Below are 68,679 nucleotides of genomic sequence, written 5' to 3' on the forward strand. Positions count from 1 at the left end.
CGGGGGCCACTGTTCGCCGCCCGAGCACTCTCCCGGATATGCCCTTTCTTGGTCCTCGAGGAACAGAGTGCTCGGGGGCCACTGTTCACGGCCCCGAGCACTCTCTCCCGGAATTGGCTGTTCGGGTTCTCGGGGAACAGAGTGCTTGGGGGCCACTGTTCATAGCCCCGAGCACTTTCTCCCAGAACTGACTTCCCTTAGGTCCTCAGGGGACTCGGGTGCTCTGGGGCCACTGTTCGCAGCCCCGAGCACCCTCTTCCCGGTACTCGGCTTGTCTCATCGTCGGGGGACTAGAGTGCTCGGGGGGCCACTGTTTGCAGCCCCAAGCACCCTCTACCCGGCACTTGGTCTTCTCGGGTCATCGGGGAACTCGGGTACTCGGGGACCACTGTTCATGGCCCCGAGCACCCTCTCCCGGGACTTAGTCCTCTCGCAGCTCGGGGAGATAATCCCCACGGGAGGGCGCCACGTGGCAACCTACTGATCTGGCCTTGGGAGTCGGGGACCCCTGGTTCCTGTGTCACCGACAGCAGCCCCCGGGCCCATTGGCAGGTGATGGCTCAGAGACTGCGGATGGGGCCCTCGTCTTCATCGAGGCCGATCCCAGCACCGACGCTACGTGGCCTGTTTTTAGGCGCTGGTCTCTCTGGCCCAGGCTTCTGGCACGACCCAGCGGGGAGCCGAACGGACGCGTGTCCAACCGACTCCGGAGGCGCGTGATAACGAGGCGGGCGGCGCGCGTGGCACCCGCGCAGATCGAGGATAGTGCGCCTGGCAACTGCACAGATCGAGGGAGATTTGCCTGGCGCCCGCGTCGAACGAGGAAATTCATCTCGCCGAATGCGCCGCGGCAGGTGTCGTTTGAAATCCCCATGATATAAAAAGGAGAGGGGAGCAAACTGTTGCCCATTTACGCCATCCTTGCGAGCAAGACTCTTGCCTTCTTCTTCTTCCTTGCGTTCAAGAGCTCTCGCTCTTTCTCTGGTCCTCAGCCTCTCCTTCCCCACCCGTTCCAGCACACTCCACACCACCGACAAAATGCCGAAGGCAGGAAGCAGCCGCCATGACAAGGGGCCCGACAGCGTGTTGCCGGAGTCACGGATCGTCAATGAGGAGGGGGCGGAGAAGGTCCGCAAGCTTATGGTGCCCAAAGGCCAGCGGGAGGCCTCGATGGTGAGGCCGGCAAGCTTCTCGCCCATCACGGACCGGCCGGAGTGCATCGTCGTCTTCGTCTCTTTCGTCGTGGCCGGGCTGGTGCCGCCGTTCTTCCTCCAGATCCTGGACACGTTCGGCATCCAGTTGGTCCATCTGAGTCCGAACTCAGTGGTCCTTCTGGCCATATTCGCGCACTTCTGTGAAATGTTTGTGGGAGTGCCGCCGTCGGTGGCGTTGTTTTGCCACTTCTTCGTCCTGCGGCCAGCTGGGAAGAAGAGAGGCTCCTCCACCACGGACGTCGCCGATTGCTACAACTTCCGGCTGCGGGATGGGCTGGCGGAGCTATACATCCCGCAGATACTGTGGAGCAAGTGGGAAGACTGGCGGCGCGACTGGGTCTACGTCGACGTCAGTCCCCACGACCGCCTCACGCTGCCGAATATGGCAGCGGAGCCCCAGAGGTCGATCTGGGAAGCGACCCCGGCGGAAGACGCGAGGATGCGGCCTGTACTGAACTGCATCGATGACCTGCGCCGGGCGGGGTTGAAGTCGGTGATGGTGCTGGCGGACTATCTGCGCCACCTCCTAGCGCCCCTGCGGGAACGGGCCCGGTTCGCCTGGATGTACACGGGCCCCAACGACGTCACCAGGACCCAGATCGACGAGGACGGGAACCTGGACGAGGGAGCGCTAGTGGCCCTGCTGCGGGTGGTGACCGGCGTGGAAGACCTCACCTGGGCGGTCCTGCCCCGGGAGTAGTTGGCGCTTTGCGCGGACCCGGGCCGGGTGGCACTGCAAGCGATGCTGCCCGAGTTCGACGCCCAGGGTCTAGTCGACCGTCCGGGGCGCCAGAACCCCGGGACTATCCAGATTCCCGGGGTAGATGAGGAGACGGGCGGCGCGCAAAGGACCGGCGGCGGGGACGCCGCGGGCGGCAGGTCGCAGGCTGGCGGCAGGGAGGCCGCGGGCGGCAGGACACAGGTCGGCGACAGGGACGCTGCGGGCAGCAGGCCGCAGGCTGGCCGCGGGGCTGCCGCAGGCAGCAGCCATCAGGCCAGCGGGAGAGGCACCACCGGTAGCGGAGCGGCGGCCCCGGGGGACAAAGGAAAATGCCCCCGGTCGTTCGTGCCCCAGCCGACGTCCTCGTCATCGCCATCGCCTCCACGGCAGCTGCCGGCGGCGGGCGGCGCGAAAGAAGGAGGTCGGGGCGGCCAGTCGTCCGACGCGGAGTCTGCGACGGAGCCCAGGTCTAGGGCGCGAGAACCCAAAGACCAAGGCCGGGCCGACGGCGCCACTCCAGGCGAAGCATTAATACATGCATGCAATAAACGGACTGCATTCACTAATACACGTGAAGCATCTTTTCCTTGCATGTGCATTAATACATGTGAAGCATCTTTTCCTTGCATGTGCATTAATACACGTGGAGCCCTCCTGCATGACCATTTGACTTGATCATCGACAGCACCAACGCCAATTGATCTGGACTAACGCAGCAAACAAAACCGACGTCGATCCTCCAGGTTCCTTTCGGTCTCTTGTGTGTTCTCAGCCGCCGTATGCCAACTCCGCATGCATCATATTATCCAGCGCCGTCATCCTCGCATCCGACGCAGCCTCCACGCACCACGACCAGCAGACTGATTGCCTGATTCATCATGACGCTGAACTCACCACGGGCCTAGGCCGCGCCAAATTGCCTGCTGCTGCGCAACCCATCCACGCGCACCTGCATTGCTTCGCAATCCCGAATGCATTCGCAACCTCCGAAGTCCACCATAACTTTCGTTATCGCTGTCGCTGCTCCACCTTGAGCAAACAACAACCGCTCCGATCTGGATTGACCGCCCGTCAATCAGACCGTGAGTTAAAGTCGCCGCCTTGTCCGCGACGTCTTCCAGCCGCACCGTCGAACCTGGCCGTCACGTCTGACCGACCCCTATCGAACAGCAGCCACCAGCCGCCATCAACTCGATCTTCACGTCTGGACGGATTCCCGTTTATGCAGCCCATTGGACGGTTCAAGCCGCCGCGCTCGAAGTGTCCGAATCTACCGACTGAATCGTCGATCGCCGCCATTTTCCACCTTGCGTCGTCCTTCCCCGGACCCGTGCAAACCTTGCGTGGTGTGGAACATATCCTCGTGCCTTCCCTTGATTTTTCTTCATGGCTCTGGTACCACTTGTTAGGATTTTAGCGGAAGCATCACCAGGATCATCAAGCCAAGCACAAGATTAACACACAAGACACGATGTTTTTTAACGAGGTTCAACCAAGTTGCCTATATCCTCAGGGCATAACTACGGGCGCTCCTCCCCAACTGTTTCTGTCTTACCTCTGGTTACAATGGTGGTGCCTTCTATTTAAAGGCCCGAAATTAGAAGTTCGACTACAACTCTAATCCTAGTCCCACCCAATTACAACTCAAATCTATCTCTAACCTACCATATATATATTCCAACAGTAAGCATTCTTCTTGCTATTTCTTTCATGTTCATTCGTTCGCTTGGTATTGGGTTCGTACAGGAATGTGCTACTTGCAGCACAGATACCAAGCATTGATGAACTGCATTTTCTGACGCCTTCTTTTCTTGAGCAAAGTCCTTCCATTCTTCTGCTAGATGAGCGTCGATGACGTGAACTATTTCATGCGGAAAGTTGCTATCGACAAAGTTGACAATGCTGACTCCATCCTTGAACATAGGATCTGTTGGTCTCTTTCCAATAATCATTTCCAGCAATATTATCCCAAAACCATAAACATCGTCAGAAGTTGAATGGCGGCCACGTCCCGCATACTCTAATTAAAAAGATACATCATACATGTAGAAGATAGTTAGTAAACATTTAATTGTCTTAGAATAACTCAACATATAGAATGCAGCAACCATCGGATCAGGTGAGCAAGAGGAATTGGGTGAAACAATGGGGTCGAACACCCAATTTCTCTTGTTCATACGATCCCGAACATATATACCTGGAGAAATATATCCTATAGTCCCATTCACACCGACTGATGAACTGATTGAACCAGTTGATGTTGACCAAGAATCATGGTAGAAAATTGCTATGCCGAAGTCTGCCAGAAGAGCATTCATATCATCATCCAGAAGAACATTGCTAGGTTTCAGATCACAGTGGATAGTGGGCCTTCCACAGTCGTGGTGTAAATAGTCCAATGCATCAGCTATGTTAACCACTATGGTTAATCTTTGAGTTAAGCTTAGTGGTTTGTGAGATGTCTCGTCCCCTTTGTGATGTAACCATCTGTCTAGGTTACCATTGGCCATGAACTTATAAACTAAAGCTTTAAAAACACTGCCTATATAGTCTACAACCGAGCAAGCAGTTACGATGGAAAGAAGATTCCTATGCTGAATGCTTCTCAGCACTTCACATTCTTTCAAGAAACTTTTCTCTGCTCCACCCATCTCCAGGTCAAAAACCTTCACAGCCACTTCCGGATTGGCCCAGTGAAGTTGTTCGAATCGAGAAGTAGTGTTTGTAGGTTTTTTAAGTTTTCAATCCATCCTTCAATTGTACCACTAAAATAGTTGCCACCTAGTCCCAATTTAATTAAGGCACTAAGTTTCCCTATGCCCTGTGGAATTTGTCCTGACAAACTGTTCCCACCCAACAAAAGATATTGAAGGCTGGTGGATAGATTACCGATCGACGGCGGTAAAGATCCCTGAAGATTATTCCCAGCGAGTGAGAGTACTTCTAGAGATGTACAATTTTCTAATGCATTCAAGAATTCCCAGTCCTTGTCGTCCCTTGCTACAAGCTGGTTCTTCTCAAGGTTTAGAAGAGTCAACCCTGAAAGTTTTCCGAAAGAAGTAGGAATCTGCCCAGTGAAATAGTTAGTTGATAGATATATCTTTGTTAACCCTAGTGCGTTGCCTAGGGAAGGTGGGATGTGACCTTCAAAAAAGTTTTTACTCAAGCTAAGTTCTGTGAGATTACGAAGAAGGTCTCCCATGTTAGGTGGCAATGCCTTGCCTAGCATATTCATCTCTAGACTTAGATATTGTAGAGAAGAAAGATTAAAGATGGCATGTGGGATTTCACCTGAAAGCCTATTGTCACCTAGGAGCAAGCTTCCTAAATTCACCAATTGGCCAAGCTCACCGGGAATGCTTCCCTCGAGTTGATTTGAACCCAAACTGAGATATTGTAGATTTGAGAGTAGGCCTAATTTCGGAGGAATTGAATTCACTAGCAAGTTTGAAGATAAGTCTAAGGTGATCAAGTTGGAGCAGTTCGCAAGTGTATCAGGGATGATCCCAGACAAATTATTGTGGTTCAGATCGAGGTACTGTAGTTGTTGGAGACGGTTAAGAAGAGGCAAGGGACCAACAAATTTGTTATTGGAGAGGTCAAGATATTTAAGGAAGGTTAGGTTGCCAACAGAGGAGCTGATTTGCCCTGTTAAACTTTGGCTTGTGAGGTTGAGCAACTGGACGCGCCATGGTCGCGTCGAGGTGCACGTGACACCATTCCACCGACAGAAGTGGGCACTGGCAGTCCAATTGCTCAAGGCTCCATATGGATCGCCGGTGATCCCCTGCTTGAACTCGAGCAGTGCGTTCAGATCTTCTCTGTTCTCATGAATTGTCGAGCAATGGACATTGCCAGCTCCATAAAACAGAAGCAGCAAAGGCAATACTATTAGCATGGCGAGTGTCGCCGGCGGTGTGGGATGACACATGATGCACTTCATTGTCACCTGCAAAATACAAAACATAAACCTGGTGGCATACTATGTGCTACAGGCTCATACTAGAGGAACTACGTTGCGTCCATGTTAATCGCTATAAGCAAGCTTACAATCCTATCGAATTCTCCTACACCGCGCAAATATGTGTGGGAACATTTAAGAGTATTAGTCATTTTTCTTTTAACAACCCTGACAGAGTTAAGAGTTATAGCAAGTAACAAGCTAAAACGAATAGTTAAGTAGGAGCACTAATCAGGAGAGAGAGAGAGAGAGAGAGAGAGAGAGAGAGAGAGAGAGAGAGAGAGAGAGAGAGTACCTCTACTCGGCTGGAGCGCAGAATGCAAGCAGCCTTTTCGTTCTCGGTTTTGCTGGGTGGTGTACTGGTGTGTGAACTGTGAGCTTCGAGTTGGATACTCAGCTGGTTCAGGCCCCAGGGGTTTAAAAACAGTTTTACAACGCCATTACATCCACACACTTGCATTGTCACTCACGCATTATCTTAGCTTGACCGCCATTAGCGAAGACCCTGAGTCCGTCAAACTTTCCAGTTAGTTACTGCCACTTTTCTTTTAGCTACTGCCACTTGCGTTGTCTCTCTCTTTTCTTTTCAGCTTCCATCTCCTGAGCTGGACAAGATTGTTGCGGCATGTCCAGCCTTGAATTCCAGAGTTCTACTTCTTGTTCAGCTCCTTACTTTTCAGCAGGAACCGGACAGAGAAATTCCGAACTGAGCACCGCGGAGGCAGCTCAAGCAAATCAGTTAATAGAAAAATAGTGTGACATTTGTCTTATGCGGTTTCGATTATGACAAAATTCAGATAGAGGTTCTGTAGTTGTTGGAGGCGATTAAGAAGAGGCAAGGGACCAACAAAGTGATTATAGGAGAGGTCAAGATTATTAAGGAAGGTTAGGTTGCCAACAGAGGAGCTGATTTGCCCTGCTAAACTTTGGCTTGTGAGGTTGAGCCTCAAGACGCGCCATGGTCGCGTCGAGGTGCACGCGACACCATTCCACCGACAGAAGTGGACGCTGGTATTCCAACTAATCAAGGCTCCATGTGGATCGCTGGTGATTCCCTGCTTGAACTCGAGCAGTGCGCGCAGATCTTCTCTGTTCTCATGAATTGTCGAGCAATGGACATTGCCAGCTCCATAAAACAGAAGCAGCAAAGCCAATACTATTAGCATGGCGAGTGTCGCCGGCGGCTTGGGATGACACATGATGCACTTCATTGTTACCTGCAAAATACAAAGCATAAACCTGGTGGCATACTATGTGTTACAGGCTCATACTAGAGGAACTACGTTGGGTCCATGTTAATCACTATAAGCAAGCTTAGAATCCTATCGAATTCTCCTACACCGCGCAAATATGTGTGCTAACATTTAAGAGTATTAGTCATTTTTCTTTTAATAACCCTGACAGCGATAAGAATTATAGCAAGTAACAAGCTAAAACAGATAGTTAAGTAGGAGCACTAATCAGGGAGGGAGAGAGAGAGAGAGAGAGAGAGAGAGAGAGAGTACCTCTGGCCTGCCGGAGCACACAACACGGCAGTCTTTTCTGATCTGTTTGGTTTTGCCTGGAAGCGATGTTTGAACTGTGAACTTAAGTTGGATGCTCGGTTGGCTGAGGGCTCAGGGAACGGGATTATTTGACTTCACTCCATCGTGAAGCGTTGGATCTTAGACTGATGGATATGATTTGATACTACAGTGGTATGCAAATAGTAATATTACTACAGTGTATTTGTTATGTTATTCAATGTTAGACTAATATTTATCATCTCATGAATTATTGTTCACCTCTCACCTCGAATAGGTAAAATAAGAGGATTTGGAGACAGACCTAGGGGGTTTAAAAACAGTTTTACAGTACTGTTATGTCCACACACTTGCAATATGAGGCCTTATCTTAGCTTGACCGCCTGCAGCGAAGACGCCTAGTTCGTCAAACTCGCCGGTTACCGCCACTTTTCAGTTTTCATCTCCTCACCAAGCGCCGCCGTCGCTGTTTGAGCTGGATAAGATTGTTGCGGCATGTTCAGCCCAGGGTTCATTTTACCGATCGGAGCTCGGTTACCGAGCTCTGGCGGTAATCGAAAATTCGCGGTTATCATCAAAAATTCAAAACAAAATCGGACAAAATTCATTTGGTAAAATTTGAAATTTGGAAAAAAAATCGTGATTTTAGCCGTTCGGTAACCGAGCGGTTTTTACGATTTATCGAGCGGTTTTCTCAAATTTTCCATATTTTCGGTAATCGCTTGGTTTTCTCGGTAACCGCTCGATTTTCTCGATTTATCGAGCGATTTTCTCGATTTTCAGTAAAGTTCAACAAAAAACCCAAAAATTATCTCAATCTTGTAAAATCAATAACTAATTTATCTGAGCTTCAAATAAGGTGAAACAAATTTTGTTGGTTTCCTTATAACATGATCTACATGATAAAAGTATTTATACTCATAAAAAGGTTCAAAATTTTCTGTGAGAAATTGTATTTGTTAAACCAAGTTAAATGCATAGTTTACTCTTTGCTAATCCAAAAATCATGAAACTAATTTTGTTAGTCTTCTTATATGATCCTATGTCTTTTAAAAATACATGAACTCATGAATTAGTTATTGTGACATGTGTAATTGTATAAATGTGTTGCGACTAGATTAATTCATAACTGACTCATCACACCTTAAAAATTAGTGAAACCATTTTTATTAGCATATTTGTACTATAATTTATGTAGAAAAAATAATAGTAGATATGAAAAAGTTAATTATAGTATTGTTTCTTAACATATTCACTTTATGCTTGTGAACTTTGTAAAAATTATAGGGAAATTAATAAAATTCTAAATAAAATGAAATTAATTTTAAAGATTCTTTTAAATACGTTTTACACAAGAAACATATGTATTTGTATGTTAAACTTTTCCTTAACATGAATTAATAACTGACCCGCACGCTTCAATTTTTTTCAAACTTCCTCCCTCTAAAATATGATGCAAACGACATTATTTTTTTAAAATTTTTCACAAAAGATCTTAGAATTATGTCTAGTTTTTTATAAAAATCAATTTTTTTTAAAAAAATTAAATTTAAATTTGGTTACTATCGGTTTTTTAACCGTGTGGAAGCCCAGAGTTCTACTTCTTATCCAGCTTCTTACTTTTCGGCAGGAACCGGACAGAGAAATTCTGAGCTGATGTGACATTTGTCTTGTTTCCGACGAAATTCAGCTCATGTGGAATGATCTACCGGTACAAAAAATCTTGTATCCAAATCCGTTTTGATCCTTATGATGATAGTGCATCCAGAATGTATTGTGTGGACATGATTCGTTTATAAGATTTATTTCAGAGGGTAGCGAGTCAAATCAACTTGTACAATGCCGTGCTTCACATGGTTTTGCAAATGGTGAATATGCTTCAAAATGGAAAAATATCTGGACGAAAGGGCTACGATTTTTTTAAAGGTACGTCGAGTTGAGAACAAGAAAAATATAGGACATTCTCCAAAGCGCGATATACACTGTCTTTGGTGTAGCAGTACTCCTTCAACGCTTAAAATTTCTAGTTTCTGTGCTAAATTTATATAGCCGTTGTTACTAGACATGCTCATCTGCAACTAGGGTGTAGCTACACCCATACTAGATTAATGAACCAAATTACTGACTTACAACAAAACAATTAACGTTGGTCATTATTGAAGACCATGCTTTCAATTAAGTAATTTATAGTGCTATTCTCAGCAATGCATGCTAGGTGTAGAATACTTATTCAGTATTCTATCCTCGGAGTGTATTAGCACTACCATATTGTGATTTTCACGCAACAAGTAGGTCACCCAACGATGACTCAAGATTTTGACCATATGTGGGCAATGCCCACTTTACATTAGATTAACACCACGGGTTCAAAGTATACGGCAATTACTTTGTCTTAAATTGGGCTACATATGTACCAAACTCAGTACCTTTGCCTCTTTTCTGCAATAATCAGTTCTCTCGAAAACAAGCTGCTGAGAAAATGTTTACACCAAAAGGCTTCATCTTCTTTTCTTACTTCTCTCAATCAAGGGCCTGGATTAAGGTGATATTTAAGTTATGTTTAGTTTGGGGTAATGGGAGTTATTGTTCCAAAAAAAAAGATAGTTACTGATAGCATTTGGATCATTGGAGAACACACTGTTTGTAAGGCATCTTTCCCAAAATCTCTTATATCTCATGTATCAGTCATTGAATCAAATAGTTGATATATATAGTACAACAATTGTAGTATCGCAGTCATACATCATATATAAAAGTATTAAAGTTACAACAATACAAAACGTTATAAACCATATAGTATATTACAAGCCTGGCAAAAAAACGGACAAAAGCACAGCGGAACAACAACTTAAAGCCACATGCAGCTGGGTGCAAATGTGACAACTAATCTACTCCTTTTCCGTGTCTTCGTCTCCAGCGAAGTCGGCATACATCTCCTTATCTGAATGATAGCAAGAATGAGTATGAAAGGTACTCACCAAGTCTTATACTATTGCAAGAGTTTGATATATGCATAAAGGATAACTCAAAGACAATGATTTACGGTTTAGTTTTAAGTGTAATGCAGTTTTTATGCAGATATCCAATTATATGCTCCGTTGACAGTTTAAAGAAGGTAACAAGGTATATCTAGGGATTTTCGGTCTTAGGAGGGGCTACACCTTACTCCATAGTCCCTATCATTATGTCTGGTGTATCTCTAGTATCACACAGCTCCTGAGAGATCGAGCCAGCAACCTCATCATATGAACATCTAGTCCACACACTCACTCATCAAAGATACACACACCTCGAGTCATTGCTTTGCATGTTCCTAACCGTAGACACGACTTTTCGAATAGATTTATACTATGCATAAGTTATACATTGTACCCATATGGTATGCTCGGTCTCCAACCATTACAAACGGAGGAGCGAATCATACCAAAATACTTCAATCATCTTCTCTTACTGGACTATACTACAAGACACCTCAAATGCTTCAGATCTATGTAAGGAATAACAGACTACCACTGGGACCTTCGTAAAGAGTGATCCCATAAACATCCTGCGAAGCACCTGGCAAACAATTGGGTTCTCGTTGCTTCCCTGATCTCATAGTAAAATGTCCGGTTTGGTCGGGATATAGAAAAGTTAAATTCTGCTCATAACAGGATGCGTGGTTGCACTAGGGTGGTTTAGCATGACGGCATAATGATTTGATACTTATATGGCTGGAGCAGGTATCTTCAAGCTAGCAATGAATACCATGCAGGTAACTCAAGCTCCTAAGAGCATCTTTTCCAAGGGACTACTCTACTTGTCTCCGTCAAATCAGTTTTCACTCATTTTACATAATACTTATCATATCCCACACGATTATCAAATAATCCACACTCATAAAAGATTTATGGGATATCTCAGACATTATTATTTAGTATACCATTAGCCACCGCTATGACGAAAATGTACTGGCATGCTGCATCATCCCTCCAAATAGGAGAACGATGATGCTCAAGAGCTTTAGTTCATATCAAGGACAAAGTACAATCGAAGCGCAGGGGTTGAGTAGGGAAACGAGGGCAGTAAGCGTACCACACCTTTGACTCATGCTGTGATTGTTCACCTCCATCCTACGGCAAACTGACAATAGAATTAGAAAAAACTTTCAACGGTTCCAGAAACATGAGACTTTTTTTCCAACACAAATTATCATAGATCAAATGATGCTATATTTTCATTCATATGGTTGTTGTCTTCAAGCTACATGTTCATAGTTGGCAACAACGATATATAAATACTGTAAGTGCACAGATCATTAGTAACCTTCACCTAGAATATTACAAGGTTATCGAATCCACCTATATCAATAATTAAACATGATAAGCTTTTTAATACAACCTAACAGATTAATCCTAACAAGAATCATGATTGCACAAAGAGTGATCCAATCAAGGCATTAAAAACTAAGGTAACATATAGAAACATAAATCCTAAGCTATAAGTGTAACCAAATAGTTATTTAGTTATAGCTCAAGCTATCACATTATCATACTGATGGTCGAAGATAAGTATCTTTAAATCTACACCCTTATTTAGGTCCTATTTGGTTCAACAGAACATTTCATTTCTTGCCCAAAATGCAAGAATCGGATCCAAACAGCCTCAGCTACCCCCGGTTCATCGAAGAATCACAAAGAAACATTTCACGAGTTTGTATTGCGCTCCCGAAATAGGCAAAAACTAGTTTTGCAGACGAGACGGGTGCTGGTTCTGCGCATGTCCCTGCTACTCTTGCATTCGCTTTGACGCACCAGCTGTTGCCTGCGTCGCCGTCGCCTCAAATCCCGCTATCGCCGCTGTCAGATCCAGTGTGGTTGTGGGAGGCGGGGGTGGAGCGATGACATAGGCGGCGAAGGGGGAGCGTTCGGTGGAGATCTACTAGGAGGAGGAGGTCCGGAAGAGTGAGATACAAATAATGGTGAAGGAGAGACGGAGCATGACAATGAGGGTGAGCTTTGCATTGAAGCCTAACGGTGAGCACCAACACCAGCAATCTAGGAGAGCGAAGGAGGGACGATCAGGCGGGCTACGAGTCACCGTCACGTGGCAGCAGTGAGGGAACGGGTGGGTTGGTGGGGTGAGGCTATCGGTGGGAGTGGTTAGCATGGATACCGGAGGTGGAGGACGAGGGAAGCCAAGAGAAGCAAAGCGTGACAATTGGGATATGACTCAGGGAGAACATCATAACAAGCCGGTTGTTGTTGTACTGGCTTTGTTTCACTTTTAATTTCTTTTTGAACAATTTAAATAGAAAAAAATCATGATAAAGAGTAAATCGATCAATTACATCATCATCCTCTTAAATCGAATCCACCCAATTAAACAAATAATTTCAGAAGTTATTTTGATTCTCCAGAGGAACATTGGAGAACTTGAACTAAAATTTTTACCGGACAATTCAGAGACCTACCAAACACTCCTTTGTTCACCCCGCTACTCTATCACAAGATTATAACAGACCTAACTAATACAATTAGGCTCATAATACCGGAGCCATTGCCATTTGCTCACGAGAGGGCATAGCAGCAGCAAGCGACATAAGCTCGATTCGACGGAGTAGAATCTCAATTCGTGCAACAAAGGTTTGATTCTTTCGAGGAGAAACTCGATTCAGTGGGGAAGAGGGTCAATTCGCGACGGGGCCATCAGCTAGATCCCCGATGGCGGTGTGGAGGAGCCCATATGGCAACCAAAAAATCATCTCTCTCTCGAACTTGCCTCGCTGCGCCTGCAGTCAACCAGCAACACCCAGGAACTCAACTAGCCGCACACCAAATCCACGAGGGCTCGAGGCTTGACGAGGGTAGCAGGGCACGAACACAAGCAAAACGCCCCGCAAATGGGTGCCAGCGTGTACCTGCTCCTCCCGGTACGTGTAGTTCTCGATGACCTCGTAATCGAGGCTCTTGACGACGGCACTGGAGAAGAGGTCGTCGTCCGCAACCGCTGAGGTGGAGGCCCCCAGCCCCTCTGCGTCGGCGGTGGGGAGGCGCGTCCATGGGAGTCGCGCCATCCCGATGCCTTCGGGGACGTCCCTGTCGCCGCCGAAGAGCATCGAATCGGGACTGTGTCCATGCCAGGTGCGTGAGGGCGGGTGAGATGGCTATCGTGGCGGGGTGGGCGGGCCGCTCGCACGAGAAGAGGGACACGAGATGGGAGAAAAAGGTTGAACAGGGAGTGGGTGAGCACTCCTAAAAAGTAGAGAGCGAGAGGGGTGTTTTTAGATTCGGTAAGGATAAGTAATGAGGTAGGGAGACTCTTGAAGATCAATTTTAGATCAAAATCTTTATATTTAACTATAAAAAGTTGATATCTTTTGAAGATGTTCTAACCTTCCACTCCAATCTCTGTATCTGTAAGCCTCGATTACTCGAACATGTTCTAGCCTTCTAGGCTGCTGATTTATGTAGGAAATATTCTGTACCATCGAAAGAACGTCACTTTCAAAAAATACCATTGAAAGATCATGGCTCCGTAAGATGCCACTGAAAGAACGAACCATTTCGAAATCTAGCACTCTGTTAACTTTTGCTATTAACATTGTTAAATCGAACAATACTGCCCCTGACCTGTTCGACTCCCTGACCTGCTCTGTTCGCAGCCGGCGCCGCAGCACCACCACCACAGCCGCGCGGTCTCCTGCCTACGGTTCTCCCCCTGTGGCCGCCTCCTCGCGACGGCGTCCCTCAACGGGACGGTCGCGCTGCTCTCCCCGTCCTCGCTCGTCGTCATTGCCACCCTGCGCGGCCACGCCGCCGGTGTCTCCGACCTGTCCTGGACATCCGGCCCATCCTCGCCGGCGGCCAGCCCGCCGCCGCCGACCGCTGCGTCCACGTGCTCAAGGGGCACACCAACTCTGTCTTCAGCGCCAACTTCAACCCGCAGACCAGCTCGTAGGTCGCCTCCGGGGGTTCGACTGCACCGTGCGCATCTGGGACGTCAAGAGCGGCCGCTGCACCCGCGCAATCGACGCGCATTCCGAGCCCGTCACCTCCGTCCACTTCATCGGGGGCGGCTCCATCATTGTGTCCGGAAGCCATGACGGGAGCTGCAAGATTTGGGACACGAAGACTGGGGCTTGCCTCAAGACGGTCATCGACGACAAGAAGCACGGGAAGATGTCAGAATTTGTTCAATGTACGTATCATGTATAGAGATAGGTTTTTTTTTTGTTTAAACAAGTCGTGAGTATCACGCATGTAACAAACATTTTGTTGTAATCTTTGCCGCGATTTGTTTGGTTTCTATAAATACATGACGTGGCCTCGAGAGAGGTTCAAAGCTTTCACCAACAATTCTGTTGTCTCAACCGTGTCAGCTAGAGCTTGGTCGATCCACCTACATACGTCTTTATATAAGCCGAGCCATTCCATTTCTCTGTGTTCCCGTACATGGTTTGCTAGTTTCCACCCGAGACCCGGCAGCTGATGGGGGATGTGCTGCAAGCTGGTCAGGCCGCCGAAGGCATGGCCGTCTGGCCCAGCGAGCTTGACGAGCAGCTCATAAGCGAGCTCCTCAGCGACGACAGCTTCCTCGGCGCCCTGCAGGTCCCCGACGGCTCGGAGCACTGGTCGCGTGACACGGGGGCAGCACCTCCCGCGCCGTGCAACAGCGGCGGCGACAGCAGCAGCACCGCGCGCGCGGATGAGCAGAAGCTGCCGCAGCCGGCGGCGGTGAGCAGAGCTCTGTGCTCGGTTCTACGAAGCCTTTCTTTTCTTTTCTTTGACCACAAGGGCAAATTTGATATTTCACATATTCATCCACCGCCAAATGGAGAGGAAAACGTGGATAGCCGAACGGAAGGTGACAGAATGCTAGATTCTAGAATGGCTCATTCTTTCGGTGGTATTTTACGGAGCCACGATTTTTTAATGATATTTTTTGAAAGTGGTGTTCTTTCTGTGTTACAGAACGAAGTTTCCCATTTCTGTATGCCTCTTGAATTTCAGTACTGATGATGGCAGGTAGTTAGCTGTCAGCCTGAGTATTCATCAGCAACCGTCGTTTTCTAGGGTTTACCCGTCTCGCCGCCCGCCAACTCGTGCTCCACCGCCGCCGCCGCCTCCCCTTCCAGTTACGCTCCGAGTAGGCGCGCCGTGCCGCGCGGTATCTGATCCGTTGTCAAGGGCATTCGATTTCACCGGCGGAGATGAAGCCGACGGTGGGGATCGTGGTGTTGAACAAGATGCAGAAGTTGGTGGTGGTGACCGTGGACCGCCTCTTCCACCACAAGGTGTACAACCGCTACGTCAAGCGCACGTCCAAGTTCATAGCGCACGACGAGACCGACGACTGCAACATCGGCGACCGGGTCGGTAACCCCGCTCCAGCGGTCCCTCTCAGGCCCCCTCCCTCCGTTCTAATCTTATAGTCCTTTGATTTGTGATGCTTCTTTCGATTAGCCTAGCGCGAAGTCATTCTTTGATTTGGGTTATTGTCCGAGTGGTTGCCCATCCGCAATTTAATTTATTCTGCCCCATCGTCTAGCCCATGGCTGATACGTCAAAAGGAGATGGAAATGAAAGCAATCAATGTTAGGTTCCTGTATGCTCTACTGCCGTTAGTTTTAGACAAATTCACCAATTAATCTGGCTGATTAGCGCTAGTTCAATAACTAAGCTAATTTTAGGTCCTTCACTAAATTGGTTGGAACTCATGGTTTTTATTGAGGCCTGTTTGTCACTCTGGGCTGTAAAAACGGCTGAAAATTAGGGGCTTTGCAGTACGAGGATCAATGGTTATTGTGTATGGGTGCACAGTTATACTCCGTTTGATTTAAGTCTGACGGTAGATACCAACTACTACTAGGTAGTTTCTGGAGGTGACACTTGATTCTGTAGATTTCATACCTGTATCTGCCTGCAAGAGTGCTTATCAACAGATGCCAGGATGGTTGAATCATCTATTTCTCAGAAAATTGCTGAGTAGTAAAGTTTCTCAGATTCTGGAATTAAAAATTTTGCCACAGAGGAAAATATACAGAGACAGTGGATATTGGAGTAATGACTTCTTTTCTGCCTTTAAATTTTCTAGGATCTCACGTGTTTTGATCCTCAAAACTTATGTGGATGGGAGCGTTCTGATGTGTTACAGATAATTTGATGCAAAGGACACCGTAATTTTTCCGTGCAATTTTTTGCTTTTTATGCAAAATAATTAGGGATGCAAGTTTCATTTTTCCGGGTTGACCAAAAACCTACCCTTTTGGGGAAAAAAATGATATTCCACCTAATTGCTAGTTCTTCTTCTTATTTAGTTATGATGGATTTTTCTTTTATGAACTGGAGTGGGTAGTTGGGTACCCACTTGCAGTGGCGGATGGATCATTATGGCGAGGTGTGGCGGGCGCCATACCTCGATTTTGACTTAGCCCGTAAGCCCACCTCCTCGTATGGATATGACCTTCAGCAGTTCAGCAGTCCAGTACTGATTCGATGAGGATTGAGCTCGTTCGATGCTGGTCGCCCGCGAGTCCGCCATAGCTCAAATTTAATACTGCCTCCGCCACTGCCCACTTGCATCCCTTAAATAATTTTAACGTCACAACATGTGATTTGTTAAATTGCTTTTTTGCTTTATGCACCGTTCTTTCAAATCCGATTTTCTTTTACTTACCCCTTAAATATGATGATTGGGAATTTTTAGAAAAGAATAGTTTAGTATCTCTTCATTTGTTGTTGTTTTCCCTTTTCCTTTTCTGAATACATCTATGAGCTTTACATTATTTGTATCTGTTTACTGCTTCTGGAAAGTAGTGTCCCTTTGTACTGTGGTTCCGTCAAAATGTAACTTACAGTATAGTAGCTTTCTTCTCCAAGAACTCCTTTCTGATAAAAGCTTGATAATTTCGATTCAGGTTAGGTTGGATCCTTCTCGGCCCCTGAGCAAACATAAGCATTGGGTTGTTGCTGAAGTTCTTCGAAGAGCTAAGATGTATGTTCCATCATCTGCAACAGCTTCTAGTGAACTTGGTACTAAAACTCAACAGACTGCCACTGATAACAAATCATCCACCTGAAGGTCCTGTGAGGCATAGACACAGTTTGATTTTTTCGATCTGTTTGTTTCCTTGTGGATGGAAAGAATAAAGCAGCAGCTGTCATTTTTGTTGAATTTGGTTTGCCATTCTGCATACTCATGAGTAGTGCTCTTTTTTTATGGGAGTCCGTGAAGACGTAATTACCAGAATTAACAAGGCCAACGGATTTATCAATCATGGTATTGCCTCACTTATGATCCACTGTTTTTGCATTTGCATGTATCAAGTATCATTGTCAATTTCCGTTGGGTTTTAATATCGAAATAGGTAGTGCAAATAGGATGAAGGGCAACTGAATTATGGAATTCAAAATACTTGTGAAGGTTGGCCGGTAGGGAAGTTATTGTAAAATAATTTCATGTTGGTATGATATGGTAAAATCTCATTGAATTTACTACGAGTGCTGGTGCTGCATCTGTATAAATCGGTTGTTTTTGTCGTGCTTGTCTACTCGTTTTCAGACCTTCAACCCATCTGCGAGCTTACTGCAGGGTTAAAAAATCGACGGTACCTGAGCAAAAATCGTGATAACCGACTATCTCGGTCTGGTTCGGTTTCAGAAACCGAACGGTGACCGAATTTAAATTTAAAAAATTCGAAAAAAATCAAAAAAAAAATAAAAAAGCTAGACATAATTCTAAGACCTTCTGTGGAATTTTTTTTAAAAAATAATGTCATTTGTATAAAAAAAAGACATAGGATCATATAAGAAGACTAACAAAATTAGTTTCATGATTTTTGGATTACCAAAGAGTAAATTATGCATTTAACTTGGTTTAACAAATACATTTTCTCATAGAAAATTTTGGACTTTTTTATGAGTATAAATACTTTTATCATGTAGATCATGTTACAAGGAAACCAATAAAATTTATTTCATTTGATTTGAAGCTCAAATGAATTAGTTATTGATTTTACAAAATTGAGATAATTTTTGGGTTTTTTTTGTTGAACTTCACTGAAAATCGAGAAAACCGAGTGGTTACCGAGAAAACCGAGCGGTTACCGATAATGCAGCAAATTCGAGAAAACCGCTCGATAAATCGCAAAAACCGCTCGGTAACCGGTCCAAATCGACAGTTACCGAACGGCTAAAATCACGATTTTTTCCCTAAATTTCAAATTTTGCTAAATAAATTTTGTCCAATTTTTTTTGAATTTTCAACCGGTTACCGCGGTAACCGCGACTTTTCGGTTACCGCCGGAGCTCGATAACCGAGCTTCGATCGGTAAGCCGAACCCTGGTTTACGATCACCCATCCTGTTTACTACATGCAGTTGTGAATTCGTGGTAATTTTTGTGATCGGAAGTAGATCTAGTCATTTTGTTGGAATGAACAAGAATGTTTGTAATTCCATGATGTTTCACCTTCTACACATATGGCAAAAGCTTCCAGATAAGAGCCGAATGCGACACAATACATTGATACAATACAGACATATACTACAGCAGAACGTCTGCAATATGTTTTTGACGGTTCTAGTCCAGCCGTCTGCTTTGTCTCTTTTGACTGCAGATGTCTATTTTCCTCGACCATATGTTATATGCCACGGTCTGTTTAGTGCCACCTACTTCTCGTGTCTTGTGTTCTTAATCTATTGGGGGATTGCCATGAGATGGCATAAGAAGAGGTGTCTGTATTTCGTAAGTACCCGTGGTAATTTTTGTGATCAGAAGTAGATCCAGTCATTTTGTTGGAATGAACAAGAATGTTTGTAGTTCCATGATATTTCACCTTCTACACATATGGCAAAAGCTTCCAAATAAGAGCCGAATGCGACACAATACATTGACACAATACAGATATATACTTACAGCAGAACGTCTGTAATATGTTTTTGACGGTTCTAGTCCAGCCGCCTGCTTTGTCTCTTTTGACTGTAGATGTCTATTTTTCTCGACCATCTTGTTATATGTCACGGTCTGTTTAGTGCCACTTACTTCTCGTGTCTTGTGTTCTTGATCTATTGGGGGATTGCCATAAGATGGCATAAGAAGAGGTGTCTGTATTTCGTATGTACCCGATGCGTCAAGAGACGCCCGGCCGGTCACTGTGGCGGTTTAATCAACCGTCCAAACTGCCTTATTGCACGTGCTTCATATGGTCCATCGGGACCGTGCTATTTGGCGTACGCTTCGCAACTTCCTATTTTTAAAAAGTTTTTCTTTTCATAACTTTTCTTTTTGAAAGTTTTTTAAAAATGTAATCGAGACAAGTTACCAGATAAATTTTCTGAATAAGTTTTTTTAAAAAAGTTAACGAGAAAAAATTTGAGAAAAAGTTTACTCAAAAAGTTATTAAAAAATTCTAAAAATAGAAAGTGGGTCTATCAAGAAACGGCGTGAGCCAAGCAACACGGACGCACCCGTGAAAAAGGATTTCTGGGTCCATTGGCTCACGCACAAGCATCATTGTTGCGAGTAGCTGATCATCCACCTGGCCTAAATACATATTAATGGGCTTGTTAAGGAGGTGGCGTGAGCAGAGCAACGTGGGAGCGCCCATGAAAAAGGATTTCTGGGTCCACTGGCTCACGAACCAGCACCATTGCTACGCCCAGATGATCATCCATACATATTAAGGTCAGGGCTGGTTCTAAGATTTTAGTGATCCTAGGTAAAACTAAAAACAAGATCTTATTAAACATAAATATTTATATATTTATATATTAATTACAAAGATAATATTTTAGTAGAGTCTACGAGTATTTACGATAAGTTTGAACAACTTGGAATGCATCCGTTACGGTAAGCTGAAATAAAATTATCGTAAATACTAAATAAAATTGTGAGGAATCAGAATACATACATGTATGCTTGCGTTAATGTATACTAGCTAGATAGAGATAATCATATACCTATATACAACTTGCTACGTACAGCTCTAGTTACTCATCAGTACATGCAGCAGTTAGCTTGCAATCATAATAGCTTTGGAGCTATCTGCTCGCAGGTGCCAGCATCGTAGTACAAACGCTGGACCCATTGATTGCCGGAGCAAGCGGTGACCTTTCCGTATTTCAAACGTGCGATCTCAACAAAGGTCAGATCCATTTGAGGTGAAGTAGAAACTATAGAGCAGAAAAACCAGCGACGAAAACTCATATGGCAATGGCTAATGCATGTCCTCGACCGAAGCTGCGGGCATGCGGGACGCCTTGGAGTCGTAGTCCCACGGAACGCAAGAAACTAGACTGTCTGTACGGAAGAAAACATGAAACAAGCAAATAGCTAAATAGGTTAGGCAGACAGGTCACTTGAATTTTTATAGACCGGAGGAATCAAACTACTTACGCTGTACGGACTACTAAACCCAGCTGCTACTTTAGATCTAAAAGAGACCTCTCAGTTTTGAAGCCAGGGACGACCGCCTTGCTCGACCCCCTCAGGACCGGCCCTGATCAAGGCCAACCACATCCTCGTCTCCCTCTCAAGTCAGATTGTTAATCCATTCTCTTGCTGCAGATAGCCTTAAAACACTACTCCCTCGACGTTGCAACCCTCTAACTAAAATATATTGCTATGCTATCAAGATCATGTACAAAGACGGCCGCATAGACCTTGTTAAACATAGAAGTGTGTAATCTATATTTAGGAGGAGATCATCTATATTTGAAGCTGTGTCTCCTGTGTACCGTGCACCATTGATCACGGTTGTAAGCTTCCATGTATACAATCCTCTATATAAAGAGAGAGCCTGACCCATAGAGGGCATCCTGCGCCAATCATTCCAACATGGTAACAGAGCCGATAATTCGATCATGTCCATAAACTCTTCATCCTCCTCCACCACCTCCGCCACCATTTTCAGCCTCTCCTCTAGCACTATGTCTACGTTTGCACCTATCCCGATCCACCATGCTGTCACCATTAGGCTCACCAAGAACAACTACACGTTGTGGCGCGCCCAGCTGCTCCCGTACCTTCGGAGTGCCAAGCTCATTGGCTTTATCGATGGATCCATGACGCCGCCGCCCAAGCAGGTTCCGTCCTCCACTAATGAGGGCGCCGAGCTCGTGCCCAACCCCGCCTATGGCGCGTGGTATGATCAAGATCAGCAGCTTCTCAGTGGTCTTCTTTCCTCCATGACCGAAGACATTCTCCAAGATGTTGTGGAGGCCACCACCTCTCAAGCGGCTTGGGATATCCTCAAGCGGATGTTCTCATCTGCTATCCGCGCACGTGCTGTCCAAGTGCGCGTTGATTTGGCCACTACAAAGAAGCGCGATCTCTCTGCTGCCGATTATTTTCGCAAGATCAAAAGTCTCGCTGCCGAATTGGCTGCCGCTGATGCGCCTCTTCGTACTGACGAGATCATTGCATACCTCCTGGCTGGCTTGCCTTCGGATTATGATCCGTTTGTTACTTCGATCACCATGAAGACCGAGCCCCTCACGCTCGATGATTTCTACGCCCATCTCCTGGCGTTTGAGGCGCGTCAGCAGCAGTCTCAGGCGGAGACGCGTCTCAACATTGGCGCGCAAGCAAACTTCGCTGGTCGTGGTGGTCCACAGCGTGGTCGCAGCAGGGGGACTCCACCTACTGGTCGTGGTGCGCGTGGCCGAGGCGGGCCGCCGTTCCAGGGCCGTGGCCGCGGTGCTTCTTCCTCGACATCCAATCGCCCACCGTGTCAGATCTGCGGGCGTACGGGCCACACTGCCATCAAGTGTTGGTACCGTATGGATGAGTCATACGAGGAGGGACATCCATCTGCTGCAGTGGCTACAACTTCATACAAGGTTGATCCCAATTGGTATACTGACACGGGGGCTACCGATCACATAACAAGTGATCTGGATCGCCTAGCTCTCCGTGAACAGTATCATGGTGGAGAAACGGTGCAAGTCGGCAATGGGACATGTTTGGAAATCATGCACATTGGTTCATGTTCTTTTAATACTGCTACACGTCCTCTTGCTCTAAATAATGTTCTCCACGTTCCTCATATATCCAAACATCTCTTGTCAGTACATAAATTAGCTCGCGACAATAACGTTTACTTTGAATTTCACCCATATTATTTTCTTATAAAGGACAAGGTCACGAAACAAGTTCTTCTGGAAGGCAGGTGTGAGTCCGGCCTTTATCCCATCAAGCCCTACGATGTTGAGTTTCTCAAACAAGCTCTAATAAGTGTCAAGGCGTCCTCGAGTCAGTGGCATGCTCGGTTTGGCCACCCCTCCACCTCAGTCGTGCGGTCTATTTTGACCTTGAATAAACTCCCTTATGTCAACGAGTCGAGTCACTCAGTTTGTAATGCATGTCAATTAGGCAAAAGTCATCAACTACCTTATAGTTCTGCCATTCATCGTTCTACTGCTCCGTTGCAACTTATTTTCTCTGATGTTTGGGGCCCTGCTCCCATATCTGTTGGTGGTTATAAGTACTACATAAGTTTTATTGATGACTTTACTAAATTTACGTGGATATATTTGATGCATGATAGAACTGAGGCTCAACGCATTTTCTTACAATTTCAAGCTCATGTTGAACGTCTCCTTGACACTAAAATTAAGTGTGTCCAATCCGACTGGGGGGGAGAATACCAGAAACTTCATAACCAATTTTTTAGATCCATTGGTATAGCTCATCATGTGTCATGTCCTCATACACACCAACAAAATGGGTCAGCAGAACGCAAGCACCGCCACATCGTTGAAACGGGTCTTGCCCTCCTTGCTCATGCATCAGTTCCAATTAAATTTTGGGATGAAGCTTTTCTCACTGCCACATATCTCATTAATAGAATGCCTACTCGAGTCATTGATAATATGTGCCCACTAGAACGTCTCCTCAAAACTCCACCAAATTATTCCATGCTCCGTATATTTGGCTGCGCTTGTTGGCCCAATTTGAGACCTTATAACAACCACAAACTCTCTTTCCGATCTAAAGCTTGCGTGTTCTTGGGTTACAGTGGGCTTCATAAGGGGTACAAGTGCCTTGACACGGACTCCGGGAGCGTTTATGTCTCTCGCGACGTCATATTCGATGAAACAATTTTTCCCTTCGCTAACTGTCCTTCATCCAACGTTGCACCTAATCAGGATAGTAGCAGTTTTAATTTGAACTATAACCATATGCATATATTTCCTGTTAACCCTGTTCACGCAGCAACACAACATGTAGAAGCTGCGCCGGGTGCTGCGCATGACGCAGGGCTGCCTGCCTCGGGGCCCTCGCCTGTCTCCATGCAGCAGCGCACCCCGGGCTCCCCGCCAACTCCCACGCGACAACCTACGGCGTCGTCAACTCCCACGCGACAACCTGCGGCGTCGTCTGATCCCGTGTCCCATGCGGGTACTGGGGCTGCGGTGGAGATACCGCCTGCTAGCCCCTCATCATCACCGAGTGTACGGCCTGCTGCTGCGGACCAATCAGCGGCGCCTGAAGCAGCTCCTCCCGCCCATGCGTACAGAACACGCTTGAGTCACAATCTCAGGCAACCAAAAATTCGTACTGACGGTACAGTTACTTATACTGCTGTCAAGTCTTCCAATGCAGAGCCTACATCACATGTGACTGCTATGGAACATCCACTTTGGCGCTCTGCAATGCATGCAGAATTTCAAGCTCTTGTCAAGAACAAGACGTGGCATTTGATTCCACCACGACCTGACCTTAATATTATTGATTGCAAGTGGATTTTCAAACTCAAGCACAAAGCTGATGGGTCCATTGATCGCTATAAAGCTCGATTGGTAGCCAAGGGTTTCAAGCAACAATATGGAGTTGATTATGATGATACATTCAGCCCGGTAGTCAAACCAACAACTATTCGGGTTTTATTATCTCTTGCAGTCTCTCGTGGTTGGTCTCTTCGCCAGATTGATATCCAGAATGCCTTTTTACATGGCCACCTTCAAGAAGATGTCTATATGAAGCAGCCACCTGGTTTTGTGGACTCGACTCATCCGACATATATTTGCAAGTTAGACAAGTCATTATATGGCCTCAAGCAAGCCCCTCGTGCATGGTTTTCTCGCCTTAGCAACAAGTTATTGCAATTGGGATTTCAAGCTTCAAAGGCTGATGTCTCTCTTTTCATCTTCAACAAAGGTGGTATTCAGATGTACATTCTCATTTATGTGGATGATATTATTATTATGAGCTCCTCCTCATCAGCCACAGATCGTCTCATCAATCAACTTGAGACTGAGTTTGCGGTCAAGGATCTTGGCACTCTTGGATACTTTCTTGGCATTGAGGTCCATCACACATCCACTGGTCTGGTCTTGACACAACACAAATACATTCAAGACTTGTTGCAGCGCACCAACTTGACTTCTTGCAATGGTGTTCCGACCCCTATGCTTCCTAGTGACAGGCTGCTATTAAAAAGTGGTGATCCTCTCTCAGCCGAAGACACTACACGCTATCGTAGCGTTGTTGGGGCCCTTCAATATCTCTCCTTGACACGTCCAGATATATCATTCTCTGTCAATCGGGTTTGTCAATTTCTGTCCGCCCCTACGACTATTCATTGGGCGGCTGTGAAACGCATCTTGCGTTATCTTCACTCCACGTCGGATATGGGGCTGTGCATCACTAAATCTGGGTCCTCTCTACTCAGTGCATTCTCGGATGCCGATTGGGCCGGCAATCCCGATGACAGGCGCAGCACCGGTGGCTATGCCATCTTCTTTGGTGGCAATCTTGTTTCTTGGAGCTCTCGCAAACAACCCACTGTTTCTCGCTCAAGCACCGAAGCGGAATACAAAGCTGTCGCCAATACTACTGCCGAGGTAATATGGATACAAGTGCTACTTCGGGAACTTGGAATTTCTCAGCTTCGGCCACCCTCTCTTTGGTGTGATAACATTGGTGCCACTTACCTCTCCGCCAACCCCATCTTTCATCGTCGCACGAAGCATGTGGAGGTTGATTACCACTTTGTTCGTGAACGTGTTGCATCACGACAGCTTGACGTCCGCTTCATATCATCCAAAGACCAGGTGGCCGACATTATGACAAAGCCTTTGCCGATTACTCCATATTGCAACTTGCGGCGCAATCTGAACCTGGTGTCCCACCGTCCAGATTGAGGGGGGGTGTTAAACATAGAAGTGTGTAATCTATATTTAGGAGGAGATCATCTATATTTGAAGCTGTGTCTCCTGTGTACCGTGCACCATTGATCACGGTTGTAAGCTTCCATGTATACAATCCTCTATATAAAGAGAGAGCCTGACCCATAGAGGGCATCCTGCGCCAATCATTCCAACAGACCTAACCTAACCCTTCAATCCTGCATCGATCAGTACGGGAGCCTGACGTTGAGCCTTCTGAGCCAGATGGAGTGCAACACCATGTGGATCATGTCGAACCGCTGCGCCGGCCGGTGCATCACGAAGTGCCGCTGTACCTGCAGCACCCTGGCGCGCAGCACCCGGTACCTCCGCTCGGAGACCCCACTCAGGATGGCCTTCAGCTCCGGTATCCTCGCCACCGGCACGGTCACCGACATCTTGCTCCAGTCCAGCACGTCGCTGAATGGCGGCGGGTAACCCTCCGAGATGATCACCGGCACGCAGCCGGCGAACACGGACTCCACCACCCTCGGGCTCGCCACCTCGAAGCCGCTCGGGCAGAGGCAGAAGCGGGCCCTGGCCATGAGCGCGTGGTAGTCCTGGCCCGCGGGGAGGTACTCGTGGACGTCCATGTCCGGGTCCTTCTTGCCGATCCAGTACCCAAGCAGGGCCTTGCGTATGCTGCCGTGCACGCCGCCAGCGAAGAAGGCGAGCGTGGTCCGGTTCTCGGGCGGGAGACCGAAGGACGGGCGGCGGAGGAGCCCGTCGGCGAGGTTCACCTCCGGCAGCGTGGCGTCCTTGCGGGGGTTGAAGCCCTCCGAGGTGTTGGCGTTGCACAGCACCCGGATCGCGTTGCCGTAGAGCTCCCGGTTCGCCTTGGAGACCAGCGGCGCCTGCCCATGCAACGCGTGAGACCATCACAAATGAACAACTTAATGGCGATAGAATGCACGTGCAATCTATCATTTTGGCAAGTGGTGTCTATATGTTACCCAGTCATGGCATGACACGATGATGTGGTCGGCGCCGCGGGACCTGTTCCAGTACGGGTACTTCTCGGCGATGACGTGGACGTAGTCGGCAACTAGCCGGCGCAGCGGCCCGAGCTTGGCTGTGGTGTTGAGCCTGTAGACGTATTTGACGAGGTTGCAGACGCCGATGGGGAGCAGGAAGGCGTGGGCCTCGCCGGGGTCGCGGGCTGCGAAGCGGTTCCGGGGATCCTCTATCTCGTCAAAGAACTGTCCCTCGATGGAGTAGATGTCCGCGGTCGGGCCGAGGTGCGCCAGCGGCGGCTCGCCCTCCTTGTACGTCCATATCTTGAACTTCTTCTCCATCTCCAGGTAGCTCCTGATGATCCATTGCAAGATTGAATTGATGGATAATTGCTTGAGATATCCTTGATTTGTGAACGCATTTTCTTTGATTCGAAATCCGAGTACCCTCCATTTGTGCACTTCGAATAAGAGATCCGGGAGAATAGCGACGCCAAAGTAGCTTGTAATGAACAGAACGTATGTGATCAGTAGTACCTGTGGAAGGCCCGCGCGTTGCGGTAGATGGCGCCGCGCGGCACGAAGGCATCGCCGACGTCCTTGAAGCTCCGCCGGGCACTCTCTGCGCCCGCTGCCGGCGGGTCCGCGCGGGCCGCTCGGCGGATTGCCGCCCGAGACCGTGCCAGGCCTGCCTCGATCGCGCCCACGCTCACCTGTACACGCCAGTCAAACGCGATACAGATTTCAACAAGCGTACAAATAGATCGGAGAGTAGGGGTACATGATGCGTGCGTGCCACGTACCCTCTCGGCAGCCGGCGTGCTCGCCGGCAGCTGCGATGCTCTCTGGGGCTCATGCGGAACGTGCCGCAGGAAGTGCTCGCGGCGGCGGTCTCGGCTGCCGGTTGATCCGTCGCCGCCGGAGATGGCTGGAGGCAGCACGACGGCAGCGAGGAGCGCGAAGGCGACGAGCGGCACGGCGATCGCCGCTACGCGGCTGCCGTTCTCCATGGGCACGCACGGATGCGGGAGCTTCTCCGCGAGCGCTTCTTCTTGGTTGATGCGTGTGCAGCAGCCGTGTCAGCTAGTCCACTAACTACCCGCACCTTCTGTTGCATGTCTTGGCACTGCCAGTCCAAATCGGCCGTTTAGATCCGCCGTCTTTGGAAGATAGGTTTCGCGGGTTCGTCGCAACGGCGGCCGTTGCGGCGCGCGCCTCGATCGATCGACCAGACGAGACGAGATGTGGAGCTTCCCCGGTTGATGCGCAGCGCACAGCAAGGGCGTGCACACGCGACGCCGAATACAGCAAGCTGGTTTTAATTTGGTTGATGTTCGGTCGAGCTGAACTAAACTGTGCTTGCGTTGTGATTAAGATGACCAGGGCTAGTTAGCCTGAACAAAGTTAGGTTGGTCCAAACCTCTCTTTTGAGTTCACAAAATGCCGTTGAGCTGGATCAGGTGGGTTTGACTAGGTTAGCATTGGGAAAGCATGATTCTGGAGGACCAAATACCGTGATATGTTAGCATATTCCATCTAGTTAGCATTCGGAGCTCATCGGAGCAGAAAGCCCACATACATTCCCGATCAACACAGACTTCGACAAACATAAGCACTCCAAATGGCGAGGAAGCTCGCTATTTACATTTTTGTTTCTTCCCATCGCGCCTTGGCGTTTGCTTGGAGCAAAGCATGTACCAGTTCTTCAGTACCCACACACACGCTAATAGTACACTAACTTATTAAGTCCGCCTTCATTTCAGGCTCTTCCATGATATCTACACAACAGCCTGCTCCAGCCTGATAATTATTTACAGTGATTCTCGAGTGCCAAGCTACTCAGGGCGCAAGCTAATCAAATTTGGAAGCGCCGTCGCCTGGAGCTTCTTCATCTCGCTTGCTGTGACCCTGCTGGAATCCAGCGACAGCGAGCGCAGGCTCTGCAGATCCTTCAGGTGTTTGAGACCAGCGTTGGAAACCCGCGAGTTTGAGACGTTCAACGAGACCAAAGCAGTCAAGCCTGTAAAACGGATGGCCATGAGATTTTCTTCGGAGTGAGTATATATGCAGGCAAGCCTCCAAATAAAAAGGAAATGAGCTTATTTTGACACACAAGAATAGTACCAGAAATTAGCTCCAAGGTTTTGTCTGTCAGGTTAACATTTTGAGAAAGATTCAGGAGCGTCAGAGCTTTCAGATCCTTGATATTCTTCACTCCAGCATCGCCAATTAACCCACCACAGACTTCAAGAGATTGAAGATTCTTAAAGTCTGCAGTAGCATAAATCGTGTCAAGTGATGTGGCTTGCTTAAGTTCAGAGAAAGGTCACTAATTTCAAACAATGTTTCTCCAAAATGATCTTCAAATTGGAAACAAGGATGCCTAAATAACACCACCTAACAAGCTGGCCTACTCAACAAGGTCCAGCAAAAGCTAACTCTTGTACAGTGCAACTAGTCCTATCATTCTATATATATGACCTCAACCAAGGTACAGCACACAGACAAATGTCGAAACAAAAAAAAATCAAGTTTCTTAAAAGAGCCTATGCTGCATCATTGCATGAACCACCATAAATTATCCAATTTGTGTTGAGTTTGATGTATGACGTATTGCTTCATGTAACTGATTCCCCAAATAAGACTGGTATTACTACATACAATCACCATATTTTTTAGAAGATTTAGACTAGATGAAAATCAAACTATCAACGATAAATAGCCTCTGGATACAGCACATGCAAAATTTGTAGCTAAGCACAACCAGTTCCACAACTGAAATCGATTTTGAAGTATTGCTCTTACATCTGAAGCAGTTTGTGCCATAGTCAGTTATGCGAGCTCCGAAAAGGTCAAGATGAGTCAACCCGGTGAGACCTGCATTACCCCCATGGATCAAACTTCAGTTAATATCTAGTGGTACTGAAACCCAGGTTTGCAACACAAAACACCTATGGAGAATTTACAGATAATAACCATGCAAATTGATCAAGTCAAATATTCCTCACAAGTCACAGGCCACCTATGGCTCAATTTTGTATTCATTAGTTGTTGCAATGAGAGACCAACTAATGAATACAAAATTGAGCCCAAAAGAGACCATGAGAGCATGTCAATGCAAAATTCAGAATATGCCAGACTTTAGCCAAGATATCAGTGGCAACATGCATATAGAAGTATAGCACCTCTGTAGATAACCGGGAAATTACTAAAAATGGAATAAAACAAGGATCCTGATTCCTGCATGTACAATCTCTGTATGATACATACTTGTAAGTGCTGCCAAGCCGACATCAGTAATTTGGTGATTGTCAAGATTAACTGACTTCAGTGAATTCAACGCAGAGATCTTCTTCATACCATTGTCCGTGACCAAAGTAAATGAGAGATTGATGCTTTGCAAATTGCAAAGACCTGCAAAAATGGAATAATGGGAAGCTTCCTAATCAACATATTTCACATGCCCCTGCATTACGAGGCATATCTAGAGAATACAAAACATCTCCAGAGGGCTTCTGATGCAATTTAGTTGATTGGAATTAGCATTAGAATCTACTTAAATGAGGAAACAATACAGACTCATTTACTAAACTAGAACTGCCTTGACAAGTTGCTTAATAGAACATTCGCGAACAACACACATAATTAGTGTTAGACAGATGTCGTGTTCGCACCTCGTGTTCACACCGGCTTAGTGTTCACATTAGTCATGCATTCTCACTAGTGTTCACATTAGTAATGATTCCCATTAGCCATAGCTGGCTATATATATGTGTAATCTCTTGTGATTTATAAAATCAATCAATCACTTGCGTGAATTATCTCCGTCAACATGGTATCAGAGGGTTTAGTTCCCCAACCGAGCTACTAAATCGCTTCCGCCACGCCGCCCCCCGGGGAGATCAATCCCCAAGATCTCCACCGGGGGCTGCGCAACCCGTAGTTTAGTGTTCGTGTTGCCGATCCAAATATCGACTACCACCAATTAGAGTTTTCCACGATCATCTTCAGATTGGGTTTTTTCTATTTTTTCCGATTATAGATCGGTTTGTGTCGCCTTGCCGACCCGTTGACGTTCCTCAGCTTCGGACTTCACCACCTTGGCTTCGACCTCTCCGGCGCCTCCTCTCCTCCGATGGCTTCTCCTCTGTGGCCTTCCGAGCGCACCGTCCGTCGTTGTCATCACACCGAATCATTGTCGTTGGCTCATCGTCCGCAAGCACGAGCCCGTCACACCACCAAGAATGAGTCTGTCGCTGCATCGCCCATCATGGCTGCAGCGCCGGTGCTCGTGGTCACGCCATCATCAGGGTCCCCGCCTCTCCAAACAGTGATTCTACCCCATGCTGCTCGTTCTCGTCACCACGCCAGCTACCGCTCCGAGTTAGCGCCTTCCTCTAACGCCTCCAGGCCGCCGCCGCCAGTCGAGGTCCACGGACGGATCAACCTGACTTTGTGCACGTGTGTGCTTGTATTGGTGCTTTAGGCTTGCATCCTCCTCCACAGTTCGATCACAATCACCTCGCTTTCGGCTACTCCAGTATGAGGGGCTTACACTACGACTGTGGGAGGATGTTCGAGATTGCCTACGTCTTCACCAAAGGATTGCCTATGTCTGTCTCAGTCCAGTCTGAATGTCTGTGAGTAGACGCTCAAATTGCAAGGACGTGTTAGACAGATGTCGTGTTCACACTGGCTTAGTGTTCACATTAGTCATGCATTCCAACTAGTGTTCACATTAGTCATGATTCCCATTAGTCATAGCTGGCTATATATATGTGTAATCTCTTGTGACTTATGAAATCAATCAATCAGTTACGTGAATTATCTCTGCCAACAATTAGAACATGAAGGTAAACATAGAAATTATAAGCCTTTAACTTCAGCAAAAGATTCAACGACTGGAAAAAATCAATGTATTCAATAACCATAGTTAACTATCTGATATAATACATGCCGGAAAAAAACATGATTAATAAAACAAGTACAAGATGCACTTAGAACTCCAATATTCCCATGAACCATGTTTTTTCAAATTGTCACTGACAGTTTCCATATAGCAACTTTGCAGCACACATTAATACTTGTCTTTTTTTGCGAAAGCACACACATTAGTAAATTGTTCTCAATTATCAAAGCAGGAAATCCAGTCTTATACAATCAAATATCAAATATAACTCTTATCAAGACTTCTACCATGACTAGGATTCCATCACATCAAACTGCTAAAAAGATGAGAACAAAAAGAAAAATTATGTCAGAAGTCAAGACAAACCAGATAGATGCCGGAGCCCATTGCTTCCAACTTCAGTATCAGAAAGCACCAAGCTTTGTAATAGCACAAGGCCTGCATATAACATAGGTTCATGCTGTCACAACTCACAAGCATAGAAAACAAAGTATACCCTTGATTACAGTAAGTAAAGTTCTAAAACACTTTTAAGTGCACTCGAAGGAACAGTCATTCACAGATGCAAGCTAACATAAAAATGTGTTAAATAAATTGTGTTTTTAACAAAGATCACATCGTCAGTGCTGATTCTTGAGCATTGCAGACACAAATCCAATGGATAAACAAAACATGAAGATGATAAAAAGAATGGTACTTAAGTGTTGTAGTAGTCTGAAGACTCGTGAACAAAGTAACTCACCTTTCAGATGTGATAGACCTTCATCTCCAATCTTGCATGAATCCAAGTTCAAGGACTCCAAAATGTTTAATTCTGGAAGCAACGAAGGAGCAGAACTTAAACTTTACCACATTAAATTTGTACTCTAATGATTTTTGGTTTTTAAGTATCTCTAAAAAGCAACCAAGCAGAAGTGAGGGACCATCAGTAGAGAACGAGCATGACGTATACAAATGTACCAGTGCCACTGGAGATCTCATGCCGTATTTCTATATTTTTAGTTTTGAAACATGTTTTTATGTCTGTGATGTGTACTTACTTTCTAGAAATCACATAGAGTACAACAGTATTAAGACCCTTTTAGAAGGAAAATACCATTCAGCACTTTGATATTCAAACCACCAACAATTTGCCATTTCCATCATTTTAAGATCAACATTTTTAGTGACATCAAGGGTGTTTATGTGCTTATCAATCAAGGCATCAACAAGAGAAAATAAAAATTGGTACAACTCCATTTTATCAATGAAGACGACACTCACTATTAGATAATCTAACAAGGTGATACTAGTGCGCAAAATCAGCCATGTGCGTGCTTATACAATAAAGCAGATATGAATTCGATACATGCATTGTCTTGACTCTTATGTAAACACTCAAACTTAAAAAGTTAGATATAAGTGATGAACAACATTACAACAAAACTTACCTTTCAGATGCACCAAACAAGCATCTGTAATATCGTTAAACCCCAAGTTTAAAACCTTCAATTTTTTAAGACCTGCAAAACAGCAGCAGGTAATAAATTAAACAACAGCTAAGCATGGTATAAACATGCACAAGAACTGTTTAAAGCAGTTATCATGGAAATATATACTCAGCTGCTAACTAAGAAAGTGTTTCTCAATTCAAGAATGCAGTCAATCATGTATTGTGGATAAAAGTAAGGGAGAACTTCTAAACTATTTTCGTGTTAGAAACAAAAGCCTTTTGCAACCAATTTCATGCTATCAGTCTTTTATTTATTAAAACTTGGCAGCACACAGTGGGAGGACAAGGGCTAGTGACGAGTAGGCTCATAAACATCCTTCCAGCTTTGATGCAACTTCCTTTCATCTACTAGTCCAGAGTCCAGAAATAATAAGTAGGCGGCATTTTGTTTACCTTCAAAGTATTCACAGCCTTCATCGTTTATACCACACCGATTCAAATTCAACAATACCAATGAAGCCAAACCTGCAAAATTGAATGATCCATGATGTTATGATATCTTTCAGACCAAACCAGCTACTGCTTAGGAGATGCATTTAACATCAACATCGATAATTCAAGAATTGGAACTCAAGATAGTACCGAACACACATGGTTGAAAACATGCTAGTATCGATGACCCTTATAAATCACTGATCAGTGCAAAAGAAGCATAATCAGGCGATCAGGCCTCATCTGCAAGAGCTGAGTCCTAAACAAGGCTATCTAGCTCTGCATTATGAAGAGACTTCATTTACATAAACAGAACAAATCAAACATTACTTAAGTGCAACCTAGATCTAGTTGCTACCTCTGCGAGAAATGTCTCATCTATCTACACATTGTCCTGAGAATTCGGCATTTTTCTGAAGCAACATTTATCCAATGATTGAACACTCTCTTATACAAATTTCTTATGCCAGTCTCACATAAACCAAGAGTTCTACATGTGAAACACTTTCTGGCACATAATTTGAAGTGAGGACAAGAAACTAAAAACTAGGAAATTAGCACCTTAACATTCCATAAAGTGCAACTGAGGCGAGGCAGAACACTGAGAGCAGATGAACCAAGAAAACAATGGAAAAGACATGAACCTTTAACAAAGGGCAAACACTATCAACACTATCAGGAAAAGATGCAAGACCTGAAATAGCTTCCAAACAAGCAGCAGTCACTGGACAGCCCTCTAGGTTCAAGTGAGTAAGCTTCGACAATCCTACAGAAATGAAATGGCAAATATTGAACATGCCAAGCTTTAGATCGACTTAGAGATAAACAGTTAAACACAGGTCATCAGTAGACACCAAAACACTAAACAAAGGACGGATCACACATCTATGCACTCGGAAGGAAAAAGATCGACCTTCTAACTAGAAATGAGGAAACTTGTGATCCTGTTTACCTCTAAGATAAGATACACCCAGATCTGTGACCTTACAACATGACAATTGCAGATCTTTCAAATTTGTAAGATCTACAAAAAGAAAGGTGCTTGTCAGCCTTGCAAACATGGGAGAATTGGAAAGGATATCTTCTTTTTTTCTATTGAAAATAACAATAGATTAGTTTCTATTAAGATAAGTGCATTATGTCTGACAGACACCATAAGCTACATCAGGGGAAGACTCAGAAACAAACAAATATGTTATTACCTGATAAATACTTGATATCTGAATCCGCAATGTAATTGCAATATCTCATATTCAGTGACTCCAGCTTTGTCAGATCTGAAAAATAAATAATTGCAACTAATATAACTAACTAACGACTTGAAAAGTAGTCAAAGTTGAGATAATAATTGCAATTGATATCAAACTAACTCAAAAGGTAGTCAAAGATGAGAAAAGATCAGTAGTGGGCATCAAAGAGCATTATCACATTGCGAAAGAAAACGAAGACTCAAGAGGATTCTAATATCCTGACAAATGTTCGGGGAGGACCAGAACTCCAGAAGAGGTACCTTTTAAGTGAATAAGGCCACCATGAATCTTCAGGCATCCTTCAAGGTCAAGATTTACCAAATTAATTAAATTTGCAAATGCTCTCATTCCTTCAGCAGTAACACCATTACTTCTCTTGAAACTTAGAGAAGTCAGGTTTGAAAATCCTGCAAATTTAGATGCATGAAGATTTAGTATAACAAAATACACGTTCAAAAAAAATACAACTTAATTGACTTCGTATCGGAGAGGGTACCAATAAGCCAAGTTTATGGTAAGGTTCTCAACATTAGGGATTACAACAACAAGCCATTCCAAAACCAACTTGATCGTAATTAGGGGTGAAAATGGATCGGATACGGACGGATACTAGTCATTCCATATCCTTATCCTTATTTAAAATTGGAAACGAAAACGAATACAGAAATCCCGGATATGGAAACGAATACGGATAGTATCGGAAACAAATACGATACGAATATGAATCGAATACAAATACAAATCTGGATATTTGTCAAATTATAAAGACCTCTTAAATTGTGCGTATAAAAATAACAAAATAACAATGTAGTATAACGTCACACATAAGGGAAATAAATTATGCGTATAAAAACAACAAAAATAATAATGGAGTCTAAGTAGTTAGGGTTGTGGTGGGCTGTTGCCCTGTTGACGATGGTGATGGGCTTGTTCTTCAATGGACCAGGTGAATATGATATTATACGTATCTTTATCCGGATACAATCCGTATCCGGCTCAAAAAGCATTTACGTATCCTTATCCGGATAAGAAATATCCGTATCCGATCCGGAAATATCCGTACCCGTTTTTCCGGATCCGGAGTGGAAAATATCTGAACCGTTTTCAAGCCTAATCATAATGGATTAGTCTTGCAGCATTGGCAACAGTTTTAGTTCATTCTTAAATCCTTCCAAAAAACACTGAAATCATTTAAATAAGGGGAACTCAGTAAGAAGCGTGTGACTGACCTGACAGTATTCCTAGGCCATGTTCGGAGATTTGATCACAATAATTACATGACATACTTTGCATGTTTGAGCAATCTCTAAGAAGAACTATCCCACTATCAGTTACTTCAGAGCAAGAAATATCAACAGACAGCAATGATTGCCTTTGAGATGCCACTACTTCCATCCAAGCATCCTTCACTCCAAGATACTCCCCCAAGCAAATATCCTATCAGTGAGACATATGAAAGAACAGTTATCTGACAAATGAAATGTCCAATATACTAAAAGAATCATTGTCAATACAAAGCTAGTGTCAGATGACATTCTCAATACAAATTTGATTATCAATTATATGTATAAGTAGTAACTCAATTTCCAAATGAGGAAAGAGCAATCAAGCAACATAAGAGAACACATATCTTACTTTGATGGAAGTAGTTCCATTTGCCACTTGCTACGCAGTACTTTCCTTTATTGTTTCTTGTAAATGACACATTTAAAGTTTGGCATGCATCTTACGGGAACAAACTGTGTGCTATACTTTTTTTAAGATCGACTGTGTGCTATATTTGTTAGCAAGCTAAACAGGGGAAACAGAGGAGCAAGCTCATACTGGCAAACTAAACATATTAGAACAGAAATCGTACCTGCAGTGCGCAATCCCTAAAAGTTTCAAGTGACGCCTCCGTAAGACTGTTTGACTCTACCAGATCATTAAAAATCTGCTGGCTGAGATCCCTCGGCAGCATCATGAAACTGGAATACTTGTCGATATCCTGCAAATATTACTGGCTTAAAGAGAACATCCCATATAAAAAATCAGACACGTGTAGCCACAATACTACCTTGCAGACTCTAGCCACACAAAGCTCCATGAGGGACGGGCACCGTCCGGAGCCCTTTGCCTGCCCCTTGCGGGAGACATCAGAATTGCTGCGGGGCAGTGCAAGCAGCAGCCATTTCAAGCTGCTGGTCTTGGACAACCTTGTGGATGTCTGGAAGGCATCGCCCTCATCCACCAATTGGCTTCTCTTCCTGGAGCAGACACCACCCATGATCGAAGTGCAAGCGTTGAACAAAAACCAGTCACTTCTCTTGGTATCAACGATCTCGGTTCTCAAAAACTGGTAGCTTCACTGTGACTATCCTATCATCCATTTATGGCGTAGTTAAAGCCCAAAGTAGCCTTAGTCACCTCCCACTCCGTTCTGCAGTATGAACATCTTTTAGAGGAATCGACGGTGGCTGAAATTCCCAACTGACGCAACATGAACATATCATACAGTTTTAACTTTTTATCAGTCGACGAGTGTTCTCAGATAATAAAGTGTAGATAAAATTTGTCAATCATGCATCCCACTGCATCCTAACTGACCAAAAAACACAATCCAAAATAAAATCGAAACAGAGAGAAACTAACACCAAAAAAACATCACCGATTTCTCCGGTACGATCCTATCTGAAACCATATTCTACGGATCGAACAACAGAACCCCGGGTAAGTAGCACGACCAGAAAATTTTCTCAGAACACAAACAAAACACCCAAGCGATCGACCTGCAGCCGAAATCCAACCGAACTAAGAGCCGATGAACAAACTCCCCAAACCTCACCGATCAGCCCTTCTCGGAGAAAAAAAAACAAATCCCAACGATAAATAGATTGCCCCACCAAAAGCGGAAAAAGGTAACCAAATTGGGGGGGGGGGGGGGGGACAGTGCCAACCACTGCACGCACTCCAGCAAATCCCACAGTAACATCAAACACCGAATCACCACCCACCGGGCGCGGAATTCTCACCCACCGGAGACCAGAGACCCGCCGACGACGACGCCGAAGCTGCGAGAACCCAACCACACCCCGGTTTATCACCCCGCGGTTTCAACCCCACCGCTGCGACGGCGAGCACGAGAACGAGAGGGATGGTTAACCCGCGGCTGCGCTCATAAATATCTGACGAGTTCTCGCAGGGGAGTGGAGGGATGGGACGCGATGGGAGGTGAGAGCCAATTGCAGGTTGAGGAAACTGTTACAGCGAGAGAGCCGGCGCGGGAGCTCCACGTGTCCCGCGGGGCGACGGGTGGGTTTCGCTGACGTGTGGGCCGTGGTCATGGGCCCGGGCTGTCTGTTGGGGTTGCCTAGAGCCCGAGGGCGGCTCGTGGGTAGGGGAATGGGTTAAGGGGTGGGCCCGTGGAGCGGAGGGACGAGGCGAAGGGGGCACGCAACTGATCGGCCGCGCGCTAACCCGCTGATCGTGCGGCCGTATGTGTGGCCCTTTAGCCGGGGCATTTCTTTGCAGGCTTGCAGTATATGTATGGGTCCACCGTTGTTTTTTTGTTATTAATGTTGTTTACAGGAGACTACTCCAGTTGCTAGACACTCCGGGTCACTGAAAAATATTGTTCCGAGTTGGGTGAAAAAATTGAGGTTGGACATTTAAAATAAGGAGATGTTTTGAATCACGAAAAAAGTTATCAGAGATAATCCCTAATAATAAATCTAGAATATATATATTGATGGGCGTGTTAATATACGTGTTTCTTACGGTGGGATATAACTAATACAAGAACACATGTATTTATTAGATTTAAATCTTCGATAGGATAATATTTCTATGTCATGTGTATTTTTTTTTATAGATTAGATGAACTTGTTATCTGATGTTCTTACAAACAGTATTCTACCACTTTATATAATAGGAGAAAAGAAATACATACAAACAGATCGTTATAAACTCTATGACAGATTTACACCTAACGAAGCCAACTACTAGTTCATCATAATAGGGATATGCACGCTTGTCCTGACATGTTCGTCATGCAAGCCCTGTTCCATCCACCGGACGCTGTCATGCACGCTTGCGAGACCATCTCGGGCAAGTCACTGCAAAGCACGCCTGCCCACGATCTCGCTCGCCGAAAGGGAATGTCTGGAGAAGGAAAACACTCGAGTGAATAGCATTAATTGTGATTCGACCGATTAGGTAAGTACCTGCCCTGCGCCATCAGGAGGCTGCTCGACGAAATCTCATCATGGTCACAAGGTAAGGTCGTGGTCAAGGATATTCACTCATCGGTTGACACATGGTAGTGGCCCTCCCAAGGGGGCACACTCTTACCTATTACACCGATAGTAGCTCTCAAACTCCACCACAAATGGGGTGGATTGAGAGGTTTCTTGTAGTGACCTATGGTCATGGTACGTCTTGTGGTAGTGGTCGAGTTAGGTCGCGCCACTTTAGGCCCATGTGAGTGCATGTTCACCCTAGGGAGTGGTTGTCGATGCGGCCTGCCTTAGTGGTCGACTCAGGAAACCGCATCTCGAGGGGAGGTTAAACGTCCGGAGAGAGAGAAAACAGGGAGGAGAAACGTAACGACGCTAGACTTGAGGGTATTTCGATTCCCTAAGCGTGGCCTTTTGAAATTCGAAAGGATCAAACCCCATGACAGTTGAGATATCGTGGCGACCCTTTAAATTGGAGTGTCGCAGTCCCTCATGAATATTTTATATTGCCTCCCTTAGCTCCGAGGTTTCGTGTCCCGAACCCTTCATCTCAACCTACGTTCTTGCCACCGAAGCATCTTCCTTCGTCGTTCGATGCTGCGCACCGACAGCAATCCCACCTTCCTCAAATCCAAGTGCGATGCGACGCAGCTAAAGCAAATGCACGACTTCAGCATGCTCACCCGTCGCCAATCCTCGGGGTTGTGCCCCCTGCGAAGGAGAGCATATCTGGCGTTCCAGTACATCGGGCCTGACTACATCACCCGGGAGAGCTCAGCATGTAATACCATAGCCGTTCCCCTGGTGTTTTTTGTTAGGTGTGTGACCCCTCAAGTCTCCCCTATTATCCAGATCTTACTGATAAGGTAGTCGACTTGCGGGTTCGAATCCTAATGTCAGCTGCCCTGAGGAAAGATGTACCTCACAACGACTCGTCATGCCGCTACCTAACCTGGTATGGGTCATCCTCAATCCCTGGTCAGGTGTAGGTTTCATGAAAGTTAGTGACAAACTGGTTGCATAAGTCTTCCCAGGAATGAACTGACCTGCGGGGGAGGTTCATGAACCAGGACCGAGGTGAACCGGTCAGGGCGGTCAGGAAATAGTTCATCATAACCTTCGCATCACCACCTGAGGCTTGCACCATGGTGGCGTAGATTTACAGGAACCCCTTTTGGTTGGTCGAGCCATCATACTTTTCGGCTATGACCGGTCGGAACTTATCCGACCAGCGTACCTCACGCAGCCAGGAGGAGAAAGTGTTGCACCCCGTCCCGTAACAGGAAGCTACTCACTAATGGGCAGCTTCGCCACGACTGGGGAGAGAGGCAGCGATCTCGCTGGGCGAGTGACAGGGCCGCTTGCCCTTTTTTAGCTCTCGCTGGGCGCGGTCCTCCTGTTTTCAAGTGGCACTTTGGCCTCGAATTATGTTGCGGAGGTCACGATGGCGAAGAGAGTTGCACATGTTAGTGGATTGACTGTCCTGACGCGAAGGGGTCCTCACGTACTCCCTGCGATCGAAGGAGCACGAGTTTCTCCCGACGCGAGGTCCACTACGAACCCTGTTGACCAAGACCGTGGCCACCCATCGTGATATACAGGGTGGTTGCTGCCTCGATCTAGCACCAGGCGGCCTCTACCAAGAGGGCGAGGTCACACAACCATGGCGCTACTGGCAAATTCTCTGGCACTGCCACCAGTGGATGGATAATAAGCACCCGTGTAGTCTACAGGTTCTACACGGGGGTCGTGGCCTCGTAGTCGAGTTGCTGAGTGCTGAGTAGTGAAACATCACAAGGGGAGCCTCCATCGCTCGTGTTCTGCGTACGACGCAAGTCCATGACATGGCGTGGATGCTTCGAAGACACCGTCATCGAGGGCTCAACGCTAGGTGAGTGCTCCTCCGGGTGGCGTACAATTCCTGGGGCAGTATAGGACCACATCCATGAATGGTGTCGGGCTGATTTCTCACTTTGCCAACGGCTTAGGGCTCACCTCTAGTTCCCGAGACACAAGCGTCTCTACTGCCCCTTGTTGCATGGTCTGCCATGCAGACTGCACATTCGGTCTCTGAATCCTCGGATTCTGACACAGTGTCTCAGGCTTAGAGCAAACCGAACTCGTTTGGGTCGTACCCCATGACAAAAACCTTGCGACGGCCAAGGTCCTCGAAACGGGACCCCATGACCGTCGTAGATCCAAACATGGGTAGCCCAACCATGGTTTTGAAGCTTGAAGAAACGTGCTCCTACGTGGCGCGCCAACTATTGAAGGATAATCCCTGACAATAAATCTAGGGTATACTTATTGATGGGCACATTGATCTATATTTCTTGTGGTTGGATGAAGGGACACAAGAACACATGGGTTTATCCAGGTTCAGACCTCTCATAGGATAATAGCCATACGCTATGTGTATTTTCTTATAGATTAGATGAACATGTTACCTGACATCCTTACAAATCGGGTCTTCCCCTTTATATAACAGGAAAAAAAGAGTACATACAAACAGACCGTGCCAAACTTTGTGACAGACCTACACCTGATGAAGCTAACAACTCATAGCTCATCACGATGGGCGTAGGCACGCCCGTCCTGCTCTGGTCATCCTGCAAGCCTTGTTTCATCTACTAGACGCTGTTACGCACGCCTACGAGGCTATCTCGTAGCATTAAATGTACACGATAGGTCATTGCATAGCATGCATGCCCATGACCTCGCTCACTAAAGGGGAGTGCCTTGGGAAGTAAAACACTTGAGTAGATGTCATTCAATGTGATTCGATCGGTTAAGTAAGTACCTACCATACGACCAACAAAGGGTTTTGTCCATCATCAGGGGGTTGGTCGATGAAGTCCTGCCGTGATCACAAGGTAAGGGTCGTGGTCTTAGGGTATTTGCCTGTCGGTTGACATGGGGCCCACCTAGTGAGACGTCCCTTTCCTATTACACCGACAAAAGTGATAGGAGATATTCTTTTGAAAACTAGTTTGGCAGTTTTACACTCAACATGTTATGTAAGTATCTTACAATATAAAATATTTTAAACTTTGCAGATTTAACACTTTTAGAAAAGAAATTAATTTTTCTAAGGGAAATCTTTAGATGTCACTGGGGTGTGTTTGGTTATTGGTATGAGTTTACGTAGAGCTGCAATGTATATCCTGGACGAGTAAAAGCAAACAGAGCGGTTGTAGTAACACTGGAAAGAAGAGTGTTTGGTTATGTGTATAGGTAGATACAGTGATCATACACATGCAGATGTAATGACTATGTTAAAGTGTTTAGTTGTCTGTATGAGCGGATACTGTGATCTTACATCTAAAACTAATAAGTGTGCTCGTTACAGTATTGTAGCAGATGCAATGTATTTACCGAGCTAGACTTCGTAGAGAAACTCCATTCAGACGTATCTATTAGACTAGACTCTAACAATATAATTACATCTGCAGATAAAAAAATAATACATATAAGACAATCAAACGACCTTCTCTGCATAAACATAGGCTCGAAATGGGCTAAAATTAGCTAAAATACCCTTATACATATAATCAAACAGACCCTCAGATGCAGATATAATCAAACGGCCACTGTTCTGTTGGGCAGAGAATCTTCACTTTTCCGCTGTTCGCGCGGCCCGCAGATGATCCTGGAATCACCGGTAGACTGGGCCCGGGCTGAGCAGTGAAGGCAATCAGTCTAGTTACACCCGAGGGCCCCACGCCTACGTGGCCGCAGAAGATCCCCCACCACTGCATGGTGGGCCCAGAGGACTGTCTGGCAGTACGGGACCTGTACGGACTGTAACAGACACATCACAGGCAACCGCAAAAAGCACACGGCACGAACGCTTGTCGAAGGCTCTGAAACTGAAGAGTCTAGTGACGCATCATATGGTGCCGAGTGGAGTAGGGATCGCTTTTCGATGTGCTTGCCGTTCAGCCAAAGCGTCTACACATCTACTCGATTTCTCGCTTGCCTTTTGCTACTACCACTCCTGCACTCCTGGCACCAATCGTTCTCACACCTGCTTTCGTTGTGGCGCCTGTGCAACTGCGCCACCAGAGAGATGCCTTTGGATGAAGAGCTTCGTGAGCACGGCGCAAATTCTCGCGGCGGGCATGGTCGGCCGCCGGTGAGTTGACAAGGCTAGAGATGCCAACATATCCGACGCTCTAGATGCGATACAAGTAGCGGGCGACTAGCGACCTTTATCCGATTCGATGGGAGGGACGCATATTGGTTGGACCACGAGGCACGGCAGCGCCGAAGGGAAAGGAAAAAAATGGGGAACGGAGACTGATGCGGCTACGTGGGCCGTCGGCGCTCGATCGATCTTGCTCGTGGTCCTGGATTCTCCCACGATCCCTGACGTGAACAAACGTGAATTCGCCCGTGTCCCGATTAATCCATCAGTGACTATCTTTTGTGTCCTCTTCAGACACGTCTCTGAGCTTACTCAAGGACACGTAAACGTACACGTATGTTGATTACTTCTGGAGACTTTGGACACGTGTTGGAGACGCATCAGTGACTCACCATACGTCCATGCTGTTCTGTTTTTCTTGTAGGGCTATCTTTTTTTTTTTTTTTGAGCATCTTGTAGGGCTATCTGGTCATGCTGTTGTGTTGTCCCCCTTTCCCGTTCGTTAGTTGGGGCGAGGCGTGCTAGAATACTTCTGCGTCGCGCGTGGGCTGCATGTGTGATCTGGGCTCAACTGACGTGACGGTTCGAGTTCGCACCAATCTCGATGCCCGGCGGGACGACAGGGCCTCATCACCTCGCGTGTGTTTTCCAGCGTGGCGGGCAACCCGACGCAAGACCGGCTTCCACGGCCCAACGAACGTTCGCCCATGCTAACGGTTGTTTGTTTCAGTGGAGATCTGAAAATCAGCCGTAGATTGTAGATAGTAAGAAGTTAGATGGTATAATTGGTAGAAGTTGATATAATTTTGATTGCTGAATTATTATAATATAAGAGTTGGATTATGATAAAAGTTTATTTGTTTTAGTTTACAGATTATAAATCACACTCCACAATTTTAAACTGAAACAAACAGGATTTAACAACCTTGTCGCTCGTGAGCATCCGCCCTAACAGCGCCGGCACGCAGGGGAAGTGGACCGTTGGCCCGTTAACGTGGAGGCGCACCCAAGACCACATCAATTTTTTAATAATATTATTTTCTTAGAAAATTATAAACATAATAGTCAAATTTATACAATTGTAAGAATAGATACCTGTCGGCATGTGAAGTACCAATTAGGGACATGTTGTCACTGTTTGGTAACGAACAGGCTATGTTAGCCTAAAAAAAAATCTACCATATTTACTAGAAAATCATGCTAGTAGGAGATCATAGATCGTTACCGCTCGACGCGCAATACAGCGAAAGAAGAGTTAGAGTAAACTGATCTAATGTCGTATACGTCAAACTCTTCGAGCAGATTCTCGATCAGATCCTCGACCAGCCCTGCATAGGTGGTCACGCTTCTCGACCAATTCCGAGCAGGTGGTCGTGCTCCTCAACCAACTCCGAGTAGGTAGTCGTGCTCCTCGACCAACTCCGAGCAGGTGGCGACCCGAACACATCGCGTTCAACTCGTGGAGAAGATCAGCGCCGCAATAGCAGCAACACCTCTACGGTATCCATATGTACTGGGCAGAAACGTTGAGCGCAGATGTGCTAGCATCGCACGCGTAGCTAGGGTTTTGGGAGATCATGTGGAAGGCTGCAGTTAAGGTTTCGGAGTGGCTTCACCCTTGCACGCCCTACCCACGCCTCTCCTTATATAGAGCTCGTCAATGAGCTCCCACGTTGGAAGCCCTTTAGAACTCTAACTTCTCATGGATCACAATCCAAATCAAAACCCGTATACAAATCCAATTCGCATGTTTTGTTCCAACCCATTAAGTGTGTCACCCGTTAGATTCATGTACAAATGGCTACGACTCGTAAACCTTTTCCAAACCAAAATCAATAGCGGTCCCTAGCAGGACATGTTGACTCCTGAGTATACATAAAAGATCATATCGGCTGAACCTTGATATATACATGCACCAATTCCTTCGCCTTACGATACCAGTCAAGCTCAAGGCGAGATATGTACCACCCTTGTGATAGCTCGACCATTCACTCGATCAAGTAGTGAATTCATCATGATTAACTCTTTAATCGTATTGGCATGATCATGCACTTTCTCAATTCAACTACCTCGAGGGGTCCAGAGATATCTTTCTCGTTATCAAGGAGGGGCAAATTCTATTTTGATCGCTCATACCCCACGACATGTTTCATGATAAATCCAAAAAATACCTTTACGACTACCCAGTTACGGAATAACGTTTAGCAGCCTCAAAATATGCCACTACACATTCTGGGAATCGATAACGATCTGAGGTCTAAGGATCCTGCAGGTACACTATTTGAGATAACAACTAATGACACATCATAAATAACAATCCCAGCAGTATCTCAAGGTAGATTTATCCAACATCATATTCTCTAATATAAATATTCACATTATTGATATAGTATCTCTATACCTATGATCCATGAAACATGATCATCAACCAATACATGTGCTGGTCTTATGTATTATCACAATGATATGCGATCAGGGATCGACTAAGAATAACATCATGATATAAACAAAGAGTTTTACGAACAAGTCAAATACTTGTCAATCAATATAAACGATAGTTATTCTTGGAATAACATATTATTCGATAGTACATGAACATAGACGTACGATACAATCATCTTTATGATTACCTCTAGGGCATATCACCTTCAGTCACTCTGCTTGCTGACTTCCTACGTGGCAGTAGACCTAGGGTCCTATCGGCACATGGAGTGTCAACAAGTGGTGGACTCGGCGAAAAGGGTGCCATGTATGCTATTTGTGGTGCGAAGGGACCTGTCAGCATTTCGCAATGCCGACAGGTGCCATGTTAGGCGTGTCGGTATACGGAGTACCGATAGGCCGATTTATACTCTTCGGCTGCCGATTCCTTCCTCTCCCACGCGTGGCTGTTGTTCTCTATATATACATGCTAATGTTGTTGTTACTTTCTGTATATGCCTTTATTTAAATTCCTTAAAATATATTAGGTTTGTCATCAGTACATATCTATGATAGAGTGTAAAATGTATCGAACATGTCACCATCGTTGTTACATTCCTTTATAGCCTAAGGTGGTTTCCACATTTTAATATTTTAATAATACAAGCGGTATTGTTTAGTGTCGACATATATACACTAACTCTTGCTCTGCACGTTCCTCATTAATTGATTATTCCTAAATTAATAAATAATATTATTAAAAAAATAAAAATTATTGAAATAACACCTGTCAGTACTTAGAATGCCAACAGGCCTGTCGGCAAAGCGAGTATCGACAGGCCGGTCGGCTCTCCCATTGGCCGAGAGCCATGTCGATGTGTACCCGGGGGCTTGTCATCACGTGGAGTGCTGACAATTTTTTTCGGCAGAACATGCGTGCCGACAGGATCCCACGCCCACTGTAACGTAGGAAGTCGGCATGTAGAGTATAGACTACTTATCGGTGCTCCACGTGCTGACATGTAACTACTCTTGCATTTTATAAATTTAGCTATTATTTTTACAATTTTACAATAAAATAATATTATTAAAAAAATTAGGCAACATCCTTCCTACCGTGGAGGGGACTGAATCCTTTAACTTCAGCCGTGTGAAGTCAGAGATACACACTAAGTTAGGGTGGACAGTATTTTGCAGTAGATTACTGTAGTATAGGTACTGTTTATCAGTAATGTAACACGATTTTACTGTTTATCAAATACTGTAGCCCAACGGTTCACTTTGAATCTTGAAGTCACCGACTTCCAGTCAGAGGATCTCAGTCCCCGCGGAGGAGCGGAGCGCGGGGAACGGCGCCGAAAAAGGCGGGAACCGACCACTCTAGCCGCGCAGCGCAGCGCGCGTAGCGTTCAACTGTTCAAGCTTCCGAGCGTGCGGGTGCGGCGAGCCTTGCTGCCTCGGTTCGACGCGGCCGCTTGCGCCGTGTGTCGTCCAAGGTTGGGAAAGGCTTTTGCGCTGGAGCAATTTTGGCCGTCGCGCACAAGAGGCCATGATTCGCCAAATACATCGGCTTGCATTTCCAGTCCTCCAACTTCCACGTACTGCTCCTTCCTTTCCAGTACGCTTGCCGTTGTTTCGTAACGTCATCTCTGGAGTCTGGACGGGCAGGGGGCAAAGGACTCCGTTGCTGAAATACCAGCAAGAAGTCTCACCAGGGAAGCTCGGAAAGTGGAGGAGGACCAAAGTGAGCATGAGAAGTATCCCAATGAAGAAATAAGACTGAAACTCGCTATCACATCGCACCTTTCCTAGAAAAGAAAACCCCCAATGCTTTTAGAAGTGAACAAGCTCAACCATTCCCATTGCTCTCCACTTGCACCTGATAGTTCCATCGGATTCCTTGATTATTACAATATTATTTCATACTGAAGCCCGTTACGCTCATGTGATATCAAACCGACGGCACTACCGATTACATACAAGGGGAGAACCAGACGGAAGGCCAAGAACAAAAAGGCTATCACGTTGGCTTGCTCAGAGGCTGCAAAATACGCCCAGGCAAATGTGGCCCGTTGAATCAAATGCACAAAATGGACATCTTCCACTTCCAACCGCGTCTTCACACTTTAGGTCGGATTGAACCAGGGGCCATTCCCATGGATTCCTGCGCCATTGGGAGCTATCTGGGATGTGGGGATCAACGAGGACGGCAGGCCAACTGCCATTGAAGGAGGCGAGGTGAATAATCCAGGGATATGTGCGAGGGAGGGGCCACCCAAGAGATGGCTGCTACCTTTCCTTTGCTGAATCGCATGGATCTGTCTTAAACTCTGCTCGTGGATGTTTGCAAGGGTCACAAGCTCATCCATCGACAAAGCTTCGACACCAACACCATACAGTGGAGCATGCCGAGCCATCTCGTCTTGGAGTGACGTTTCAAGTGTCCGAATGTATTGCTGAAAGATGATACATCAGTAAACATGATAGCTTAGCTGTGATGCAAATTCCAAAGTAAATAATAATAATATTAATAATAAATAAGCAGGACAAATGTGGTGAAATTGCTCATCGTTCCAAAGCTGCCAAGTTCTATAAGCAGCGCTGCCAGCGCATAGTAGCTGAAAGAACATGTACATCTCAGGCAGTAATGATATAGCTGAAGGAACATGTACATCACATACCGAAACAAGCAAGTTCCTGATTTCAAATCCACCATAGAAATTTACAAGTTCACAATTTCCTAATCAGTTTCTCTCCACGGAATTATGCTGAGCCTTTAATTAGATCAATTGATAATAATGCACGATTTGTTTTCAGAAACATCTTTGAACTACCCATTTAAAAACCGATGTGCAAAACACAGGTAAGATTGCTTTTACATATATCAAATAGTTCATGGGCAAATCCCTCCAAACATATGATGCCCTTGACTACTATATTTTCAGGGCAAAATTAAAAATATCCTATGGAAATAATTGCCATTTTTTAGTTAGGCATCAGAGAATAATTAGTATAGGTACACGTATAGGACAAACAGTTATTGTGAAAACATAAAAAAATAGCAAGGTGGAAAACCTGGCAAACTTGTAGTTTTGACTCCATCCCATCAATGTATGCTTCACAACGACCAATTTGCTCTTCTTTTTCCTTTTTTTCTCCCTCAGTTTGCCCAACTGTCTGTGTCAGCCTTCTCACTTCATTCTCAAGTGATTTTCGAATCTCTTCACGAGTCTGTGTTTCAGCTGCATAACGTTTTAATTCATCGTCGAACCTTTTCCTTGAAGCTTCAGCATTCTTCAGCCATTCTGCTAATGTATTTTTCTCCTTTGTCATTTTCTGACCACATAAAAACATTAATCATTTGTAAATGTATAGCATTGATCCAGTTGATATATCATTGAAATGTAAACAGTTAAAATGAAGCTACCGATAATATCACGTGATGATATTATCATTATAATTGTCGTTTGTAAAGGAAGTCAAAATTGCTTCATATAAGTTCATATAATATCTACAGTTGGTAAGAGTAGCTTCTAGTGACATAAATCAACAAACCTCTGACATAAATCAACAAACCTCTAGAACAAATCAGTAAAATGGCCCCTGCCACATTATGTACATACACCAATGCATTCCATAGAAGAATTCAACATAAATTGTGATTCTTAGAGAAAGGCAAAAATCCACAGCCAAGCAGTATGCGACCACTAACCATCGCCAATTTAGAAGATCGGTCAATTGACCTTACAAAGGCGTGTCTGTACTCTGAAGGAAACAACAATACTAGTAGATCCCATGGCACACATTTTCAGAGACTTTAAGAGAAAGGTAAAAACCAAGGATTCCAACAAATGATGCATCAGCGCTAGCACATGAAATAGGATAATTACGGACACCAATCAAATCACCATTGATACTCTCAACATGAACCAAAATCCTAGAGGAGCTCGCATACAAAAGGTAGAACTACTACCAACTGCCTTCACCATGGTGTGTACAAGAAATCATGCATTCATAGTGATTAATCATCTCATTGATGGTTTTATGGACACAATTACCTCAGGTATCTTTGTAAAACAGATGATCAATGTGATCAAAAGGAGCTACTTAAAGCGAATGATGAATCATTTTCAAGATATGCATCTTTATGATATCAGACACATACTTGCGACAATTTATGTAGGAGTGATAAATTACAAAACCACATTGTGAAAAAATGCTGAACCCCAGCCAAGATAGGGGAACTGGCTGGTTCCTGGTGGTTCTCCGGTTGGATTTTCTCCCCCTAAATCCCACCCCACCGCAAAACCCACACTCACACGCACTCACATTTTCTTTTCTTTTTTTGTTTATCAATTTTCCTTACACTCAGCAATGCATTTCCATTGAACATAACTTTAGATAACTAAAAATGGACTGCTAAAATGCATGTCCTAGCCAGGAACAAACGAAATCATATTAAAATTACATAAATTTTTTTAAAAAAAGGAGGATGGCTGAGCATCAGCCAGCTAAGGGTGATTTTCCAACCCTGTTTGTGGCAACTTCAGAGCACAGGTGGTAAGTAACTGACTAACTGTTAGATAGATATATATTGCTCTGTGTAATAGCCCCAGAGTATAAGGGGTTCTTTGTATATTTTCACACGTACATGTGTATATAATGGCCTAGGGCCTCCTAGGAATACAAGCTGCTATTCTTAACAGTAACCAACTATAAGTAACAGCTGTAAGTCTATAATTTTTTTAAAACAGCAATAGCATTTTTATCCTACAGCTTAACCTCATAAGGCATAAACTTCGAATATTAGATATAGAAACTCAAGGTCAAGGTGTATAGACTTATTTAGAATAACTGAACAGCACATATCTACAGTATCAAACAACACTGGTAACCAAAAAAAGTATCGAGCAACGACATAAGACGTACTTCCGGTATCGATCCAATAACATATGGTCCCAGAATTGGTATCATAATCAAGTTATTACTTGATGACAAGAAACATCACAGATGAACAGTTTCTTTCGATCAGCATAAACACAATTCGACACACAAGTATTGTGTAGGGTTACTATAACTCCTACCTTTAGTTCTTCACGTTTGCGTGCTTTCACCATCGAGAGTTGTGTCTCTGCATCATTAAGACGATCATGGAGATTATTTTTATCAGCAGAGAGCTTTGCAGTTTGCTCATCTTTCTCTGATCGCACCCATTCCAATTGATTCTCAATCTCCAGCATCTGATCAGACAGTGTCTTCTTCTCACGAGTAAAACGATCCCTCTCAGCTTTTAGCTCAGACTACAATGATGAGAAATCAACAAATGTTAGGATAACAAAACAAACAGGAACAACAGGGTTAACAACTGGGTCGCAACAAAGAAATACCCTTAGACGGCCAATAGTTGTCTCCGATTCAGTTATTCGTTGGTTTAATGCAACCTTTTCGTTGGTGAAGTTAGTTTGTTCCATTTCCATGTCCTCTCGCAAACGAACATTTTCATCTTCAGTAGCACATATTTGGTGCCAAAGATTTGCACGGTCAGCCTGAGCAACTTCAGCAACCTCGCGTATCATGTTTAAAATAGGTCTTGTGATCCCATACTCCTTAACAAGAAATACCAGGACATCCATATCTATGTCAACTGCTCGGCAGTTATCTGACGTATTTGTTGCTCGTTCAACAAGGCCCTTCAGAATTCTATATCTATAATGATCCTCAGCATAGATCTTAAACATGATAGCATAAAGCATCCGCACTAAGTCTTGAACCTTCGTTTTTGTAGATAGAGATAATACCTCGCCAAGTGCAAGGACTGAAGTGAAATCATTTTCTTGAACAGACAAAGGTTCAAACTGCCCATCTAACAAAACTTGTTTGTCCTGTGAATCATTCACGACAGACCCAGACTTTAAACATGACATGTGTGAATGTCTTCTTTCCAGCACCATGGCTACTAATTGTAGACCAAAGGCCCCTCGCAATAAAGCCCTCTCGAAAATCTGTGTGGCTTCAACAAACAATCCAGGTATTGATAACATTTCTATCAGTACAAATACATCTGATAGATGATTTCTTCCATGCACAGTTTGCTCTTCCCAGGAATACATCCCTTCAGCTGAAAGCCCATTTGTTGTACAACAAATACTACAAGATGATGATAGGCAATTGTTTTCAGGCTCACAATCAGAATCAATATCCTTCAATATAGCTTCGGCTACATCTGGCTGGCTTTGAATTGTTTTAGACAGAAAGTCAAGCACGCAATGTGGAACTTCAGTTCCCAGGCCTTTCAATCTCCATCGAACATCTCTAACCTTTGGAAAACAAAAACAAAGCAGTCACTAATATGAAAACTGAGAAGATTCTGAACAAATAGGAAAGTCAAGAAGCATGAATGGTAAACATACCGCTTGACAAAGATGCTGGAACTGAGATGCTACCTTGAGAACATAAGTAATGGCAGCTACAAGAGGCTCATCATTTGAGTCAGACAACAATTCAAGTGCATGAACAGATGCTCGTTGCCAGATATCACTTTCAAATTCTAACTCAGCAAGGGCACCAAAAACCTGCAATGGTTAAAATAAAAACAGAATCATATCAGGTATCAGTTATTCACCTGTATGTTTACTGAACATCTAGAGCTATCCACCAATACAATCATATTTGTCAAACTCACAACACAGTAGAAAAAAGCAGACACGCCAGTTACTCATTCCAAAAAATAGTGGAAATGATATGTTTTCACGCAATGAAATCAGCCAAAAACATAACAATAGTCTAAGAAGGCAAACTTACTGGTAATCTCAATGAAGGCTCTGCATCTGGCTTTTGAAGATGATCTAACAGTGCACAAGCCGTGAGGGAGTGTTCTGAACCATCAACCAACTTTGGTACGAGGGCAATCAAATCTGGCTGGAGCTGTTTTGGAGCTTTCTCCAGGACAAGTGCAATTTTCTGGACAGCCTGAGGCCGTCTTCTTGGTTCAGGGCATCCATGTGGGACAGCGTTGTCCAGTGCTCTCAATGAATTAAGAATCAATCCTAACAGTTCCTCTGATTGCTCTGGCCATTTTAACTAGAAATAAGAATTGGCAAGATAACACATCAATAATGAAAATGTGATGATAAGGTTAAAAAATATAAGAAATCTCAAATCATACCCTGGAAGCCTGCTCAGAGCCTTCATCTGCTGCCAAATCAGCAGCAGATGTTTCTGGAGGACAACATGAACGTTCTAGAATATTTGGAGTAATCTTATTTGTAGCCAAATCTGCCTCTCGTATTGCAGGACTATCTCGAATATCATCACTATTAGGTTCCGCCCTCTCATACACATTACTGCATGCGCATTCTGTTAGTTCACCTTCAACGCTAAGCTCTGGTGGAGAGCTAGCTCCATTTGAATCAGGAGTTTTAGTACTTGCTGAGGAACCATATGTTGATCTTTCTTCTGAAGGTTGGCAGCACTCAACCATTATATCTAGAAGCAAATCTATGATAGCCTGCTTCAAGGCACTAACCCCCATCAACAAACTAATGAGACTTGTAGAGTTCGAATCACACTTTGAAACATCTTTCTTTCCACCATTCTTGGTGGATACTTTGGTTGGAAGAAGCATACGCTTAACTTTTGCTGGATTATCCAGATAAACACGCAGGCCAGTAAGGAACCCAGCAATCGCACTAGCATCCGTTAGAATTTTTTCTCTTAATGTAACCTGCGGTTGAGTATAGTTATCTCCGTATGTAAGAGAAAATCCAGCTCTGGAGAGGAGGTTCCGGAACATATCTTCCTCATCGCCACTCATACCTTCGCTATCTTCAGAATCAATTAGTTCATAAGGATCTGTTGACAATTCATCCTGGTCATCATCTGAAGCAAAGACCTGCTAGACAAGTTATTATAAGCCCAATACAAGAGAACTGTCTACTATATGAACACATCTGGTTATCAGTTCTGAAAATGTGCCGTGAACACAACAGGCTTTGCTGTCAGAGTATAACACAGGAAGGACCATAACACGTGTACAACAGCAACTTACATACATATATCATACTATCACCCATAACATCCTTTGAAGATCAGAAAACTAAAGTCTATTTACTCAACAACGATTAACTAATCCAGCAGATATTGGTATCTTCCGAATAAAATCTCATTAACAGTCATAGGACATCTCATTGCTTTGAGTAAACTAGCAGATAAATGCAGGCATTGATGCAATAGTTAACAAGGCATGTTACCTATGGGCCATAGTTAGGCCACCACAAAAGCAAAGTCCTCAGTAGCAAGAACAAACTGTAATTAAAACATTAAACAAGAGGGACAAGAAATGCCTGCTTCAACATAGATGGCTACCATCTGCAGAATTTCATCAAACATTGCAATTCGTTCATGCAGAATATTCCCATGCTTAAACAATTTATATGAGTTCATAGGACTCTTAAAATTGACAAAATCGGTATCTTAAACTGCAATCTGATCAGTACACAGTTTGCTATGCTTAATTATAGTAAAAATTACAGTTCTTTTCATTGGCATATGTTGTAGCAAACCAACAAATTCTAACAGTCTCATCAAACTTCCCTCCACCGATGCATTACAAGAACAAATAGACAAGTCAAGAATAAAAAGTGGATCAAACCTCACCTCAAGATCAGAGAAATCAAACCATGGGCAACAGTCTATGATTTCACAAACAAAAACAACAGTGTCTCGGACAAGAAAGCCAGCATCAGTATCCAGCATGTCTGAAACCTTCATAAACTGGAGAACTGAATTGTTCCATGTTTTCGTGCAGATTGAAGATTCCTTGCACACAGTTTTTGCAGAATTCTTCTGGTTAATTATAGCCATCTTATAGTGTACCCAAAAGTTCTTATCAGGATCACACCCAGATGACTGATCACTCTCCAGGTATAGGCAGATTGTATCGAACGACTCATATACACCTGCAAGTTGTGGTGAGGTAAACACAAAGTATGAATTTGGTACAACTGTAGAAGACACGAAAGTAAATAAACGTCATCTACCTATCCGCAGCTCACAACCCCCAGCCTGAAAAAATTTACTAAAAATCTTTCTGGTCTCCATAATCTCCTTGAAGGGCAAGAAATTTTCCACTTTCCATGTAAACGACAATCGTTTTGGCAAAGCTTCAATCTGACATCCAGAACTTGAACTGCATATTTCAGAAACTTCATCACTAAGCTCTTGCATAGCTGCGGTTTCCTTCAGAAAGAGAACCTCTGCAGAAAACACAACAGTATCCTGTACAAGAAAACCTGCATCCTGGTCAAAGAGGCTAGTTAATGTTACAAATTCGCGCCAGCCCCAATCCTTTGCTGACTTAGAGTAACGATTCTGAGACTCTTTCATGATCGACTTCTCCTCCACTCTCTGGTTGATGACAGAGAGACGATGGCTCACAAAGCAGCTCCATTCACTGGTTGTATTTCGGGGATCTGTCACTTCCAGAAACACTGATAGGTGGCATGGCGGTTGAGACTGCCCTGGTTACAGCAACATAAACAAAACCAACAGAAAGAATCAATACCGACATTCTAAGAATTCCCAGATATGCAACATTAACAAGTAATCATACTCAAAGGCTACTAAAAAAGAAACTGGCCATAGCTTGTTTGCTGTGAAACCAATTTAAACTTCAGACAGACTAAAATGTTGGGGGCTGCCAACAGTGTTATTAAAATTCAGTAGAAATGTTACTCAGAAACAGCAGTCACTGTCTCACTGCACCAAACCAAACTACATACTTAGTTTACAAAAGTGATTTCGATATTGAGGGAAGGAACCCCAGGAAGTCCCAAGTCGCAACTGCATTTGCAAACTACATGTCCTACTTGAAAAGCAGAATTTAAGATTACTTCGCTAGTAGTCATATCTCTAGGACCAGCTCACAGCATATATTGACTCTGCCTCATGACCTTGAGCGAAACAGGCAATTTTGCAAAACTAAAAGAAAAAACAACATTTCACTGTGTTACTCTATGGCTGCAGCTTCTTGGGGAAAAAGTGGATGGCACTTGTCAGTGGCATCCATTGGTATTATGTTGCATGAATAAGCACTTTATTAGCAGGGATCGTAGATGGCCGAAATGAGAAATGGACATTATATATTGTCTTGGAAGAGGTAAAAGTAATTAAGATAACAAGTATGCCTGTCATCCACAAATCCAGTCGCCCTGGTCTTGTGGACAGCTCAGATGAGAGCAATGGTTATAGGCCCCACCTAAGGGGAACTGACAGAATTTGTGCAAGAAGCCAAGAAGAAAAATGATTGACTGTAGTATTCCGATGGATTTCATTCTACAAAGGATTGACGAAATTCGAGCCAGTTGTCATCTTAGGGGATAATTGACAGAATTTGTGCACCAAAAAGATCATCTGTAATGTTGCATTTATATCAATGGATTTCCTTTTCTAAAAAGGAATGATGAAATTATTGCTAATGTATTAATTGATTACTTGATTGGTACGCTAACTATTAGCTATTGTTTCTAAATACAAACTACAAGTATTGATTTTGATGAAGCTCAATTTATTCCGAACAAATGGCAAAACTATATATGTGCAATTGGTAACTTCATTTGTCTGGATTTCACCCTTCCCATTCCCAAATCCGAATTTAATCAAGCACGCCTGACACTTGATTCCCATTTTTTTTACCATTTAAGTATGTAAACGATATGTGCACATCATTCAGGTGTGCACATGCCTAGTTGCCTACTGCTTTTTACCAAATTTCACTTTCTATAAGCAATTTAGTGTATATCAGAACAAAATCCATCAAGTTGATTTCGAAGCTATCAAATGAATCTGGAGAAATGTGTGCGCTAATGCTTACCCCGTGGATAAACAATAAGACGGCAATCCCGATTCCCAACTTGAAACCGCCTGCTTTTGATACACAGACCCGTGATTTTGCGCTTCTTGAGAAGCTCCTTGAGTCTTGTGAAGCTCTCGATCCTCCACACAAACTTCCCAAAGTGTCCATCCGACTTTCTAGCCCCAGCACGCCCACCACCAGCACTACCTATTCCAACAACCATCGGCAAGCTACGGGTGAATGAGTTTGACTCCTTTATCACATGCACTGAGGCACTAAACATCACAGCTCCATCAACCAGGTATCCACTATCAGCAGCTAAAAACTCATCCATCTTGATGTAATCCCCCCACCCAAGGCTGGCATTGTCTGCGCTGAACCGACCATATGAGTCCTTGTGGATGTGGCTCCCACCAGACCTCTGATTAAGGATCGAAATGCGGAAAAGACACCAGCACCCACGATCGCCATCTGGCACGCCATTCCCTGCACCACTTGACGCCAATGCCGATGCTGATGATCCAGACGCTGCCTGCACCACGGGCTCCTTGCTTTCCAGACAAACTGACAAATGGTCTGCACCAGCGACATTACTCTGGTAGACACTAATCCGAAGCCCGCAGTCACTCCCGCCAGCAGAGGCGGCAGCAGGGAAGAATGCAGGGCTCATGATCTTCTGTGTGCGGATCATCTCCCTGAAGAGGCCAAAATTGAGCACCTTCCAGGTGAAGCGACTGTCGGGATCGAAGAAGGAGGCGACCTCCGAGAGAACCGATATGTCGGCAGCAATGACGAGTGCGTCGTGGGGCTGGAAGAGGAAGGCGGCGGCGGAGGAGGGCGTGAAGTCGCACCAGCCGTGGGAGCGCTTCTTCGACGAGAAGCGGTGCCAGGAATCGCGCCCCAGCGACTTGGCGGGATCGGTGGGGTGAACGACGGAGAGGCGGTAGCTGAGGAAGCAGTCCCATTTGGAGGAGGTGGTGGTGGTGGAAGACGACGACGACGACGACACCGGGGTTTTGGGGTCGAGGACCTGGAGGTAGAGGGAGAGGTACCCCGGCAGCGCCTGCGAGTCGCCGCGAGGGTAGAGGAGGAGGCGGCAGTCGAAGCCGCCGACCTCGAAGTAGCGGGTGTAGAAGGTGCGGGCGCGGGTGCGGGGGAAGTCCGGCAGGGTCCATCGGCAGGAGGCGGAGGCGTCCCCGCGGCGCTCGACGGAGAATGTCGCCGAGGCAGATTCGGACTGGGAAGGGGAAGGGTCATCGGTCGTGACCGCCGCGGCGGCGGCGGCGGGAGTGGTGGGCTTCATGGATTGGGGATTTTTTGGTTTTATTTTTTTAATGTTTTCCTCTCTTTTTTTCCTTGGTCTTGGGGAGGCAGGAGCAAGGCTTGGTAGGGAGGCGAGGAGGGTATTGCCAGTTTGTTTCCCACTGCTATTGCATGGATGATTTTTTTTTCCCCCTCCCTTCCATTTCTTTATTCTTGTTAATCAATAATGCGACCTATATCGGTATGGAACGTCTGGTTTGCTGAACTTACTGCTCACAAATTTTTCCCTCAAATGAATCTGGAAAATAAAGAATTTAATGCGGCCTATTGTCGTGAGAAACACTTGGTTGTAAGTTGAAAAGTTTGGAAAAATAAGAGTTTTGCTTAGCCCTAATGTCAATCAATTAAAACAAGGGGTGGCCCCTAGCCTGGCTGAGTGGTTGGGGCTAGCCTCTTACAGGCCTCCGTTACCTGTGAAAAGTGTGTGTTAGTTGTTGGATTAGTGACTTACGATGATAGCTGAATATTATTTTTTTAACGTAGTTTATTTAGATATTGCAACTTTTGATAAAAAGATAGATATAATTTCATTATAAGTCAGTGAACAATTTCAAAGTCACTTTGTGGTAAAGTTATCGAATTACTCACCAATTTTGGGACCTGCTTTTGTACAAACAAGAAATCAATAAAAACAGTACAATTAATTTAAAGTTAGGTTCTAAAGCACGTTTCGTTGTATAGTCACTACGTCAAAAAGGTGGTTCTATCCAACTTTTGTCGTGATTCACACTCGGACTTTCAACACATTCACGTGGTTCATCATCAACATTTTTTTTTTGCCAGGTGTGACATATTGGTAAACCTGTTGAGCTAAATAGGTCCTAGATGGTCATCAAAGAAATGTTGTGCACAATTGCCATTTGTTATAGAAAGGACCTTTGCAAATGGGAAGTAAATAAATATGTCACATCCTAATTAACAAATGGTAACCTTTACTAACACGACGATATCGCGGGCTATACCTAGGTTGCCTTGAACTAACATCCCGTGTGACCAAGCCAAATTAATAGAGCTATGTTTTTACTAGGAAAATGTTTGCAGCCATGGAATAATTTTTTACACAATGGTGTGTGCATTCAAAATCCAATCAATTGATATTTCTCTCGACAACAAAAAAAATCCATGATAAAGTGCTCATTGCCTCAATGTTTGATGAATCTAGGAGTGACACTTTGATAGACTTGTGCAAAACCATAAATATTGAGTCAAAAACAATTAATCTGTGTGAGCCTTGGTATATCTCTTTATTACTTTAATTTGAGTATAAATACATGCAACAATGTCCCCACCGAAACTCTTTTTAACCTAATCGGGCGAAAATGACACCAAAACCATTTCGAAATGAATGACCTTTTTGTTGGTTGGACTTAATATCTTATATCTGACAGCATTTTTCATTTAGTAAGGCAAAGGGAGGAGATGACAAGACATTAGAACCCCAATATGAAAACAAGCATAACCAAAAGTTAGAAAGTAAAGGTGTGTTAGTTGTGATCTCATTCTGGTTCTAACTAACTTATTGAGTCTAAAAGATCACATCGTGTCATGATCGATGGCCTAACCAACCTAATTAGTTACGGTCCTATCCTCTAGTGCCATACAAAATTTGAGGGGGGTTGTGGGCTAGGTCCTCTCTTGTCCATGCTCACAGAACCCTCATACATGTCCCGATCACAATTAGTGGTGCTCAGGGGGTCAAAGACTGTCACCGATCCGCCTACAATACCAACTCATCACCGTCAATCCTCTCAGCACTCATCGACAACACCTACATGGGTTTTACCAAAGTATTGATCCATGTCGTGGCTCTTCTCCAAGTGACAGAGATTATCACTAATTGTGTCCCCAAATCAAGGTTAGCCCACCTAATTCTGCACTAATTGATGTGTTAATATAATTAGGCTAAGGTTTACTATTAGGTTAGTTCAAATTAAGATCGACAAGATGATGATGATGCAAAAGGTGGACAAGAACACAAAACAACCGGAATAACATATTGTGACTATTATTTATCACTGAAGAGAAAGACAAAACCTACACCAATAAACTCCTAAGTCTTTTTACATAAGAGGTAATACTTCTAAGTGGTGGCAGATAAAGTGATTAGTAGTTTATGACCATTTCCAATCTCAAATACATTAAATTGGTCATGAGGAAATTACATTTTCTAATTTTGAATACACTAAATACATTTAATCAAGGGGAAATGTGAGAAAAACGTCATAAACCAATAAAAGAATTTGATCAAGTATAGCTCACCCATTTCCAGGAGGGGAAAAAACTGAATATGATTGTTGTTGAGTTTTGCGATTCCAACCAACCTAGTCGAACATGAGTGGTAATGGAACCAAAACGAACTGAACTGTCTATGCAGTTTGGAATTCTGACTGAACCAAATTGACTCAATCAGGGGGGTTTACAAAAAATCGTGAATCCTCAGCGGGTTTGTTTGGGACCCAAAAAATAGAAGAGGTGCTGAGGTTTTCCTATCCCCACTCTCTGTCGGCACCTCTCCCTCTCCCTCCAACACCACGATTTGTTGTGCCACACTGTCAACAACCTCATCGCTGGCGACGGGACACAATCGACAGGCCTCCTTCCGCCGAAGTCTTATCTCGTCCAGAGGCATTACTCTCCTCCTCCTCCCCACCCTCTACTGGTACTAGAATAGCGTGGAGTGGAGATCCATCCGGAGTTGGATCGGCTTCTTCATTTGCTGGTTAGTAACCCAGGTTTTGCTTGATGGATTGTTTCTAATTGTCGGGTCTGCTCTCAATCAGCTTCAAGCTTTTCTCTCTTTTTGCTCTCTCCATTCTGTTTTAGATGATCAAAGAGTTTATGGTCAATCTCCGTTTTAGATCTTGCCAAAGCTAGAATTTGCTCCATTTGTACCCGTAGCCCTGCACTGGCAAGTTGCAGAGTCAATAAACCAAATGGTTAGTGAATGAATAGATTAAATTGCATTGTGTTTGCCCTGTGAAACTTCATCTGTGTTGCTTGGGGTAACAATCATTGTTGGTTAGTGACAGCTGCCTGTTATATAGATGGAGAGGGGCAAATAGGATTTATACATTACAAATCTTTAGGACCACAAAGAGTACTACTCTTGCGGTAATTGTTGCTCTAGATGGGTGGCACACTCGCACTAACCAATGCCCAGGTTCTTGCCTCCTCTTCAATGTTTATTAGTAGGGTTAGTGGAGTGGAGCTCCATTATTGAAGACCCTTGCACGTTGCTCCCTTCGCACATCCCATGTAACTAGAACGAGTTGTGATTATTTGTTGGCCTGGCCCCTAGTATGTGCTAAGGACATCCACTGCTCGTGAGTTGTTGTAAACTACATGTAGTCATTTACTTGGGTGGTTTGTGCTTCCAATTAAGGACCATGCTCACATGCACTTGGTGTATCGGCATTTGGCAAAAAATATGTTGTGCCCATTTCTGTCTCCCGATGGCATATTATGCATTGGGAACTATTGAGGACTCTTGAGGATGTTGTCGCTAGTAACAATGTTACTTGTACACAAACACAGGTGTTGGAATCCAGGCTCAGATTCGGGCGTCCGATTCGGCAAAGAAAATTTTTGAACACGTGAAATACAACTCGGAATCTGACTAGGATTAAAAAAGAAATCAACTGGTTACTTTTACAATTCTTCTACATTGGTTTGGCTTCACATAATACATCACTTCACTTTTACAGGTTTCTGAAGTCAGTTTATAGATTCAACGACCTTGTTGTGTCCGTTTATGTAACTACTGGTCATGTCCTTCTAATACTGTGATATATTATGTTTAATGAAAACCTTACCGATCAATGTTCTAGAAAAAACCTAGAGATACAAATAAGATATGTAGTGATTATTTATTCTGTCTGCACAATATTGATAAGAATCACCAACTGTCCCTATTGGCAAATGATTTAATCTGTGTGCCACATCAGTGAAGATTTGCTTCTTATGCTTGTCTTTATTTATGGTCAGGGTTGTAACCATGAGATCCTATTCTCTTTTTCTTTCAAAATATTTCTTTTGTCCTAGTAATTTTCTTTCTTAACAAACAATGTGGTACATAGATTTATGTTGCTTCATGATTCACAGAGTGAAGATGGAATTAAAAGTTTCTTTTAGGAGGTTCATGAACTTTACGTTAAGGTAAATAATTGGACATTTATATTACATAGCTTCTGTTGATTACTTTTGTATTCCACAGCTTACAAAAGTAACTTTTTGATGAATACACAGATAAAGATATCATAATTTTTTGCTGCTACTTCATTTGATAAGTTGCTCATGTAATCCAGCATATTTGATTTCTTCTTTCATGTGCTATAATGGAGTTCTCTTTTGTGAATGTATTGCTACACAGATATTCCTCAATCCACTCTACTTACCTGGTTCTTGCATCACATCCTCTCATCTTGATACCAAGGTCGACTCTTGCAAGGAAATACCTGTAGCATACACACCGGTGAAGGTCCTGTTGTTGTAGTGGGACCTTTTTTTCTTTACTATTTTAGTTCTTCCAGCTATTCAATGACACATATGTCCTGAAATGCTCTATTCCATTATACTCCTACCAAACAACCTTGCTCAAACTAAGGCTTTGTTTGTTTGTAATGTCTTTCGCGTAGCTTACAGTTATTGCAGACAGTGAATCTGTAGAAGTATCTCTGAAGCTTTTGCTGATTTTCATCCTGCTCTGCCAATTTTTCTCTACCTACTGTCTAGTCCTTAAGCGCAATCCTGTTAACCTTATCTTGCACTCTGCACATTCCTACATCACTCAAATATGATATATCTAGTTCAGTAGTTGTAGCTATATCAGGTAATGGAGGTGGTGATGCCGTCTTCACCAGATGCGCAACTAATGACTATGTTTGGGATATATTTTTTTCTGAGTAGTTTTTTCTAATAAGCTGGCTATCGGGAGAAGCTGTTGCATGGATAATCGGCTGGCCAAAGAAGTCGGTTGTTTGGCTACCCTGATTTTCTTCGAAGAGATTGTATATCCTGAGAGTGTAATAACTATTATGCATCTAAATCTTATGAACTTGGTTGACTTCTGAACAAGCATAAGAAAAATAACTATTGAAATGGGCCTAAAAATTTCCGTGTCTGCATACCGTCAGAATAACAGAAAACAGAAACAAAAAAAAAAGTCAAATTGCTATCCAAATACCAGATGCTACCCACATGGCCACATAACTATTGAAATGGTGCCTTATTTGTTCATTTAATCATTCCGCTATACTACATATTGCACACACAACATTTGCAACAAAACATCAGTTCAATCAAAGACCTACAAATTTGGACATCTCATCTCAATGCATATCTAATCAAAATGTTGCAGGTTACACATTCATATCAAGGAGCTAACTAGTCTTCACACGTATATGACCTTCAATTTTCTCTAGGCTGTAATAAACACAACTAATAACCTGCAGATGGAGGACAGCCAATATTTGGCTTCCTGCAATACCATCATAGAGCACAGTTAATCCACACTGAACATGTTTGAACAAATGAATATAATAGACAAGAGATAAGAAACAAAAAGAGTTTTCTACAGTATTACATAAATTCTTTCATTTTTCTCTCATGAATCACAGATGACATATCATGTACTTCAATGAAACATGGAACATGCACAAAAGACTTGCATGATATCTTCTGCTCCTGCAAGTGGCAAAAAATGAATATTAGCTAAGATGTTAGAGCAAAAGGTACCACTCTTACTATATGTCTAGGTCAGCACAAATGCACAATGTGGATGAACAAATGTTGATGAACATACATGCATATTTTGTGCATAAATAGTAGTATGCATCTGGACATTTTTTTTCATAAAGTCAACACATAACTGTGAATGTTCAAGAAAGAACCATGCATGTTCACAGTAATTTGGGAGAAATTTTACACACAGCTATTGGCTGTATGCTGTTGATTCTACATTTTGCAACAACAAAGTGGGGATCAAGGCGATAAAACAAGGAACAATGTGCAATATTATTGGAGACCAAAATGAAAGAAGTAAATTTTATAGGATCTTTCTATGAAAAATCTATGCGAGACTCTAATCTAGCCACATATCTTTTAATCCAATGGCTGAGCTGAAGAGGAGAGAGAAGGAGAGGATACATGTCATCACAGGTAATGAGATCTTTCGTAGGAGCCAGTTCTATAAAATTTACTTTCAAAATAAAATATTCACATAAAGAGTATTCATAAAAGGTTATTTCAATTGCATTTTCACTGCTATACAGACTTCAGATCTAACTATCTAGAGTTAACATTTAGCTCTATAATTGGTGTTAGAGTCTCACACCTTTCACAATATTTCGCCAATTTAAGTGTTATTTGAGCTTTAATTTTATTTTGATCAGTTAGGATTTACTGCATAGTGAGTTGTGACGTCCGGAGTTGGGATGGATAACTATTGTGCTCTACTTTTTTATGGCACAAAATTTTCTCGTTGAAAAATTCTAATGACCTATTTTTTATAAGCTAAAGGTTTAGATGTTTGGAGAGTCACTAAGATAGGAATGAGGCCGCACATCACCAACAAAGAGAAATAATCTGATGTAATGGCAAAGAGTATCATTTTATCATCTCTATGCCTTGATGCATTCAGTAGAGCTTATTCTCTCACCAATACACATGATGTTTAGAATAGTTTCATTGAAATAGATGAAGCCACAAAAGATATGTGCAATGAACAATATCATGTGCTAATTACTAAGTTCATTGGCATCAAAGAATTATCTCATAAAAGTGTTAATGATATGTATTCTTATTTGAATATTCTTGTTAATGAGATCAATAGCCTACATTTGACGTAAATTGAAGATGAACAAGTGATGAGAAGAATACTTTAAGTTCTTTTTACAAAATACAAGTTGATTATCTCTATCATCTATGACAAGAGCGACATCAAGAAGATGACTCTAAACCAAGTAATCAGTAAGATCACCGCCCATAAGATAACCATGAACATAGAGATAGAAGTTTCTTCCTTATCCGACATCAAAAACCTTACTCTCACAAGCAAGCAAGCTCAATGCCAACATATAAAGGCAAGGATGAGGATACAAAAGTACGAGTCAAGCTTAAACGAAGATGATGGTGATCAAGATGAAAATAGCAATGAAGAGGATGATCAAAGCACATCAAATGATAAAGAAATTGATCCTAAGATCGTCAATCTCTTCTCAAAATTAGAGAAGAATACGAAGAGGATCAATGCTAAGATTGATTATTCAATCTCTATTGAAGACTTGGTCAACATAATTGGTCATAGCAAGAAGGAAAAGAAGATAAAAAATAATAAGGAGACAACGGAAATAGCCAAAGCATTAGCAAGTATAAACAGATGTGTGAGCGAAGATGAAGAGTTAAGCTCAAGTGATGAAAACTTCACCATCCACTCCCGTAAGAAAAACTCTTTCTTAAGGTCATCATCACACAAGTCATCACGTAAGACATCTCACAAGTACCTTATGGTCAAATGTATGGATAGCAATGTAAGTGATGATGAATTTGATGAGGATTTTCCTTCTCATGAAGAACTTCTTAAATTGATTTATGATCAACAAAGAGCCTTAAAAGAAACAATAAAAAAGCTTAAGAAATTCAATACACTTAATGACATTCATGCTACTTTTATTTCTAATTATAAATAATTATTGAACAAACAAGGAGCATGAAAAACGTAAGGCTAAATTTGAGTGTGTTGAATCTCAAACTAAGGTCCCTTTGAATCAATCTACCTCTCTATTTAAATTAAATTCTAAGGTAGATGCTTCTACTTCTTGTAATAATTTGATTAATTTATCTTGCTTACCCCCTTGCAATGAGATTTGTGTTGAGAGTGTTGGTATAGAACCATCTAACAAACTCATTGCATAAGAAAATTATGAGCTCAAGTAATAAGTAGAGAAGCTAAAGAAGAACTTGGCGAGATTAAAGGGAAAAGAACACGTCCAACCTTCTCAAAATAACCGTGCTATCTTGGTGAATAAGTTTACGGAGGGGTCAACCATGACATGCTTTAAATGCCATAAAAAAGACCACAGTTCCTTCCAATGCAAGCAAGTCATGAAGGAGGTCAAGTAGAATAAGATGAAGAACCTCTCTAATAATACATGCAATCTCTACACCAATCCTAACTACAAGATCAAGATAAAAAAACTACTACTACAAACTCAAAAAAAATGACAATGACAAGGTGATTGCACGTATGGCTGGGAGAAAGGACCGGAGGTGGAACTACCCTATTTGGGTGCTCAAGTAAGTCATCACTAACATGAAGAGTCTCTAATTAGTTTGGGTTCCAAAGAAGACTTGAAGCCTGAGGCGGCTATGGCGATTTAGAGATCTGGCTCACAAGATGGAGTGAAAGCTCAAGCAAAGAAGCCAAATGTATATGATTGGGCGCGTTGATAAAGATCATGGTCATCATATACCCAAATCTTCATCCAAAGGTAAAAGAGATAATAATGCTAGATGCAAAATCTTTTCAGTTAATGTACATATTGTATTGTCTAGGATTGCATATGCATATTTCAATTTATTGTAATACCTAGTGTAGGTTTAATGTGGTATGTTGCTGGTGTTTCTCTCTATCCCACGAGCAATCTACATTATTAGTTGTAGTTTTCTTACATGGCACTAGTTTGATATTGCTTATATGCCATGAGTCCAATCTATACGGTAAATTTTCATTATTATCAATAATAAGTGCATATATCTCATAAGTGTTAAATGCTTGTATGCATACATTTAGATGGAGTATATCCTATAGGTTGTGAATTTGAGACTAACATGTGTTTCAAGTGATATTTTTTTAGTCTTATGAAGTAATCGACAAGTCTCTAGAGGTATGCAATACATAAAGACTTCAATTGATATCTTTGTCAAATCTTTTATTCATTTAAGCTACCTCCATACATAATATGACTTAAACTTTCTATCTTGACATATTATCTAGTTGTGCATATATTTCTTTCTCATCATATATATGCACACATATATGAGGAGTTTAGATAATAATATATTAGTTTCATGAAATGTGATCCATATGATTTCATCTCAATTGATATCCGCATATCTTTTAAATTGAATCACTATAAGTGATATCACTTTATTAGATCATAGTTTATCAAGCTCTCTCCTATATGCTCTAATATTTTTCCCTTTAGTCCAACATATGTTTATACTATTTTTGAAAGATTGTTGACAAATATGGAGAATTATGATGATCAAAGCAAATGCAAGATCCATGTGTTTATTACTTGCCACTTACTTTGGTTATGTTTTCATCAATCATCAAAAAAGAGGAGATTGTAGGAAACATGCCCTTAAGAGATTATAGTATTTATTTAATGGCATGTATGTGATTTTGGTGATTAAATAATACAGTCAATGAGATTAACATGTTTACCTAGTATGTGCTTTAGTAGGTCTCATGGATGTAATACATGAAGAAGCTATTGAAGTTAGGATAAAGTTTGATTAAATTGGAGAAATCTCACAGAAGTTGACTACACCGGGAGGTCCAGCCAGAGACATTTGTACACGCCGAAATGTTTCAGCCAATGAAAATAGTACACGCTGGATGGTCCGGCGTATGAAAGTGATGAACACTGGAGTGTTCTAACAGAAGAACGAGAAGAAGGTGTACACACCGTATAGTTCGGTGATCTGAGTTGTACACGCCAAATGATGCGTTGGAGGATTTTTTTTTTTTTTTTTTAGAGAAGGTTGCAGAGGCTAGACTTGCCCTCGTGAATGAAGAGAGTGCATGCCGGAGTGTTTTTGCTTAGAAGAGAAGATAAAACAATACACCGGATAATTCGACGCAATGGATTGAATACACCGGACAATACGTTGTAGTATTTAGTGCAGAGAAGATGTTAGTGGCTCGAATTGGCTCAAGTACACACGCGGGATGGTCCGGCGACAGAAATGAAGATCACACCGGATAGTCCGGTGTTCACAGAAGTTTTGAGTGGAGTTCCAATGGCTAGTTTTGGAAAATGTACGTGCCAGATGGTCTAGTGAGTATTATGTTATCTACACCGGATCATCCGACGTATACAGTGAATTTGATCTGATGGGGGCAATGGCTAGTCCGCGGGATTGAGGCTATAAATACTCCTCCACTCAGTCATTTGAAGGTGTTGAGTCCAAAAAAACCCACATACACTTGAGAAGACATCCAGGCCACCAAAGTGCTTAAAGTGATCATCCAAGGCGATAGGCCCAGAGAAAAGAGTTGTTAGGTGTTCCTGGCTAGAGAGCTTATCAAAGAGTGATCCTACCTTGTACCTAGTGGTACGCCAGCACCTTAGAGTCTTAGTGACTCGCTGGCACCTTGAACCAGAGTTGATCAAGCTTGTTGACCATCCGACTTGGTGTGGAGCGATGATAAGATGCTTGTATGGGGACACGAAGACCCTTGCCTTGGTGGCTCAAGTTCTGAAATAAAGACGGCAACAAGTGATTGGAATAAAAGCTAGTGGTGAGGCCTTGCTTTAGTGGCTTGTTGGCTCATTCGGCTTGAGGTCTTGCCTTGGTGGCTTGGTGGCTCAAGAGTCGTGGCCGAAAGAGTTTTGGCAATCGAGAGCATATCCTTCGTGGAGCTCTAATATGGACTAGGGGTGACATTTATACCGTTGATACCGCGAGATAAAAATCCTTGTGCCGAGTTTGCTCTCTCTACCTTATTTACGTTTTTCGTATTTACATACTTGCAATTTACCTTACTAGAGTAGGTTGCAAATCTTTTTGAACAGTAGAGTAGCCACACTAGATAAATCTAGAGCACATTTAGATAGAAATTGATATAGGTTTATCTTGTGAAATTTTTGGAGCCATTAGTTTTTTAAGTGTTATAATTCACCATCCTTCTTAGGACATCAGTGATCCCTACACTAGTACTAGGCGAGGTAGAGATCGATTGGGCGCCAGGATGGGTGTCTCGGTGAGCCTCTCTCCATGAGGCAGCCTTGGGGACATCCATGACCTCGTCGATTATTGGGCGCAGGACATCGACCTCAAGAAGACCTTGCAGTGCCAAACTTAGCCTCCTAAGCCATGCTATTTTCGACGA

At 43.8% G+C, this 68,679-nt stretch overlaps 8 protein-coding genes, 1 non-coding gene and 1 pseudogene across 20 annotated transcripts; 5 read left to right on the forward strand and 5 right to left on the reverse strand.

Annotated features, from left to right (window-relative positions):
• Positions 1–1,956: 1,956 nt before the first annotated feature.
• Positions 1,957–2,636, forward strand: LOC133917991 (uncharacterized). Its single transcript, XM_062361785.1, has 2 exons — positions 1,957–2,402; positions 2,621–2,636. Exons 1-2 carry the CDS (start codon positions 1,957–1,959, stop codon positions 2,634–2,636), a joined length of 462 nt encoding a protein of 153 aa, XP_062217769.1.
• A 934-nt stretch (positions 2,637–3,570) lies between these two features.
• LOC133919287 (probable LRR receptor-like serine/threonine-protein kinase At3g47570) lies at positions 3,571–7,513 on the reverse strand. 2 transcript variants are annotated; one of them, XM_062363642.1, is made up of 3 exons: positions 6,192–7,272; positions 4,133–5,884; positions 3,571–3,955 (listed from the first exon to the last, which is right to left on the reverse strand). In XM_062363642.1, exons 2-3 carry the CDS (start codon positions 4,584–4,586, stop codon positions 3,597–3,599), a joined length of 813 nt encoding a protein of 270 aa, XP_062219626.1. In that variant the 5' UTR covers positions 4,587–5,884; positions 6,192–7,272; the 3' UTR covers positions 3,571–3,596. The 2 variants fall into 2 exon arrangements, with proteins under 2 accessions (XP_062219626.1, XP_062219625.1); XM_062363641.1 differs by lacking the exon at positions 3,571–3,955 and adding an exon at positions 7,402–7,513 and having other exon boundaries at positions 4,533–5,884; positions 6,192–7,113.
• Positions 7,514–10,154: 2,641 nt separating this feature from the next.
• LOC133919288 (chloride channel protein CLC-d-like) lies at positions 10,155–13,592 on the reverse strand. Of its 4 annotated transcripts, none has more exons than XR_009909913.1 (3): positions 13,319–13,592; positions 11,499–11,541; positions 10,155–10,360 (listed from the first exon to the last, which is right to left on the reverse strand). XR_009909913.1 is itself a non-coding variant. In XM_062363643.1 (3 exons), exons 1-3 carry the CDS (start codon positions 13,514–13,516, stop codon positions 10,268–10,270), a joined length of 324 nt encoding a protein of 107 aa, XP_062219627.1. In that variant the 5' UTR covers positions 13,517–13,592; the 3' UTR covers positions 10,155–10,267. The 4 variants fall into 4 exon arrangements, 3 of the variants coding, with proteins under 3 accessions (XP_062219627.1, XP_062219629.1, XP_062219628.1); XM_062363643.1 differs by having other exon boundaries at positions 11,499–11,531; XM_062363645.1 differs by having other exon boundaries at positions 11,494–11,531.
• A 449-nt stretch (positions 13,593–14,041) lies between these two features.
• LOC133917992 (COMPASS-like H3K4 histone methylase component WDR5B) lies at positions 14,042–14,615 on the forward strand (annotated as a pseudogene).
• Positions 14,616–14,744: 129 nt separating this feature from the next.
• On the forward strand, positions 14,745–15,581 carry LOC133919289 (uncharacterized). Its single transcript, XM_062363646.1, has 2 exons — positions 14,745–15,134; positions 15,474–15,581. The coding sequence occupies exons 1-2, from the start codon at positions 14,889–14,891 to the stop codon at positions 15,573–15,575; spliced, it is 348 nt and encodes a 115-aa protein (XP_062219630.1). The 5' UTR covers positions 14,745–14,888; the 3' UTR covers positions 15,576–15,581.
• On the forward strand, positions 15,581–17,869 carry LOC133919290 (uncharacterized). The gene is made up of 2 exons (XM_062363648.1): positions 15,581–15,772; positions 17,318–17,869. The coding sequence occupies exons 1-2, from the start codon at positions 15,611–15,613 to the stop codon at positions 17,477–17,479; spliced, it is 324 nt and encodes a 107-aa protein (XP_062219632.1). The 5' UTR covers positions 15,581–15,610; the 3' UTR covers positions 17,480–17,869.
• Positions 17,870–20,881: 3,012 nt separating this feature from the next.
• LOC133919292 (probable glycosyltransferase At5g20260) lies at positions 20,882–28,065 on the reverse strand. The gene is made up of 5 exons (XM_062363655.1): positions 27,327–28,065; positions 27,061–27,236; positions 26,524–26,878; positions 25,731–26,424; positions 20,882–21,061 (listed from the first exon to the last, which is right to left on the reverse strand). Exons 1-4 carry the CDS (start codon positions 27,531–27,533, stop codon positions 25,759–25,761), a joined length of 1,404 nt encoding a protein of 467 aa, XP_062219639.1. The 5' UTR covers positions 27,534–28,065; the 3' UTR covers positions 20,882–21,061; positions 25,731–25,758.
• Positions 21,797–21,936, forward strand: LOC133920269 (small nucleolar RNA Z247). The gene has a single exon (XR_009910083.1). It is a non-coding gene; the product is annotated as a small nucleolar RNA Z247 (small nucleolar RNA).
• A 56-nt stretch (positions 28,066–28,121) lies between the features above and the next one.
• On the reverse strand, positions 28,122–37,814 carry LOC133919291 (uncharacterized). 6 transcript variants are annotated; one of them, XM_062363649.1, is made up of 16 exons: positions 37,622–37,814; positions 36,663–37,025; positions 36,465–36,593; positions 35,836–36,043; positions 34,867–35,013; positions 34,559–34,633; positions 34,309–34,380; positions 34,051–34,122; positions 33,318–33,389; positions 32,863–32,934; positions 32,175–32,246; positions 31,799–31,870; positions 29,794–29,937; positions 29,329–29,400; positions 28,648–28,794; positions 28,122–28,543 (listed from the first exon to the last, which is right to left on the reverse strand). In XM_062363649.1, exons 2-16 carry the CDS (start codon positions 36,870–36,872, stop codon positions 28,359–28,361), a joined length of 1,749 nt encoding a protein of 582 aa, XP_062219633.1. In that variant the 5' UTR covers positions 36,873–37,025; positions 37,622–37,814; the 3' UTR covers positions 28,122–28,358. The 6 variants fall into 6 exon arrangements, with proteins under 6 accessions (XP_062219633.1, XP_062219634.1, XP_062219635.1 ...); XM_062363650.1 differs by having other exon boundaries at positions 37,618–37,814; XM_062363651.1 differs by having other exon boundaries at positions 37,600–37,814.
• Positions 37,815–47,219: 9,405 nt separating this feature from the next.
• LOC133919293 (uncharacterized) lies at positions 47,220–57,649 on the reverse strand. 3 transcript variants are annotated; one of them, XM_062363657.1, is made up of 10 exons: positions 56,259–57,644; positions 54,427–54,906; positions 54,044–54,345; positions 52,554–53,279; positions 52,190–52,468; positions 51,832–51,960; positions 50,776–51,705; positions 50,473–50,688; positions 48,464–48,724; positions 47,220–47,844 (listed from the first exon to the last, which is right to left on the reverse strand). In XM_062363657.1, exons 1-10 carry the CDS (start codon positions 57,541–57,543, stop codon positions 47,515–47,517), a joined length of 4,938 nt encoding a protein of 1,645 aa, XP_062219641.1. In that variant the 5' UTR covers positions 57,544–57,644; the 3' UTR covers positions 47,220–47,514. The 3 variants fall into 3 exon arrangements, with proteins under 3 accessions (XP_062219641.1, XP_062219640.1, XP_062219642.1); XM_062363656.1 differs by having other exon boundaries at positions 51,799–51,960; positions 56,259–57,643; XM_062363658.1 differs by lacking the exons at positions 47,220–47,844; positions 48,464–48,724; positions 50,473–50,688; positions 50,776–51,705; positions 51,832–51,960 and having other exon boundaries at positions 52,278–52,455; positions 56,259–57,649.
• Positions 57,650–68,679: the final 11,030 nt, after the last annotated feature.

This window comes from Phragmites australis, chromosome 5, assembly GCF_958298935.1.
Source record: "Phragmites australis chromosome 5, lpPhrAust1.1, whole genome shotgun sequence".
NCBI classification, from domain to species: Eukaryota; Viridiplantae; Streptophyta; class Magnoliopsida; order Poales; family Poaceae; genus Phragmites; species Phragmites australis.

What these genes read in the sequence shown, in the direction of transcription:
- LOC133917991 (XM_062361785.1), top strand. Translation starts at nt 1,957, where the DNA reads ATGCTGCCCGAGTTCGACGCCCAGGGTCTAGTCGACCGTCCGGGGCGC.
- LOC133919289 (XM_062363646.1), top strand. Translation starts at nt 14,889, where the DNA reads ATGGGGGATGTGCTGCAAGCTGGTCAGGCCGCCGAAGGCATGGCCGTC. An exon ending in AGCTGCCGCAGCCGGCGGCG is followed by an intron (nt 15,135 to 15,473) that starts GTGAGCAGAGCT and finishes GTCGTTTTCTAG; the next exon opens with GGTTTACCCGTCTCGCCGCC.
- LOC133919288 (XM_062363643.1), bottom strand. Translation starts at nt 13,516, where the DNA reads ATGCTCTTCGGCGGCGACAGGGACGTCCCCGAAGGCATCGGGATGGCG. An exon ending in ACACGTACCGGGAGGAGCAG is followed by an intron (nt 11,532 to 13,318) that starts GTACACGCTGGC and finishes AGTTTGCCGTAG; the next exon opens with GATGGAGGTGAACAATCACA. An exon ending in AATCACAGCATGAGTCAAAG is followed by an intron (nt 10,361 to 11,498) that starts GTGTGGTACGCT and finishes GCTATCATTCAG; the next exon opens with ATAAGGAGATGTATGCCGAC.
- LOC133919291 (XM_062363649.1), bottom strand. Translation starts at nt 36,872, where the DNA reads ATGGGTGGTGTCTGCTCCAGGAAGAGAAGCCAATTGGTGGATGAGGGC. An exon ending in GTGTGGCTAGAGTCTGCAAG is followed by an intron (nt 36,594 to 36,662) that starts GTAGTATTGTGG and finishes TAATATTTGCAG; the next exon opens with GATATCGACAAGTATTCCAG. An exon ending in AGATATCAAGTATTTATCAG is followed by an intron (nt 34,381 to 34,558) that starts GTAATAACATAT and finishes TTCTTTTTGTAG; the next exon opens with ATCTTACAAATTTGAAAGAT.
- LOC133919292 (XM_062363655.1), bottom strand. Translation starts at nt 27,533, where the DNA reads ATGGAGAACGGCAGCCGCGTAGCGGCGATCGCCGTGCCGCTCGTCGCC. An exon ending in AACGCGCGGGCCTTCCACAG is followed by an intron (nt 26,879 to 27,060) that starts GTACTACTGATC and finishes ATGGATCATCAG; the next exon opens with GAGCTACCTGGAGATGGAGA. An exon ending in TCGTGTCATGCCATGACTGG is followed by an intron (nt 26,425 to 26,523) that starts GTAACATATAGA and finishes TTGCATGGGCAG; the next exon opens with GCGCCGCTGGTCTCCAAGGC.
- LOC133919287 (XM_062363641.1), bottom strand. Translation starts at nt 6,356, where the DNA reads ATGCAAGTGTGTGGATGTAATGGCGTTGTAAAACTGTTTTTAAACCCC. An exon ending in TGCGCTCCAGCCGAGTAGAG is followed by an intron (nt 5,885 to 6,191) that starts GTACTCTCTCTC and finishes TGTATTTTGCAG; the next exon opens with GTGACAATGAAGTGCATCAT.
- LOC133919290 (XM_062363648.1), top strand. Translation starts at nt 15,611, where the DNA reads ATGAAGCCGACGGTGGGGATCGTGGTGTTGAACAAGATGCAGAAGTTG. An exon ending in ACTGCAACATCGGCGACCGG is followed by an intron (nt 15,773 to 17,317) that starts GTCGGTAACCCC and finishes ATTTCGATTCAG; the next exon opens with GTTAGGTTGGATCCTTCTCG.
- LOC133919293 (XM_062363656.1), bottom strand. Translation starts at nt 57,543, where the DNA reads ATGAAGCCCACCACTCCCGCCGCCGCCGCCGCGGCGGTCACGACCGAT. An exon ending in GGGTTGTGAGCTGCGGATAG is followed by an intron (nt 54,346 to 54,426) that starts GTAGATGACGTT and finishes CACAACTTGCAG; the next exon opens with GTGTATATGAGTCGTTCGAT. An exon ending in TCCAGCATCTTTGTCAAGCG is followed by an intron (nt 51,706 to 51,798) that starts GTATGTTTACCA and finishes TGTTTTCCAAAG; the next exon opens with GTTAGAGATGTTCGATGGAG.